This window comes from Juglans regia, chromosome 5 (genome assembly GCF_001411555.2).
Source record: "Juglans regia cultivar Chandler chromosome 5, Walnut 2.0, whole genome shotgun sequence".
NCBI lineage: Eukaryota > Viridiplantae > Streptophyta > Magnoliopsida > Fagales > Juglandaceae > Juglans > Juglans regia.
In genome coordinates, this window is record NC_049905.1 from 18,721,510 (window position 1) to 18,793,598 (window position 72,089).

Here is a 72,089-nt window from a genome sequence, read left to right on the forward strand (position 1 = left end):
GCGCAGCACCACCATGGTGCGCGCTGCTCTGCACGCAGCAGAGGACTGTGCGACACGGACTGGTAAGCCGTGGTGCAGTGCAGAGCATGGCGGGCTGCGCCATGGCTGGTGTGCGCAACTGCATGGGCGGCGCAACACCCAGCTGGTGCGCCCACACTGCAGTGCTCGATGCACTTCGTAGCCATGACAGAGACGCCCATCCATGGCAGCGCCGCCCCTACCCTGCACTGTGTGCAACGCTGCACAACGACAGCATTCCTGAGGCGCTGGACTGCCTCACTCACTAAGGCGACATACCACAACTCTCAGAGCTCGCAACACCACCATGGTGCGCGTTGCTCTGTGCGCATCAGAGGACAGCACCTCCGTGGAGGCGCACGTAGCTCCGCATGTAGCAGAGGCGGCCATGCCGCTCCCAGGTGCTTCTCGCACCTCCAGGTGCTCTGCACCCCGTGGCAAATTGTCACGTGATGCAGCCCTTCGTGTGTGCTGCGGTGGTGGCACCCTGTTGGTGCGTGCCGTTTTGTTCGCTGCACCACGACGATGCCCACAGCTCTGCGCACAGCAGAGCACATTGCGAGGCATAGTCGCACGCTCATGGATGCTCACAGGTATATATGATCAGAATCACTTCATGCATTCGGGAAAAAATAAAAAATTTTTTCGTCACGAAAAAAAATATTTCTCCTGAAAGAAATCACTGCGAGCACGACAAATATAAATCGAGAACAACTGATTCAATGGCTCTGATACCAATGTTAGAAATAATAGATCAAAATATACAGCGGAAGCGATATTACCACACAGGAAATATCTCGGATCTAGTGCGGTTGTTCCACAGATTCTCCAGTATTGTTGTTCATCCACGATCTTTACATCGATGGTGGAGTGTGCTACGTGGTAATACTAGAGCAACACTCACACGTTCCACAGCCTAGATGCCGTGACTAGAGAGAACCATTTGAGAGAGATTTTGTTTGTTCAAGTGTTTCCTCTAAAGAGGGGGAAAGACTATTTAAATAGCCTCTCTAGTGTAACCCCCTGGCTGGCCATTAAGGGCCAGCCATCAAGTCTCATAAAGTGGCTTAAGAGCCACTTCATAACCCCCAAGAGGAGGTGAAGGGGTGCCCACTATGGGTGCCCCTTTCTTACATTAGTTAAATAGAAAAAAAAAAAGAGTTGAATAATTATATAAATGGGATTCAGCTTATTGAAATATGAATCGGATGCATTTGCAAAAATAAATTAGATTAATTTGCATGATATATATATATATATATATATATATATATATTTTTAATACGCCAATTCTTTGTCTTGTAATATTTTTCAAGATCAAGGAAACTCCAGCCTAGTGCTGTTTTATGCATGATAATTTCTTTCAATGCAAAAAAAATAGAGAAATGATAAAACTACCGAATTTTTATACACATATTTTGTACTAAATTTTAAAATTTTTTTAAAGAAGTATTTTTTAATAAGATTGTAAATTTTATTTAAAATTGAGAAACCTACCTAGATTGACTCAAACCGGCCAACGGAGCTCAGAACCAGCGAAACCAGTGGAGAACCGGTTGGCGTGTAGCAGAAAAAAAAAATCAATATCAATAGGTTCGGCATCAGTTCGAATTTGGTTCAAACCGCCGAACCAGCCGATTAAAGAAGTTATTTTAAATTAATCTAAATATACAATGTCATATAATTATATTTTATTTTAAATTAATCTAAATTTAAGCTAAACTAAAATATAAATTAATTCAATAAAATAGAGCATGGTATATACCTACAACTACGCGCACCACCAAAGGACATTTGGTTTGCAGTGAAACAAAGGAACTTGAGGCTGAAATGGAAATAAAGTTTACTTTCTAGTTTCTGCAGCGAAAGAAAAAAGTAGAAGGTAAGAGAGAGAAATGAATAAAAAATTTATACATTTTTGAACAGTTTCTGCTAAATGTAGCGGTGGTACTGTAACAAACTGTATTTTAAAGATGAAATACATAACTCATTGGAGGGATATTTTGAGCTCTTCCCTTTAAATTTTACAAAAAGTTGGGTTCTACAAGAGCTATTGGGAGTGCTCTAACAAGAGAACCATGTGCTATCGCTTCTCCACTTTGCATCTGAGTCCCTTTCTATAGTTGACTTAATACAAAGAAAATCTACAGTTTGTGATATCTTTTGCATTGAAGTTCTGTTGACTGTCATTCCCATTCCTCTTCTCTGAACTGGTCTTATATGTCATTTAGGAGCAAACTAGATAGGTTTTATTTCTTGTATACTACCGTTTACTTATCAAAAAATAAAATTCATTTAGGTTCTGCTTCTGGAAAGCCTTTTGATTCTACAGTGTTTCACCATATGTCTGAGTTGGAAAGGTTTCCACTTGATTTCATTAATTAATTTTGTGTAGCAGTAAACCCACATGCAGGGATGAGTAGTATAAATTATATGATACAGTAGCATTTTTCATTTTGTAAAGGGGTTGGAGAAATTTCCTAGCTCTATCTCCAACCTATTTTTGACAAACTCTATTTTAATTAGGTACCGTTTGGGTGGTGAGATGAGATGAGATAGTTTTAGATGAAAGATGAAAATTAAATAAAATATTATTAGAATATTATTTTTTAATATTTTTATTGTTTTGAAATTTGAAAAAGTTGAATTGTTTATTATATTTTGTATAAAAATTAATTTAAAAATTTATAATGATGAGATGAGATGAGATAAAATCGTTTCTATATTCAAGTTAAATGACATATTTATAAAACAAAGTTGTAAGACACTTTTTGACAAAGTATTTCCCTTCCAAACATAATTTTTTTTTTTTTTTTTATGGAAACAAACTCGTTTCATTAATAGAACGAAGTTACAAATGTGACTTATACATGGAAACTCCAAACTACAAGTCAAACTACGCATCAGCTCTGGGGCTTCCCCACACACAAATTCCTTTGTGGCGGACATTGTCTTAACTTCTAAGAACTCTCTCCAAATAGAGAAAGCGTTCTGTAAGAACAGAACTACACGACCCCCTCTGTCCTCGCAAGGAGGAAGAGTACGGTATACTGCTATGGATATTAAATCCAACAGCATATTTCTATTATAATACTAACTAAAATAACAACAAATAAACTAGAAATAAAAACACATAGCCAAACTACAAATCCACAAGCAATGGCGTGAACCCGGACGTCACGCCTACCGCAAGCATCGGCAAGTCGAATCTCGACGACACGAGCACCCAGCTTCACGCACAAACACACAGCCTCCATTGCGTAGGTAGCACCTACGCACGAGCACTGGTCGTACGACCACCGGCCGTAACATCGTCCGCCTCTCTCGAACAGCTCTTGCTCCGGATTGCGTCCGATCCAAAGCTCAACATCACACTCGGGTAAAAAACAAACAAACTGAACGACAAAATAGAAAAACAAAAACTGGACAACAAAACGAGTGAACAGTATACATAAAGTCGGCAGTGGCACGTGCATCTCACTGGTCACTCTGGGAGGAAAGTCAGCAGTCAATCTTGGAAGTCCCGGAGTCGAGGAGTCCAGAGGAGCCGAGCGTGGCGTCGGAAAAAGGCTCTCCGGTGGCGCGTGATGAACACGCGCAGCGCGATCCGTCAACTTACTCCCGCGCGTGCAGGCTACGCTCCACTCCGATGGATGCCGGAATCGGTGGTCTTGAAGATCGGCGGCTGGGCATCGTCTCGGAGGGGTGCGTGTTGACAGGAGACGGACGGAGAGATCCGAACGACAAACCTCCTTTATTTGGTCTGAAAAACACAAAAACTAACCAAAAAAACAACAAACGACAGGAAGAAAAAGGAACGGAAGGAGAAGAGATGAGGGGGGAGGAGCCGAAGCTCCCACCCCCTTACGCTAGATCTGAGTGTGGAGTTGTTTTAATCGGAGATTTGGAGAGAGCGCAAGAAGAAAGGAACTCGTCCGTGTTTCGACCCAGTACTGGTGCTTCTGGCCCTTCCAAACATAATTAAGGAAAGAAAAGGGACGCGTTTTTCGATAGAATTTCAAAACCAGCCGAACCTATTGGGTATCATTATAAAATATTATCATTCGGGATGTATAACTCTTGAGCCAATAGCCATAGGTCAATGCTCCATGGACTTGATTGCTCTTTCTTAGTCATGACGAGATGATACATACAGCTAGGGCCGACTCAATAGATTCTAAGGCATAAGGTAATGAGTTTAAAGGAGACCTTTATTTTATGCCAGATTAATTAAACAAATGTATAGTTATTAATTAAACTTTTATATTAAGATTTTTCTTGATCTCTTATCTATAAGTGAAAATAATACTATTTATAATGTACAAACTTTTTTATACCTTTGAATATTCTAAAATAAAATAAATATTAACAAATAAAAAACCCAATCGGGCAAAAAAAAAAAAAAAATCCAATCAGACAAAAAAAAGGAGATCAAAATGGGTTCCTTAGCATCACTCTTTTTTAATATTATTATTTTAAAATTTTACAAAATTAAATTGTTTATCATATTTTATGTGTAAATTTTAAAAAATTATATTAGTGAAATATAAACTCATTAGACCAATTTTTATATAGAAGATTAAGATAATATAATAGTTATTTCTTAAGCAATGTGAAACTTATTGTGAGGGTATCAAAATATTTTAGATAATAATATTTTAAAAATAAGGAATATTTTTTGAAAACTATTATATAAAAATAATATTATTTTAAAATGTACCGTGATGGTATCACAGATCAGTTCTAATATCCCAATACAGCTCTTGCCCTCAAGATGGCAACTTCCAACTTCAATAGTACCTTGGCGTTCCCATGTTTCTGCTGACGTTTTTAATCATCGTCACTGTCATCCTGGTCTGTATCTCAGTGAAATTTGATCTGTCCCCTGATCGAGAAACACAGGTTGGAGACATTAATTTTAATCTATGTCACCGACATCCCAATACAGCCTATTTGCTGCTCTACTTGATCTTGTCCCCTTCCCCCGGCCATCGAAGACTTTTAACTACTTTGATCAGCTAGCACGCTTTCTAATTTTTTAATAACCTGGACATGATGACGTTCTCATGCATTTTAGGTCCAGTTTGAGTGCGGTATTTTTAGAATATTTTATTATTATTATTATTATTTATTATTATATTATTACTTTTTACTTTAAAATATCTCAATATCCGAACCCAATCTTAAAATTCTATTTTTCAAACATCTGCCATAATTGTTTTATAGACCAAGCATGCAATTTGAACAAAATAATATCTATATATGCCAGATTACAAATAAAACCGCAAAAACCCTACCATGCATGCAGCAAGATTACCCCAATAAGGAATATATAATATATTGTATATATATACATAATTCACTATTATATATGAGCACAACTATATAAAAAAAGAATTTATAAATATATTGATATTTTAAGAAAAAGCAGCAGTATTTTGACATGCATGATCGATATCTCTGGCCTGTTACTAAAATTATATACTTACATGGTTTCAATGGCGCCTAAATTAAGTTGAAATATTGCTAGTGGCCGGACGTACGGATACCTATCAGTACGAGTAAATTAGATAAAGATAATTATGAAATATAAATAATATGAAACCATGAGTACGTACTTGAATAGATGCTGACTGACCAATTTATTGAACTAGATCAATTGATATATATATATATATATATTTATATATATAGCTTGTATTATATATAATATGATCGTTATATATTGAGCCTAGCTAGCTGATCTCATTAATTTTTTGGTAGTACTTTATATTAATTAATTGTAGTACTTCTTTTGACAACTTCATTTCCACCTTCAATTACACATCTTAATTAGGGTATTGTTTTGTCTTCTTGTATATAACTTAATTAGGTCTCATATTTATCAATAAAATTTGCAAATTGCATGCCAAATATTAGATTTTATGGAGGCCAGAAAACTATCAATTACAACGTGTACAAGATTTTTATATATATGGAGGGGCAAGGAAATTAGATCAGTGTATCAAAACAAAAATGATGTGAAAAAAAACAAAAAATATTTTAAATTTTTTTTGACATCATTTTTTTTAAACTTTTAATTTTTTTTTTAAATTCACAATATTTTTAAAAAATACTGTAATTATAAAAAGTTTACATAAAAACAATTCTATAAATTGATCTAACATGGTTCACCAGATTATAAATTATTTTTATTATAAAATAGATTTAACGAATCAGATGAAATTACGTCAATTTATGAGATTATTATAATTCTTTTATATTCTTTGCATTTTGAAGTGAAATTCCATTAATTAACATTTAGTTTGTACGTATATATATATATATATATATTCTTTGGGATAGAAATTATTTGAGTTTTTACGGTTCATTGAGTACCAAACATTGTCCCAATCTGTCAACTACAACGTACTCATGTGCGCCAATGTGCTAATTTTACTTGTCATTATTTGAGATGGAACTTTTGTAAGGTTTTTTTTTTTCTAATGATATGGTGGTAATTTAATTTGTGCTGTTCCAAATACCTAGAGACAAAATAGTTTTAGATATGTCAACTCTCTCTCTCTCTCTCTCCCCTTCTTTTCTCTTCCATGTGTTACTTTTTTACAAGGTAAATCTTAGGTGCTCTAATATGATTGGTGTATAAAAAGAAAACAGTGTCAGACATTTCCAAACTTCTAAACAGTAAATTTAGAAACTATTACAATTCATTTCATCTAATCATTACATCTTTTTCAAACTTCTAAATGTACAAAATATAAAAAAAAAAAAATTCAATTTTTTCAAATTCTAAAATAAAAATAATATTTTAATGATAATATTTTATTTAACTAATTTCAACTTCTATTTCATTTCGTCTCATCTCAACATCCAAATGCAGCCTTAATATTTTTTTATCTAGGTGGTTCTGATCATGTGAATTCCTTTTGTGAACCTAATTAATACTGATGAAACCTTAGTTATTTTAGGCATCTTTAGACGTTTGTATTATATGTTTACCATACATCATGAGATGGATCACTTATTAATTAATTAACACTCGGGCTATATATAGTACCATTACAACTGATCTACCATCATTCAATGTGAGTTAATTATCATGTCACAATCCTGTAAGGGACTTGCTAGCTAGGGCTCCACATCCACGTTACATCGATCCTAAGAGTACAGCTAATCGAAGAAAAAGGATTAATGAAATGCCTTTGGTTGTGTTTTTCTAACTTTAGGCATTTGGATATTTTTTTTTTTTTTAAAAAAAAAAAACTCTAAGTTTTTAAGAGAGCAGGACTTTTCTTTTGTCTTTATTTTACGTGTTTGGTCATCATGTAGACACTACTAGCTATGATATTGGATTTGATATTTACTTTTCGTGAATTCCTGGTACGTGCAATATGCATGTGGAGATTTTTTGGTGGTATAATTGGATGAGCCGAAAACAGCAAAGCAATTAGTGGATGGATGGATGGATAACCCTAAAAAGTAAAAGTAGGTTAGGGGAATGGTAACCAAATTATAGGGTGCGCGCATGGCTGGAAATTGATGAATATTCTAACCATTTAAAGGTTTTTTGGATTTGAGTTAAGAAATGCGGTTTTTTTAATGTACGAAAAATAATATGATACAATTGAACATGAGCTTATATAATAAGAAGGGTAGAAAAATTGAAAAATAAAATTTGTAGTTACTTATTTTATTTAGTTAAATAGAAAAAAAAAAAAGAGTTGAATAATTATATAAATGGGATTCAGCTTATTGAAATATGAATCGGATGCATTTGCAAAAATAAATTAGATTAATTTGCATGATATATATATATTTTTTAATACGCCAATTCTTTGTATTGTAATATTTTTCAAGATCAAGGAAACTCCAGCCTAGTGCTGTTTTATGCATGATAATTTCTTTCAATGCAAAAAAAATAGAGAAATGATAAAACTACCGAATTTTTATACACATATTTTGTACTGAATTTTTAAATTTTTTTAAAGAAGTATTTTTTAATAAGATTGTAAATTTTATTTAAAATTGAGAAACCTACCTAGATTGACTCAGACCTGCCAACGGAGCTCAGAACCGGCCGAAACCAGTGGAGAACCGGTTAGCGTGTAGCAAAGAAAAAAAAATCAATATCAGCAGGTTCAGCATCAGTTCGAATCTGGTTCAAATTGCTGAACCAGACGATTAAAGAAGTTATATTGTTTTATATATTCTGTACTAAAACAACACTGTTCTACTTAAGTTTAAGTGGAACGATATCTTTTAAACATGTAGTTATGTTTTAAATACAACTGAAACGACGCCGTCATTTTATTCATAACGTATTAAAAAAAAATTAAGTATAACGATGTCCTTGGTTTAAACCTGATTGGAATGGCCGGAATTGATCAAAATAGCCAAAATTTGACCCGAAACGGAATAGGTACTTATCCTGTGCCAATTATTATTCCGGCACGAAAAATTCATGCCATTCTGACCGGAACGGAATGGGTTTTAAAATTTTGATAAGTAACAAGTTTATCATTATCTAAAAATAATTGAAAGAAAAAGACGTATGTTTTTTTTGGGTGAAAATAATTAGTAAATAATTGGCACGTTCACATGAACCTTAAAATGACAGCAGCTATCTTTTCTTGGAGGCGTCTGTTGACCGTCTCTCAGCTATGATAAAAAGGAATGAATTTCCCGACAAGAAATCCTTAATTCACATGATAAATGACAATTTATATACTATTACACGGCCATTTGCCGGCCATCATCACTTTTGTTAACATGCTGTTAAAGTCGTTCTTGGAATTTATAATAGATCGAAGAGAAAACGTAAAGAGGGAAATAATTTTTTTTTTTTTTTCCGTGGTAGGAGAAAAAAATAATAAAATATCAAATGACTGGGCTTAAAAGTCATATTACTAATTATATATTAATTAGAAATCATATTATAATTAAATACATGATAATTAATCATAATCTATCGAGAGAAAAGAAATGCAATGAATATAGAACGCGGAACTAATCTAGCTTTGTTCATAATTTACATAATCATTTCATTTTATCCTAATAGCATTTCCACGACAGCCAGTTTTTTTTTTACATTTTATATCATTGTACTATTGGTCAAACCAAACCAATTATCTTATCGAACAATATCCTGCCCGCCGCCCTTTGATCTCCCTTGGCCCTCTCTCACTACAAAAAATTATTTATTTATATCCAATTAATTTTAATAAAATAACTATTTACAATTAAAATGAATCGATTTTAATTACAAATAATCTTTTCATCGCAATTAAATAACCACAAAAATCCGTTTTTCTAATGTCTCCATAAACAACCTTTTATACCAGCTTATAACTGCCCTAGATCTGATCTCCATTTCTGCTACATCAAAATAGCCCAAGAGTTAATTCTTGGAAGGATGCAGGTTTCTGTGGACTTGAGATGTGTATTTGTGCCACTCATAGGCCTCGCCCTTAGGTCTCAATTATCCCAATTATACAGCTCTTGGCCTCAAAATGGCAACTTCCAACTTGAATCCCTTGGCCTTCCCATGTTTCTCCTTACACTTTTGACCATCGTCGTTGTCATTCTCCTCCGCCTTGAGATCTCGGTGAAGCTTGATCTGAAGGTGGAGGGACACAGGTCGCGGACAGGAGATGTATCCGGTTCGCTCACAATCTTACTGCTGGCCTCACTCATTTTGCCGCTCTCACTCTTCTGGTTTGCCTATTTGATGCTCTTGATCTTATCTCCTTGTTCTGAGCACATTTTTAATCAGCTCAAGAGCTTTGTATACTGGCTTTGTCACACTTTCAGAGCCACTTTCTTCTGCATTATCGGGCCCCAAGAAGAATCAGAAACAACCCTACCTGATCAAGTGCAGATTCAACTGAGTACTGAAGTTGAAGGGAGCAATAATGCTTAGGAAAGAACTGAATCAAACGCGTTGGTCCTTTTTAAATAGTAGTTTTAAAGAGTGTTTCAGCTTGTAGCCTTGGTATGGTTTTAATTTGTAAGAAATGTCTGAATTAAATCCTGCCATATCTTAGCTTTTGGGTTAATGTAATGAAGTTTATAATAATGATAGATGTTTTTGGGCGTTCAGATTGAGCGTTTGATGCTTTCCAATTTTGGACCCTCTCCATTTTGCTTATGTATGGGGTTCATTTAATACAAAACTACATAATTTCTGTTTTGTAGTTTGGATTCAAGATATCTGCGTGAGTTTTTAAACAAAAGGCTTTTTAGCTTTTTGGTACGCATGCACCGATCTATAAACACACACACACACACACACACATATATATATATAGGATCATTGATTCGGTGGGTATTCTCTCTTCTTCCTTGTGCGCGGTGATTGTAAGCGGCGAAGTTACCAGAGCTCATGGAGGTCGTACCTGTGGAGACGAAGAATCGAAGAACTTCAAAACGCAGTTCTAAAACTAACATTCCTGTGAGTTTTTTAGCTTAATTTGTGATTGTGATTTTGATATTGTGTTGCATTTTCTTCTTTTTTTTTCTTTTAATCATAGAAAATGAAGCTAATAATTCATTTCTTTTCAATCTTTTTAGGAAAAAAAAATCATCTTGAAAGCGGCGAAGTTACCAGAGCTCATGGAGGTCGTACCTGTCGAGAACGAAGAGTCGAAGAACTTCAAAACGCTGTTCTCATTCTATTCCAGCTTCAAAACGCTGCTCGTTGCCTTCTGACTCTCTAGACTCTTATATGCATGCTACCTCTTCATTATTTTTCGTACTTGTTTTATATTTACTTTTTGCATATTTTGGTTGCCGAGAAAGTGGAAGAAAGGAATTTCGGAGTTGGCGTTTTATCTTCATTTCTGGGGTAATGAAAAACTCTACTAAATTGAGTTCAATACTTCTCTCTATGTACGCTGCCTTTTCGTAAAGATCTTGTTTTGAATTTTCTTTTACATTGAATTGCTGCAAGTGTTTAAACTTCTGGGTTAGCAATGATTATGTAAGGTACTGATGGTTTTCATTTTTACTTGTCACTGACTTCGAGATTTCTTCGAGTGCGTGATGAGTGTTCTATGTGTGATCTTTTTCTAAACAAGAAAAATAGTTGGGATTGTTATTTTGATTAAATGCTGAAATGTCTTTAGGTGGCCGCCATTTTGAGTGAAGGTAAATTTTGTGAAACTGTTGTCTTTAACTCTTCAACACTGTGATATATATGCAACTTATTTACTTAGAAAATGGATTCGTTTGCTTACAAAGCATATATACTACGTTTGATAAAAATATGTTCGGATTTTTTGGGAAGAATTTAAAGATTGTCAATAAGTAATAAAAATTGGGTTTTCCAAAGAGTATTGGGTTTTCCATTTTTTTTTTTGTAAGTAATAAAAATTGTCAATAAACAGTACAATCTGTTGGTTGTCCGAAGCCAAGTTGCGGAGGTTAAGAATTGCTCTTATCTCTCCTTTTCTTATCCCGGGGTGCATTCTTGTTAAAAGAAATTGCTGACTTCCTTTCACCAGGAGCAGAGCAGCCTGTTTGTAAACATGATTCCTTGAGGGTTTCTGCTTCATCTAGTCTGATGTTTGCCCTAGCTGCTAAAAAGAGTTTAAATCATCTGCAATGAGTAAAGTAGAGATAGGGGTAGCTGACTGACCATTTCGATTCCATGATATAGGGTAGAGAATGGTCTCTCTCGTCTTAGGATCATGCATCCTGGAGATCAGACCGACCTTCAACGCCCACAATGGAGATAGAGGATGATGATCTTCTTGTTGCAAACCTCGATTAGGTTAGAGGCTGTCGAAGTAAAAATATATATATATATATATATTTTAAAGTAAGAAATTATTATTTTTGAGCTCCTTGAGGGTCCGCTCGATCGGCTATCAATTATTAATTCGTGATTGATATAAATAGCAAGTTTAAATTTACAGATTCCAGTCTGATTTTGCTTTGTTCTGCAACACGAGAATTGAAACATACGGTATGTTTCTTGAGTACAGATCAATTAATAAATGCATGCGCTTTTTCGTAGACCTGACGTATATGTGTGTGCCGCTTTTTCGTCCAGGTGCTACCCGCATCCCCACCATCTGGCAGGGCAGTAGACACTATAAAAAAAAATTATTTATTTATGATTAATTAATTTCAGTAAAATTATTATTTATAATTAAAATAAATTTATTTTTATCATAAATGATTTTTTTATCGTAATTAAATAATCATAAAAACTTATTTTTTTTTGTAATGAGTATATATATAGGCGGGGCAAATTATCATACTTGCTAAGATAAAGCCGTTGAAAATGTTAGAGAAACAAAAAGAAAATCCAGAATTGAAATTGAAATTAGAGCCTAAAGCATACATGTGGATCCCAAGGACAAGGTGTAAGGATCCAAAAGAAGAGAAGAAAAGGTACAAAATGTGAGTTCTCACACGTGTTCAGGAGCCGCAAAATTGTGAAGAATCTTTTATGTAATTGCATAAGGGATATACTGTGCTCAGGTCCTCGTATATATGTGCATCTCAACAAACTAACTGAAAAATATTCCTAGTATATAGAATACAGCTCATCAGAAAAAGGAAAGTATTTATAATTAAGGATGTAAATTCAAATAGAAAAACTGGTCGGATCGATTGTTAAAAATATATATAAAAAATAATATTTGTATTATTGTATATATAAGTTTTATACAAAATATTATATATATATATATATATTAATATATATAAGATTTATATATTATGTATAATTATAAATTTTTATGTGAAATTTTTATATATAATATATATAATTATATATATTCATATATGAAATAATTTCTTATTATAATTTATAAATTATTATATAAAATGTTAATACTAAATCACTAAAAATTTATAACTAATACTAATAGTCTATTATAGACTAATGACTATAGTTATACTTATAATTAATACTACAAGTTTTTACTAAAAGTTTATAACTAATACTAATATTAAATATATAGTTTATAACTAATACTAATATATAACTTATAACTATACCAATAGTCTAATATTAATACTATTATATAGTCAAAGATATTTATAAAATTATAAAACAATTTTTTTTAAATTAATTTTTTTTTTACTAACAAATTTTTAATGACAAATTGTAAAACTTACATTTTAAAAAAATCGAAAAACCAGACCGGACCAGGAACCGGTCACTACAATAAATCTGGCCTTTTCCAGCGATTTTAAAATCGTCGCAAGAAAAATCGCCGCAAATATAGATTATTTCTAACGATTTTTAAGTCGCCGCTTAATTTCGGTGCGATGATAGGAAATGATGAAAGAAAAATGTACTATTTATTTTTTGCGGCGAAATTTGTACCTGTTGCGGCGATTTGTGTCGTCACAACAATATTCTATTAACTGTAGCTTATTAAATTTCTGTCGATTAAATAAAATCGCCACAATATGTACTATTTGTGGCGAAAACTGTCGCTGTAAAAACCAATGCGCCCATTTAAACTTATTTGCGGCGAGTCGAAAGCGCCGGAAAAACTCATTAAATTTAAAACCCCCGCCTTAGGTTTTCCCCTCATTTCGTTCCCTCCTGCAGCCGTCTCTCCCCCTTCACCCTCTCTCTACCCAGTCCCTCTTCTCCCTCAAGCCTCCGCCGCGCACAGCCCATCTCCGCGACCTCACCTCGACGGCCACCCCCTCCTTCTCCCCCAGCCCCCACGCCAATTTCTTTCTGGCCTCACCTCTCTCTCTCTCTCTCTCTCTCTCTCGGATTTCGCTATATCGCCGTCGCTGGGGGCACCGTTCGCAACCACCCACACCTCGACGCCGTTGCCAGTCCTCCATCAGAGCCCCTTCTCCTCTACGCCTAGCCCAGCAGCCCGAGGCCCTCCCTTGCTCTGTTTGCAACCCACTGCCACCAAATGAGGAGGAGGCGCGGGTAGTAGGGCAGATGAGGCAACTGAGGCTTGCCAATTTTATTGGGTATTTTCTGTCTTTATATATTGCGTTGGACAATATTTATTAATTTTCTGTCTTTATATATTGCTTTGGACAATATTTTTTTGTATTCATCCATGAGGCAACTGAGGTTTTCCCCTCGTTTCGTTAACAGGCCTTTAGTAGTATTTGATTCCATTTTAGTACTCATTTAGTACTAAAATTGATTCCATTTTCCAAGTGCTCGTTTCCAGGTACTCATTTAACAGGCATTTAGTACTCATTTTGATTCCATTTTCCAGGTGCTCGTTTAGTACTCATCTTAGGCTTGGTATTTGATTCCATTTTAGTAGTATTTACCTTTGCTTTATGTTTTTATTTTTGGCTTGCTTGTGCATGAAGAAATCTATTCTCAATATATCGGATGTAAGCAGAAAGTGAAGAAAATCTTGCAAAAAATTGATGGTCCTAAATTCTGAATATACTTGTAATGTTTCTCTCTATTATGTAATGAGACATATATTGTGAGGTTTTGTGCATTATGTTATGTATTTCCTTAGATTTTTCTTTCATGCCAAGTTAGTGATTGTGCCTTTATTGTTGGGTTAGTTTCACTTAGTTTCTGCTCCTGTCATTGATTGAGTTCCTGTGTTTTATTAATTTCTTTTTATCTCCCATAGGATATGAATCTGAAACCATTTATGTAATTTATTGGCTTGGACACTCAATCAATACTTCAATACAAAGCCTTGACAGTATACACTACTAATGCTTTCTCATGGGCTTGAATTTCTAGGAGATAATTGGTTATAAGGTCTATACATGCGTTTAAAGGATACATGCTAGGTGATCTGTGAAAAAAAAAATGATACCATTGCTTACAAGAACGGAGAATAAAATAAGTTTTCTTATTAACACTTGGGGGCTTTTGTTGCTTTTTCTGAGTGAACATAAGAAATCATTGTATTAAGCAGATTTGATGCTGTTAGACTTAGCTTGACATTGGTTTCATTGTAAACATGTGGTCGCTAAGCATTCACTAATCTCTGTATATTTTGAGAGAGACGAGACCATGATTTCCATTTGCTCTCATAATACTATAAGTTTATTTCACGTGAAAATGATGATATATGGAATAATTTGGCAGGATTGCAAAAGGATCCAAGTGAGTTTCATTCAAGAGCTTGATGTACATGACATGACATGAGTTTCATTCAAGTTTCCTTTTGTGGGTTTTATCTTTTGTTAATTAGATTTCTGTTGAGGAAAAATGACTTCTGCCTTTTGTGGTCTATGCTGTACTTAAATCCTAGTTACATAAAGAAAATGGGAAATTTAAAATGATTATTTTACATTAACTGTGAACATTTTCACAAGGATTAATATTGTTGAAGAAAAACCAATTGATGGTTTGTAGCTAGGAGATCCTTAAAACGATTAATTTTCTTGTTAATGCTCCTTGACTAATTAGGTAGACATCCATTTCTAGAACACGACGTAGGACAGACATACAACCTGCATTAATTGCTTGTTAGTTAATTGTTGGGATGCTATTATTAACTGTGCCAACCTTGTTGTGCAATCCTCATAACTTATTTCTAGACTTCAGTTCTCTAAGGTGTCATCTATGGGCCAGTGTTAGTTTAGAAAAGTTACCGGACAGTAAAAGAGGAAAATATTCACATGTGAGTTGTTGTACCAAGGATTTCATTACACGGTCAACAAAATCTGGAACTTCTACATCTCCTGCTCATTTGTCTGTAAGTTAGTGTTTTCACATGTTCATTGTTGTACCAAGACTCCTAGAGTACTTAAATGTCGTCTGTTTCAAACTTTGGTGCAACTTAGTACACAAGATTTATGTATGTAAATAATATTTCTTGATGAATATACTGATTGATGTATATTCATACATATATATACTGATTGATGTACACAAGATTTACTTTCAGTCTTGCTTTTATTAATATATACATACATATATATATTTGTGACTCAAATTATTGGATAATGTTATTTCCATAATTCTTGATGTTCTGAAAATAAAAACAGCATTTTTTTATACCCAACAAAGGGAAAAATACTATATAAAGTATATTATTCAGATTGGTCAAAAACTGATCTGACACCTCTCCAATTAATGCCACAAGATGTCAAGAGCCCTTTCGTCGCTTTGTATGTCTGAAAAATATCCATGCTAGCTAGCTATATGGACCAATAATAAGACTTGTGCATGCTTGTTCAAATCGATTGAATTATATATATATATATATATATATTAATTCTTCTATCTCTAATTGATTAAAATGTCTAGCTACTGCACTAAATTAAGGTATGTCATTGAAATTATAAGGTGCATGGATGTTCTAACACTTTTCATCACTGAATATATATGGAAAATGTACATATAATTGGATTACTATATATAATAATATTAGCTTGCAATTGTTTGATCATAAGACTCATGTATAAGCTGCATGCTTACTTGCCGGAGGGGGGTTCGAGATCAGGATGTTCCCCTAAAATCATATGCACCTTCATTTCATGATTAATGTACATGTAGAGAGTATCTATACAAGCAAAGTCCAAACCATACCTAGGAAGACTTAAACGACAGACTTAAACGCAGGGACCTTACCTAAGAGAGCCTCCAGCCACCTAAAAACCAACAAAGCCAGGTGGGGTACTATATACACATCATGCCCACTAGTAGTTGACAAAAGAATTCAGCATGCAGTACTATTTACGAAAAAGAGTTAGAAAACTACCCTTGTATATGGGCCAACAAAAAAAAAAACATGTATTTGAGGTTGGCAGCATCAGTTTCTACTTCACCATAGTCCTTAGCAGCTTGGTGTAGTAGTGCTTCATCATTCTGTGAAGTAAGAAAACTGTCATGAAGTGCTCTGATCCTCTCTGGAACTACAATGTATCAAATCGACATCTCAGTTTCAGAAGTAAAACATGCACATCTCAGTTTCAGTTATTTTAATTTCTCAGTTTTAATTGTTCCTCATCTGCAGGATAGATTATTATTATTATTTTTATTATATCCTTTTGTTCTCCTTTTCCATTATAGATGCATAAAATTTAAGTAGATGGGTCATTGACAAGCCATTTCACATTACAATAATGCCAAATATCTGTTTGGGATCAGTCTTAGGTAATTACATGTGTAGACTGCATATCTATATTGTTTTGTGCATTTTTTTTTTATTTTGTGAAACATCTTTTGCGGCGAGTTTTGACCGCCACAAATAATTTTTTCATAGCAGAATTTTATTTGCGGCGACACAAAATCACCACAACAACTTTTTTGCGGCGAAACCTACCCGCTGGAAATACTTCCTAATGGCGATAATTTTAAATCGTTGAGAAAATAATAAGCTATTTGCGGCGATTTATTAAGTTTTTGTGGCGATATATATCGCCGGAAATAGTAATTTTCAGCGATTTTAAAGGTAAATCGGAAGGCCATTTCTGTCGATTTTTTGAACATTTCCGACAGACTAAAATCGCCGGAAAGCGTCAATTTTCTGACGATTTTATCCAATCGCCGCAATTGATCAAAAATGGCTTTAGGATTGTGGCGAACCTGCAGCGATTTATAAATCGCCACAAATGATCAAATGTAGCGATTCTGAAAGGTATTTGTGGCGATTTTGAGCGCTGGAAAATGCCATTTTTCTTGTAGTGGGTAAAACCGAAGTACCGGTTTAGGAAAGTAACCGGTGCGTAATCGGTTTTGGAAAATATAAAACCGGTACATACCGGTTCGGTTCTAGATTTTGTCCAAAACCAGACCGAACCGGACCGGGTACACCCCTATTTACAATAAATAAAATAACAATTAAATGTGCAGAGGAAAGAACAAATGAATAAGTGATTATCCTTTTCTATTTTTTTGTGTTGTGACTGGATAATCCGTATTTAGTGTTGCTTCATTTTGGGCTTGAATAATTTGCTTGTGGGCTTTGACATCTTGAACTTGGGCTAGATGCATATTATGTAATAGCCCCCCACAAGATGGAGAATCGAGATTCACTATTCTCATCTTGGACAAATGCAAGTGGAGAAGATATGCAGGCAATGCCTTGGTGAAAATGTCAGCTATTTGAAATTGAGAAGCAACCTGAGAAGTTGCTACCTTCTTGAATCTTATATCGGATGAGGTGACAATCAAACTTGATGTGCTTGGTTCTCTTGTGAAAAACCGTGTTAGCAGCGATGTGTAGGGCTGCTTGATTGTCACAAAAAAGTAAGGTAGCTTGTGGATGTTGTACCCTTAAATCAGTGAGTAAATATTTGAGCCAAGTCATCTTAGAACAAGTGGATGCCATAGAACGATACTCAGCTTCAGCTGAGGATCGAGATACCATAGAATGTTTCTTTGATTTCCATGACACAAGTGATTTACCAAAAAGGATACAGTAACCTGTTGTGGAGCGATGTGTGTTAAGGCATAAAGCCCAATCGGAATCACAATAAGCTCGAAGTTGTAACTGAGATGTAGATGATAATAAAATGCCTTTACTAGGGGCACTTTTAAGATATCTAAGAACTTTGTTGGCTGCTGACTGGTGTGAAGTTGTGGGCTAACCCATGAATTGACTCAAAAGTTGGACTGCATAGGAGATGTCTCGCCTGTGATGGTAAGATACAGTAACTGTCCAATGAGCCTTCTATATGAACTAGGGTTAGAAATGGGCTATCCAAATGCTTTGTTTAGTTTAAAATTCTGCTCAAGAGGTAGCTTGAATGGCTTGCAGCCAAGTTGACCCGAATTTGAAAGTTTGTCTAAAGCATACTTTTTTGAGAGATATGTATCCCTTTGGAAGATCTTGCAATTTCCAAACCAAGAAAATAACGCAAGCAACCAAGGTCTTTGATATGAAAGTGAGTATGCAAGAATTGTTTAAAAGATTGAATGGATGTTGAACAATTTCCAGCAACAATAATGTCGTCAACGTACACTAATAATGCAGTGAATGATACACCATCAAGCTTTGTGAAAAGACTATAGTCAACTTTTGATTGCTCAAAACCGAAAGCAATTAAAGAAGTAGAAAACTTGGAATACTGTTGTCTCGAGGCCTGTTTAAGGCAATAAAGACTCTTAATCAGCTTGCATACCTGATGAGGTTGCCCTTTATTGTAACCAGGAGGTTTCTTCATATATATTTCTTGTAACACCCGGGCCAGCCAAGCCACTTTACAAAATTTTTTTGAGTTTTAGTTTAAAAAAAAAAATCATTTGGGATTACGAGTAAAATTTTTAGAAGAGAATTTGAGCTTAAGATATTTTTGGCAGTATATAATTTTTCTATAGGTTTGATAATTAGGTTTTAAGGTCTTTAATGGATCAAGTGGATGTTCATCAAAAAATTTATAGGATAATTATATTTATTTTAGGTTGATTAGAGACCCAAAACTTTGTGATAAAAGCCATGCAATAATCTCGTTAAGAGTCCTAGTCTTTGGGCCTATGGATATTTTGTTTTTCTTTACTTTATGTTTTGTTATGTTATTTTATTTTATTTTTCTTTTCTTCTTTTCTTTTTAGACGTAAGAACCAAGTCCGTGGAATTGTTTATTTTTTTTTCAGACTCCATCGCACTGTTTGCATCCAATTTCCTTTTTCATGCATTCCCTTTTCAACCCCTTCATCTAGGTTTTCCCTTTACTATTTATATCTCCTATATATACATACTTATATGGTTAATCATCTCAACCCTAGTTTATTTGCCGCTGCTCTTCCTCTTCACGCTCTTAGCCTTCCATACTCATCTGAACCTCCACCCCCAACCTCAGTGCAAACCACAACCTTTTCTCAGAAAAACACCAAACCGTAAGGCTCGGTTTGCTTCCAGTAAAACGCCACCCCAAAGCTAATCCATGTGCCGCGACGCCGCCAAGCACCGTCCGCGTCTGTACCTTAGCCCATAGTAAACACTAACAGAATCATTTTCTTGGAGAATGCTAGCAAGAGACTTATTGAGCTGAAAAATACGGGATCCGTTCTGTTGAAAGAATCGATCTTGGAGATCAAGCCAAAGCTCACGAGCGGTATCCACAAATGCTACACTGGACTTAATGGATGGGTTGATAGAATTTTGTATCCACAACACCACCATGTCATTGCAGCGGTCCTAGAGATCAGTAAGAGGATTGACATGGTCAGTGGAGCATGGGATGTCGCTAGTGATAAAGCCCAGCTTATTCTTGGCATGAAGGGAGAGGCGTATTGCTCGTGACCAGGTGGTGTAGTTATCGACAGTGAGAAGGTCAGTGACAAGAAACACGGCGAGATTGTCGCTGTTGTCAAGCCGAAAAGGGTTGCTGTGGTCAGCAAGGTTCAAATAACGTGCCATAGTGTTGGCACGGAATGTATTTGAGGTTGGGTTTGTATGAAGATAAGAAGAGGCAGAGTGAGTGGAGGAAGAACTATTAGAATTTTCATGAAGAACAACCATGTAAATTATCTCTCAAACTCTGGTACCATGTAAGGAACCAAAAGAAGAGAACAAAAGGCACAAAATGTGCAGAGAGTTTTCACATGGGAGGAGCTGCAAAATTGTGCAGAATCTTTTTGTAATTGCATAAGGAATGTATAGTGCTCAAATCCTCATATACACGTCCATCTCAACAAACTAACAGAAAAATATTCCTAGTATAGAATACAGCTCATCAAAAAAAGAAAGTATTTACAACAAATAAAATAACAATTAAATGTGCAGAGGAAAGAACAAATGAATAAGTGATTATCCTTTTCCATTTTTTTGTGTTATGACTGGGCAATCCGTATTTGGTATTGCTTCATTCTGGGCTTAAATAATTTGCTTGTGGGCTTTGACATCTTGAACTAGGGCTGGATGCATACTATGTAATAAAAAGGGACAAGGAACAAAATACAAATCTATATGCATGGTGAATAATCACTTAGACTTGAACAAAACTGCAAACAACATTCTTGGGTAGAATGAAACCTTAGTTATTTTTGGCATCTTTAGACGTTTGTATTATATGCTTCTGTATGGTTTAGTGACAGCTTCAAGCCTAATTTCTTCCTGTAGCAATGGCAGACTCATACAACAAACAATACTTCCTAATGTTCTCCGTGTGGAGAATCTGGTGGTTGGATGTTGGGTTTCAATGCCTAAAGCAGCAAAGCAAGTGGATGGATAGTATACCTTAAAAAGTTGGTTAGAGAAAGATTCGTAAGATTTAAAAATAATAAAGTTGTAGAAATAAATAAATGAAAACAAACACAAATATGAGGGTGGAAATTGTAGTGTGTGAGAGAGCAGAAGAGAGATAAAAAGTGTTGTGTGTGAGTGCAATTGAGTAGAGAGGGGAGCAATGATAATGCAGAAAAAAAAAAACGAGGGAGCAGAGAAAAACAAGGATAGGGTGAATGAAGAAGGGTCTGGAAGGTGAAATAAAGGGCTGTGGCCTGTGGGCCATGGGCTTCCGTCGAGATTTATTTATAGGGGAGGGGAAAAAAACCTAGGGTTTGTTCTAATAAAATGGCACCGTATGAATTTGGGGTTAGGAAGGGATTGGTGGGTTGCATGCTTGTGATGCTTTTTTGTCTCTATAGGCTATTACATTTTTATATAAAACAAAATCTGTTTAATTTAAAAAAAAATAATGTTGTAAAATATTTTATTTTATTTTTTTAATATATATTGTATTTTTATTTTATTAATCAATTTCATTTAATGATTTGGTTCAACATATAATTTCGAGAAACTAATTTTTTTATTTTTTTCTTGAATTAATTTTTTCCTAGAATAACAAATCTATATTAATAACAGGTTTGATATTCTGAAAATTTAATATTGATTGTTGAATATTAAATTTTATATTAATACAAAATTTGATATTGATAATACTATTAATATTGTTATTAATAACATTATCAATAAGAAATTTCATTTTCTCTAGTCTTTTATTGTCTTTAATTTTAAATTCTATAAATATTGAATTTATTTATTTTATGTGTCATTATTCTTAATAACATGGAAAATTATGCCAGAATAAACTCACCTTGCTCATAAACACTCAAAATCTCTTTTTGTTAGTCTTCTCATTGTTGTAATTATATACTTAAATATGACGCTAACTTGTATTTAAAGTTCATGTTTATTTCTTCACTTTTAAACTCATGTAAATTTCTCGTTGTTGTAATTATATACTTAAATAGGATGCTGACTTTGAATACTGACTTTGATCTGCCTATCTCTCTCAGCATACTCTCTCTCTCTCTCATGGGCAGTTCGATAGATTCAACTACGGGTTCACGTGCCTATTGGTTCGTCAAATTAACCACTTTGCAAATATAAATATTCACTTGTCTCTATGATATTACTATCAGCTTAAACTTTTGAAGAATTTGTTTAAAGGTAAATAATTTAAATGAATTCACCCATTTGCATCCATTCAAGTGTTTGAGACAATCAGCTGTTTAACATGTATTTGATTGGTTCAGTAAACTTAATAGTTACTCATGAAATAGAGGGAGCCTTAAGTTAAGTTGATAACTTAATAGTTTCTTCTTTTCTTTTGGTTGGAATTCATAGGAAGCATTCCTTTTCATTAGCTTTACTTCTCGTGGGTCAGGTTTGTATTTGGACTGTGTACACCACTCTACTAATTATATAAAGTGATTTCTAAATTTTAGACTTTGTAGGCTAACCATGCCATCTTTGGCATGTTGCTGTCAAATTTAGCCATGGTGCAAAAATATCTCTCCTAAAATGATGTTTTTTCTCATTTAATAAAAGGCCCGCACATATAGTTCTTAAGTAGGGACTGCAATTAGAATTTCTCTTGACAAAAATAGGTGGCCTTCATAGTGAAAAATGTTCACCAAGTGTTGTTTTTTCTAGAAACATCACAACATTTTAAATAAGAGATTCTGGTAAGTTTAACCAAACAATATTTTATTTTTAGTAAAAGAAATAGTCTTAATTTGCTTATGGATGCTACATTTCATTTAAGTGCATTCAATTCTTGAGTTTGCTGCCTAACAAGATCCAAAATTTTCATTATATGTTATTATATCCAGAGCTCGTAAAAATACTATTGGATATAATCATTGATATTAGGATTTATAATATGAGATAAAAAGGGAAATGATTTAGTCAAAATTCCTTACTCATATGCTACTAATTGTAATAATATGATGATCTTTACACGATGATTCTATCTGAAATTGGTCATGTTTTGCTACCTATTATGCATCTTGCAGCATTTAATGGTAGACAACTGGGCATACATTGCCCTTACTAGTATTTATATATATTTCTATAAACTTAGTACTTTTGTGTTGCTTCTTTTTCTAAACTATTAGTCTTTTGCTTAGTACTCTACAAATAGAATGTAATTATTATGCATCTTCATACAATCTTTACTTATCGCTTAAGTATGGTATTCTCACAATATTTTTTTCTCAACTAGAAAAACGTGCCTTGCACGTTGCACCATAACTAGTATATATATATATATATATATATATATAGAAAATCTATTTATAAGTCTTATTTTTTTACACATCCAACACACTGCTATGTGAAAAGCTTCTACATCAACTATACTAAATAATTATTGGTATTTTAATTTTTTTAAAATTCTACACATCATCCTCACATTACACATAATTTTTTTTTCTCTTACTAAATATGTGATGTATGGATGATGAATAGAATAATTCAATTAGTTTAAAAACAATAAAACTATTTAAGTTGTAATCAATTCCACTGTAAGTGTTATGTTAATACACCAACTTGTGTGTTCTATGTAGCAAAACTTATATATATATATATATATATATATATATAGCAATGTTATTGGACCATAAGCTTACTGATCAAATGGCCCGCTTGAAAACATAGAAAGAGAGTGAAATCCTAGATTTCTTCTATCACTTTTGTTTTGTATTTTTCATTATTTTTAATAAGCCACATAGCACGTCAAGAGAACTATTGAGTAGTAAATTTCAAATGACAAAATAACATTATATATATATATATTAATATTTCAACGACATTTTTTAAGATGAAAAAGTGAAAATATATGGTTGAAAAAGTGATAATTTCATCTTAAAAAGTATCGTTGAAATGTTAACTATCAAAGAATGAAATGACTATTTTAACTTTTAAGCCAAAGTGAAAAACCTAATTTGGTTGCATTTTAAAAGCCTTTTTCTTGTTTTGGTAAGATTTTATGGAATTTAATTCCAACATCATCATCATCATCGTCAAGTTGAAAAGAGAACATTATTTCGAGAAGATTTGCTGAGGTGGCGATTAATTCCATCATCATCGTGTACGAATCTTGCTGCCGTGGCAAGCTTTTCGGGTCCGTATAAAGTGGGGCTTGGGTGGAGGAAGACAGGCCCAAGCCTAAACCGAGCCGATTTCTACATAAAAATACAGACTTTCTTCTTCTCCTTCTTCGTCTTCTACTTTATTCCTGGTTCAGTTTCAAATTTTTTTGCTGCTTCATTTTATCATATTTGTGTCAGAATACTGAACTGAACTAGAGGACTGAGACTTGGGATTCAGTTCTCTCTCTCTCTCTCTCTCTCTTAGGGCTTTTTTTTTTTTTTTTTCTCTAGCTGTGTTTTTTCTTTTTCGTTTTTTGGAATTTTAAGTGGAATAGTCGGCGAAGTTTGAAAGCATGAGGAAGAAGCTTGATACTCGTTTCCCGGCTGTAAGTCTCCCCCCCAGCCCTCTTTCTCTCTTGTTCCCTGTTTTTGTGGGCGTGTTTGGTTTTTTCTTTCTTTCTTTGGTTTTCGTCAATATTACTGGAGTGGAAGGGATACACACACATAGACTTTTTCTTTTCCTTATAGATAGCCAATTAGCATCAGGTTATGGTCAATTTGTGGCATGCTAAAAGGTTTTCTGTTTTTTTCCTCTTAAGATTATTAAAATATAGTAGAATCTGATAGCATTTTAGTTACATGCAGTATGGTAGTACTTGTGGGTTAGAGAGAAGTTTTCTGGATGCGTATTGAAGTTTCATTAAAAAGGCAAGAGGCGAATTGATGTACAGGAAGTACAGACAATTACCAGACACTCTGTGGGCTAGAAGTAAATGGCTCCATTGTGTATGGGCGGCTTAATTGTCCACATGAATTTAAGAATTGTTGATACCAAGGGAACCATTAGAAGTTTTTTGCAAACAATTTACTGTGCTAAAGGTTAAGAATTGTTGATACCAGAAGGAGCCAGTCGAAATTCTTTGCAAACAACTTACTGTGCTATGGGACCTTTACAGTCCTGTCCCCGCCTCTCCCTTTTGATGCACACTAAGTGCAGTCTAGTTACTCTTATCATTCTTGGGGTTGCAATTTGATGGAACAAATAGCTGAAGCTTTTGGAAGCTGGAGATGTCTTTTAAGTGTTTGAAAAGTGCGAGTGGGGGAATATCATATCATGCGGAACTTCCTTGTCTCAATTTAGTGACTACATATTCTACTTATAAAATAAAAAATAGTGACTACCTACACAATTTCTTTCTGCCTCCTTATTTGGGTTTCTTTTGGTGGAGCTGCCTCTGTATGTTAGGATAATTTCTTCTTTTGTTTTGTTCATGTGTACTTGGGCTTTGCCTTCTATTATGAATAAAACTTCTTGATTACCTATCAAAAAAATATTTCTTCTTTTGTTTCAGTTGTCATATAAATATTTGTTTAGTAAGATTGTTTATAATCTCGAGGACTGCAAATTGACAATGGAGGAGATCAAGACATCCTTTTCAACACTCTCCTCCTTCGGTTAGCTTTTATAGAATTTTTTTGTAAGTAAAAATTTATTAATATCAATAGACATAGTCAAGTACATTGGATGTATACAAGAAGAGAAAACACCTAGCTAGGAAGCAGAAATAGATACAAGGAAATCATGAAAGTTAAGCCCATGATAAGGAAATTATCCGAACAAAGCCCAAGAGGGAGAAACTAGAAACCTATCCAATAACGAAGCCTGATTGGATGACCATGTGAATGATCCTCCCATCTTTTGCTTGGGACAAAGATGCGCCTCCACTGATCTCTCCCTTGGGAACTGGGTAATGTTGAAGCTACCACCAAGGCATGTCCCTCCAATCCAGGTTTGGCCCATAAAAGGGCAGCTTCTATAGATTTTGATGGGCTTAGTTTCCATGATTTATTCTCCTTTGGTCAACAGTCGTTGCTTGCCAACGAGTGTCATGATGCCAAATTTGCCATGTGAAAACTTGCTAGCCGGGGGTTTATTTCGGAAAGATCTTTTCCATAATTTTTGCCTTGGTAATAGGATGATTCTGCATAGGTAGTTTTCCAATGTTGGAGTTCTCTGTTTGCTGCACAGACAGCTAGATATATAAATAATTGGCTGGATTTGAGTTAGCTTTTCTTTTGTTTTCTAGAGAGACGTAGGTATTTCTTTTGTATACGTCCTGTGTACTTGGGCTTTGCCTATTCTTGATAATAAAGTTTTGTTATTAATTATTAAAAAAAAAAAATTGGCTGGGTAGTCGAATACAACCAGTATGGTACATTGTTCTCATAAGGTAACTTTTCTTAAAATGTATGAATTTTGTTTTTTGATAGGTAAAAAAATGTATGAATTAAGATGGTATTGTGCATTGGTATGGATTAAATTACTAACTAGAAATTTATTTATAAGGTATTCTTCCCTCCTGCCACACATACACAACCTGGATGTTGAGTTTTTGAGCACCATTCTATAATCTGCTTTAGTTAGCCGTACGTGGGCATTACTGAGAGTGTATGGGTACTCTGTAGTCTGTATTCTTTGCATCTCGAATTTTATAGAGGGCATTAAGAACTTGACATGATGATAGCATATCCTGAAAATTTTTGGGATTATGGCCTCTTAAGGGTCTTGAAGATCTTTAGGTTTCATTTGTGTTTTTTTTTTTAATTATTTTTTTTTTTACTTTTTTCCTAAAAAAAAGTATCCTGCCTCTCTTTATTTATTGTCTTATGGTTCTTTATGCCTGTTGACATGTACCAGACTTTGTGGGTGCCAGGGTGCCATAGAGTTGTATATGTGGAATGTCCTGCTCTCGAAACGAATTTTTCTACCTGTTTTTGAGCTGGCTTCTTGTTTCTGCTCACCATAGTGCAATCACCCTTTTGATTTTGGAAAAAAAGAAGATATATATATATATATATATATATATATACACATTTACGAATACACCGCCTGTTCTACAAATTCATCATTTTTTAAAATTATCTTTATTTTCTATTTCGTCTTTGTTAATGAGATTGATACAATAGATTATTAGCTTCCAAGCATCGCATTTGTTCTTGATTTGATGGAGACGACATATTTACGGATTCTTAGGTTCTTAGGGCATGCCAACACAAGAAATTTCTGGGCTAACAGGAGAACCATTTGCTATCGCTTCTCCACTTTGCATAGATTCATTGCATCTGAGTTCCTTTCTATAGTTGACTTAATACAAAGAAAATCTACAGTTTGTGATATCTTTTGCATTGAATTTCTGTTGACTGTCATTCCCCTTCCTCTTCTCTGAACTGGTCTTATATGTCATTTAGGAGCAAACTAGATAGGTTTTATCTCTTGTTTACTACCTTGTGTACTTGTGCTATGCCTATTCTTATCAATACTACCGTTTACTTATAAAAAAAAAATGTCATTTAGGTTCTGCTTGTGGAAAGCCTTTTGATTCTACAGTGTTTCACTATATGTCTGAGTTGGAAAGGTTTCCACTTGATTTCATTAATTAATTTTGTGTAGCAGTAAACCCACATGCAGGGATGACATCAATCTTTCTGGTAAGGATTACATCAAAGGATGACATCAATCTGAATCTATAGAACTTTTAGACAGTTTAAAAGTAGCATTTCTATGTGGTAGACTTGACATGGACATTCCAGGAACCTCTGCTAAATTAGACCTGTGTGCACTTCACAAACGATATTCTTTCTTTGTCCTTTATTTTTGGTTTTATACCTGTGTGGGCTTTATTGCTGCGATTACTCTCTTGGTTTAGTTTGATCATGCCACTTTTTGCTGACAAGTGGCCTTGGACTTGGTCTCCTAATTCATCATAATCATGATTGCTTTACTGTTTCACCTTTGTTTTTTTTTTTTGGTAAGTTGTATCCCTTATTTATCTTCATTTGGGATGCTTCAGTTAATGGAGTATGCGTTCTGTCTCTACATTGTGCTACGTATTGGCATTCCTCCAGGCTCCAATGCAGTGGATTTTTGGACCCGATCATTTGATTTGATTTGATATAATTCTTTTACAGGCTCGTATTAAGAAGATTATGCAAGCTGATGAGGATGTTGGGAAGATTGCCATGGCTGTGCCTCTTCTAGTCTGTGAGTAATTTGTTAAACTCTCAACACTTTTTTCCCTTTATATATCTCTTATTTCTAATTCCTTTTTTTAATGATTCTTTAGTCGGTAGTTCACAGATCTTCTTTCACCTTCAACATTTATCTTTTTCTTTGGCCTTTTATTCTTCATTTCATGAAAATAATGTTCTGGTTTTCTTATTATTTATGATACTTATGACCTGTTGTCATGTAATATGCAGCTAAAGCTTTGGAGCTATTTCTGCAAGATCTATGTGATCACACATATGAAATTACTTTGAAGAGAGGAGCAAAGACCATGAATTCTTTGCATTTGTGAGTGAAATTACATTAATTAACATTTAGTTTGTAAATATCTTCTTTGGGATAGGAATGGTTTAGTTTTTACAGTTCGTTGAGTGCCTGTCCCATTCTTTCAAATACTATTCCTGCACGTCTATGCTTCTACTTGTCATTATTTGAGACAGGCCTTTTGTATGTTGTATTTTGAATGATTTGGTTGTTTGTACCGTTCCAAATACCTAGAAAGAAAATAGTTTTAGATATGTCAACTCTCTCTCTCTCTCTCTCCCCCCCGTATTTTGAATGATTTGGTTGTTTGTACCGTTCCAAGTACCTAGAAAGAAAATAGTTTTAGATATGTCAACTCTCTCTCTCTCTCTCTCTCTCTCTCTCCCTAACTTGTCATTATTTGAGACAGGCCTTTTGTATGTTGTATTTTGAATGATTTGGTTGTTTGTACTGTTCCAAATACCTAGAAAGAAAATAGTTTTAGATATGTCAACTCTCTCTCTCTCTCTCTCTCTCTCTCTCTCCCCCCCCCCAAACACACACACACACACACACACACACACACACACAGGCACAAGTATGACATGCACGTTAGGATATAGGATTCGTTCTTGGTATGGGGAAAGATTATACTGTGTTAATTTTTTTTAATTAGTAAATCTTAGGTGCTCTAATATGATTGATATTTACAGGAAACAGTGTGTCCAGACATTTAATGTTTTTGATTTTCTGAGGGATATTGTCAACAAGGTTCCTGATCTAGGTGGTTTTGATGCTGCTGATGAAGATCGTTCTGCTGCCAAAAGAAGGTTTGGAAAAACGTTGTTTTGTGACTTTAGGATAGTGAAAAAAATGAGCTATTTTATGAGTAATAGTAAATACTTTGATTCATCAGGAAAGTTACTGACGATGATGAAAATGACAGTGATGATGAGTCCAAGAGAAGTGGGATGGTAAGATATGCTGCACAACACTCTTGTACTCCAATTCTCATAATCACTTTTGTTTAACACTGTCAAACTTGTTCTTGGTATTTAAGGAGGTGTTCAATATCTTCTTATTCTATCTTTGTCACATTATCACGCATGACTTATTTGTTAAGGTGTTCAGGCGAGTTTCAACTTCGATGTTTGATGTTCTAGAGTCTTTCTTTCCACCTAAACTTCACAAGTGGCTGTGGAATGTATGTCTTGGAACTTTGAATTGGTAAACAAACGATATGACTGGATGAGTTTTTTTAAATATGTAATGTAACAGAATACCCATGTATGTAACTCGGAAGATTCCTTTCAAGACAATGTCTAATCGGCAAGCATTATCTAATCAGCTTCTGTTTTGATATAGAAGATTTTTTGATGAATTATTTCCTTTATTGCAGCTGGAGGCTGGCCACTCAACCAGCAGTGGCAGAGGAAGGGGTAGGGGCAGAGGTAGAGGTCGTGGGCGTGGTAGTCGAACAGTAGAGAGGGAGGTGACTGCACACTCTGAGAAGTTTGAAGATGATTCCGAAATTTCCAAGCACAATCAAGGCCTTGAGAGGCTCAATAATTGGGCAGAAACCGAGGATTCAAAGGAGCAAATTCTAGCTGGTAAAGGTGAAGAAGCGCCAATTCGAAATTTTGACTTGAATGTGGTCTTGGATGAGAATGGGGACTTGGAAACTGTAGCTGCTGGCTCCGGCAGTTCATGTGCTGAGCTCGTTCCGGAAACGAAACATCATGAATACCCTGGCTGGTCCTTACCTGACATGGAAAAGATGGCCATTGATCCTATTCAACTCGCCAACTTTAGTAGAAGAATAGAAGAGGATGAGGAAGATTACGATGAAGAGGGTTGAATGATCATGTGTCAGTACTGGTGTTTGTAGTTACTTACCCCAAATAGGTTAGCAGTTGTTATTTTCAGATGTACAAGTAGGTTTCAGGTTAATATTGCTCTGACAGAGGGTTGAGGAGTAGGAAATAGGAATATGAACAAAAACTGCAAACACCATTCTTGGGTAGAATGAAACCTTAGTTATTTTGGGCATCTTTAGACGTTTGTATTATATGCATCTGTATGGTTTAGTGACAGCTTCAAGCCTAGTTTCTTCCTGTAGCAATGGCAGATTTGATATGTTTCAGCAAACAATACTTCCTAATGTTCTTTGTGTGGAGAATCTGGGGGTTGGATGTTGGGTTTCAATGCCTAAAGCAGCAAAGCAAAAGGGGATGGATAGTATACCTTAAAAAGTTGGTTAGAGAAAGATAAGAGAAATAAAGCGGGACCCAAAAAGTGTCCCGAATGACTTTTTTTTTTTGAGAGGATTGCTCTAGCAGAACTCGAAAGATAACTAAATTATATGATGGCACAAATCAGATTGAAAATTCATGATACCATACATTGATTCAGTGGGTCTTGTCTGTTCTTCCTTACACGCGGTGATTGAAAGCCGCGAAGTTTCCTGAGCTCATGGAGGAAACTTCGTTTTGTATCTTTAGGTATATGTCTCTTTTATAAGCAAAAATATTGTACGTAAAAATGATTAGACTAGATTTACGTAGTGAAAATATTTGAGAAGTGTTGAGAATATTTATAAATAATAATAAAAAAATAATAATAGAATATTAAATAATAGTAAAAAATAAGTGAAAAATAATAAATAATAAAAATATAGATGAAAAGTAATAAATAATAAAAATATCGATAAAAATAATAATAAAATAAAAAATAATGTTGAGAGGTACAAACGTAGCCTAAAACACCCGACAAAGAAAAGTCCAGCCCCACTAATGTCCATGGCCAGAAAACGAGGTGTCTATGTGTACTAATTTAGAGCATTCACTTTCCTCTCTAGACGTGATATGCTATTAAGTGATTTATTAAAAAATTAAAACCCCAAATATAAAAGGGTCGAGAGAATCTAGATTTTAGTATTTATCTTTTAATATTTTCAGACGTCAATTTATTTTATTAATTAAGGAGATAAAATGAGTGGTATAAATTATATAATACAGGAGTAACATTTTCTATATTTTATAGGGGTTGGAGAAATTTCCTTTATCTCCAACCTATTTTTGACAAACTCTATTTTAATTAAGGTATCGTTTAGATGATGAAATGAGATGAGATGATTTTAAATAAAAGTTAAATAAAATATTATTAGAATATTATTTTTTAATATTTTTATTATTTTAAAATTTGAAAAAATTGAATTGTTTATTATATTTTATATAAAAATTAATTTAAAAAATTATAATGATGAGATAAGATAAGACGATTCCAATATTCAAACGGGTTTAAATGACATATTTATAAAACAAAGTTGCCAGACACTTTTTGACAAAAAATCTCCCTTTCAAACACAATAAGGAAAGAGAAAGGACGCGTTTTCGATAGACTTTCAAAACCAGCCGAACGTATTGGGTATCATTATAAAATATTATCATTCAGGATGTATAAACTCTTGAGCCAATAGCCATAGGTCAATGCTCCTTGGACTTAGGGCAGGTTTGGGGCATAAAATAAAACATAAAATTTTCATCTCATCTCATCTCATCATTACATATTTTTCAAATCTCCATATAAAATATAATAAATAATTTAATTTTTTCAAATCCCAATACACATTTTTCAAATCTTAAAACAATAATAATATTAAAACTTAATATTTTAAACTTCAAAACAAAATACAAAATTCTCATATCACCCCTCAAACCTACCCTTAATTGCTCTTTCTTAGTCATGACGAGATGATACATACAGCTAGGGCCGACTCAATAGGCCTAAGGTAATGAGTTTAAAGGAGACCTTTATTTTATGCCAGATTAATTAAACAAATGTATAGTTATTAATTAAACTTTTATATTAAGATTTTTCTTGTCTCTTATCTATAAGTGAAAATAATACTATTTATAATGTAAATTAACCTTTGTTATACCTTTGAACATTCTAAAATAAAATAAATATTAATAAATAGCAATAGAATCTGATTCAATGCTTCACTTTATAAGTAAGTTGATGTTTTTAACTAGATGAGATCATTTTAAATAAAAATTAAAAATTGAATAAAATTTTATTTGTTTAATATTATTATTATTATTTTAAAATTTTAAAAAATTAAATTATTTACTATATTTTATATATAAATTTAAAAAAATTATAATAATAAAATAAAATAAAATGTGAGGAACTCATGTTTTGACGGAAGAGCCAACCGACATTTTTAATCATTGTCACTGTCATACCAATACAGCCTATTTGCTGCTCTTGATCTTGTCCCGTTCCCCCCATCGGGCCGGCCCCATCGAAGACTTTTTACCCTAGGTTTCGACCGACCTTCTAATTATTTTTTAATAACCTGGAAATGATATCCTTCTCTCTCTTTTTTTTTTTTATTTTTTTTTTATTTTTTTTATTTTTATGTTAGCAGTAAACCCACATGCATGCATGCAGGAGAATTATGGGAGTTCTATTTTTTTTATGATTGATCTATTTTTTTATTATGGGAGTGTTAAAACTGCATCTATTATTAAGAAAAACAGAGATTTTTTTTGGAGAGACGTTTTACTTTGGAAGCCCACCATTTAATTCACACGAGAGAGAGAGAGAGAGATGTGTTGTTACGCAAAAGGAGGAAGATATTAAAACGAAAACAAATCGCAGGGAAAAGATAAGGAAGGCTATTTAAGTACCAGTACTACTGTTTTCCGAAACGATAAAAATACACTTGAATGTAAAAGAAAGGTAATTTTATAATATTAAAATTTAGTTTTAATAGAGTGACATATATGATTTTTGGTCATCATGATCATGACCATGTGCTTCAATAAAGGAGCAGGCCGCAGCCGCGATTGACCAGGGATGTAGATTTACGTTCATAATTTCAGACTATTTGGTTTTCTTAGGTGAGGTTATAAAGTCCCTAGCTCATATAATAATTAAGTAATTTTTACTCTTTTTTTTTTTCAATATTAATACGTAAGCTTTTAGAAAACTTTTTAAGAAATCCGCCCATCCACATGATAGACATGGTATATTCCTGGCAAGCTGGTCCTTATCTGAATGGAAAAGATGGCCATAATTGATCCTACTCAACTCGCCGACTTTAGTAAAAGCTGATCCTACTCAACTCGCTGACTTTAGCAAAAGATGGCCATAAAAGTAGATTTCAGGTTAATATTGCCCTGATAGAGGGTTAGGACCGGAGTAGGAAATTGCTAGGAAGATGATCGTGTAAGAGTTCTATTTGAACTTTATGTCCCACTCACTCATATCTAATAGAGTTTTAAATAGTTGTTAGAGTTATAATGGGATTGAAACTCTTAAGAGATAAGATTAACTATTGATCTCTAATTATAGTCAAACTCAAAGACTTAGATTTCATGATGGTCAGGAATCTATAAATAGCACTGAGGGGTTAAAGTGTTCTCACCTACAACATGAAAGTGCTTCTAGCCACCGAGAGACACTAGGAGGTTAAGTTGCTAGGGTGATCATTCTCTCATAGTCAGATTAATTTTTCTATCAAACAGATGGTGAAAGGTACGTATTTAATTATCATTGTTTTATTATTGTGGATCATAGAAAATCAAAGATCCAATTATTAATGTTCATGTTAAAATATTTAACATGTGGTATCAGAGCTATAGGTTGATAGATTTTTTATGATCTCGATAAAATATACAGTGAATATGTGTTTTCATACATTGTGATTCTATCATATTACGAAAAATTAAAAATATTGATTTTATGATCTGGAAGAGAAATTTTATAATGATGTTTTCAACATTAATTCTATGTTATATGAAATACGATGCACTAACAACTATTATTGTATTTCGGCTTTGCATCTGCTTTTGATTGGGCGTATTTAACATATTATGCATTGTTTACGTTGTTGTGTGTTGAAGAAAGTAAATAAATAAATAAAATAAAATAAAATCCAATAACACGATGGGAGAAAGTTAAGAAACTATGTGTATTTCTCCCTTACTGTATGTATGCTGGGTAATAGGGTTTCAAACTACCATGCATGTATGATGGTAGAGTTGCTGCGTATTGTCACCGTGGCGGCGTAACGTGGCCGTATCATCGAGGTGGCGTGAAAGGGCGGTGTTAAGGGTAGCGCAGAGGGACTGTGAAGTCCCGAATCGGCGCTGCCCTGCCCGATTGTGAAACCCATTGTGGGTAAAGGGCTGTCGACGCTGAGAGGAGGCTGAGAACCTCCCCACGACGTCTATATAGCGGCGGCGCAGAGGGCTCTAAAGTCCAGTTGCCGCCGCAGTGAAGTTAATAAAAAAAAAAAAAAAGGAAACTGTGAGTGGAGTGGACCTCGGCGGCGGGAGGAGGCTAGGAACACCATGCCGTCTCTTCCTCGCCGGTGACGTCCACCATCGCACCAAACCGAAGGAAATGTGGCGCTGCATAGAAAAGAGGTGCGGCGCTAGAAGCTTGGAAAATGTCTTAGGGAAGAAGAAGAAGAAGAAACCGTGAGGGTTTTCTTCTGATTTGTAATGGGCCTGGGCCGTGGGCCTTGGCCCAGCCCGAGAGAAAGGCCCATCTCGGAAAAGAATTAAAAAAAAAATCTGAAATTTTAATTTCCTTTTATATGCATGTTATTATTGTTAAAAACATGTATTAAAGTTTATTAAATTTTCTATACATGTTATTATTAGTATATACATGTATTAAATTAAATTTTATGCATGTTATTATTGTTAAATACATGTATTAAATTTTATTAAATGTCATATGCATGTTATTATTGTTAAATACATGTATTAAATCTTTTGTACAAGTTATTATTAAATATATGTATGAATTGTATATTTTGGCTCTCGTTATCATGCCATGTATATTTGTTTATCTAATATGGGGCAAATGATTTACATCAAAATTAAAGAAAAGATTGATTGCCTAAAGGTACAAGATTTTCTTAATTTTGGTGAAAAATCATTAAACTCCATAGTAAGGTGGATAAAGTTGGAGTGAACAATTTGTGTGTCAAGATCTATTCCCAAATGAGGGTTTTGATGACATTACTAGTTCATTCATTAAAGTAAAAGTTGGGGTGAACAATTTGTATGCCAGAGTTTACTCTCAAAGGAGAATTCTGGTGATACAGATTGTTCATTCCTATAATTTAAAATTGGAGGGAACACTTTATATGTCAGAGTTTACTCCCAAAGGAGAATTCTGATGATACAACTAGTTCATCCACAAAATTTAATACTGGTAAGAACACTTTGTGTATTAAGATCTACTCCCAAAGGAGGGTCTTGATGACACTATTAGTTCATCCATAATTGATTAAATTCTGATTATTGTTTCTGAGTGTCGAACTCAAAGCATTAATGTGATTAAAATACTTTTCTTGCAGTAAGTATACGAATATTTTACAATGTTTTCTATACAGAATTGACTCTAGTATAGAGAAAGATGAGCAAGTCAAATTTATACTACGAGTTTTAGACCCTGGTTTATCCATTTTAAATCTTAACATCAATTATTATTGAGAATAGTGATAAGGGTCAGAAAAGTACAATGTTTTAGAATATTGGATTAATTACTATATATCAAACCATAGGAATTTCTTAGTTTTGTACATAATGGTTTACTTCAGATGCATTATTATTTCATTAAATTAATGAGGTATGAAAAAGTTGGTTGCATGATTGCTAGATAGATACAAATTTATTTTGCTAATTTGTGTGAAAAATCATTTGTATCTTTTGGGAAATGAAGGAAATGATGGTGATGAAAATATAAGAACTGTGTCAATTGAAGGTTGAAAGAAACAATGACATATGAAGGTTTAGGTGCCGTAAGCATGATACATGATTCGAAGGGAAGAGTAAACCGTTTTTCTATATAAGTTTCGAATAAGATCTTATACATATTTATACAATCTTTTTATATTGAACTTGAGTGCAAATGTTCATATGTATTCTGTCTGTATAAATTTCGAATCAGATCTTATACATGTTTATACATTTTCTTTAGATTAAACTCGAGTACAAATGTTCAAATGTTCAAATTGTTTCAAAATGCCATTTATGTTTGTTCCATTTTTCCTTCCAATAAAAATTTTTATTTGTCATGCATTCGTATTAGCGTTTTTGTTTAAAGTTTTTACTTGTGAGGCATGTATTGGAATCAAATGAAAAATGATTTATGAAAACTTTTTTCAATTTATGGCATAGAGTTTGAAACATAATTTATGACATAAAAGTTTGGAGAATATCTACAATAAGAGTTGTAGAGATTAGTAAATAAAATATTTTCCGCATTTAAGTTTTCTAATCTTAGGATGTGTATTGATTTGTATAAAAGAAAAACAAATCAAACATATCAAGAAAAGATGGTACAAAGAATATAAAGTTTCTTGAAATAATGCATATAGACGCATATAAATCTTTTCTCTATAATGCTTGATAGATATAAATATTTCATTACTTTCATGGATGATTTTCATGGTATAGATATATCTATTTGCCACATGAGAAGTCTCAAGTCATTAGTAATTCTTGAAGCACTTCTCATGGGAAGGAAATGCAACTAGGTAGAAAGGTAAAAATCATCAAATTGAATTGAAGTAGTGAGTGCTAGAAAAAATATTATGAGTCAGGTTCTAATCTTGACCTATTTTTGTAACTTCTTGAAAAGATGTGTAGTAAAATTATTAAAGACAATTGTATATATCTTAAATTATGTTCCTAGTGAGTAGTTTCAAAGACTTTTGAGTTGTGGAACTTGATTAAGGCTTATACATGTATGAATAGTCAATTTAAAGTAAGGTTTTACAATCCAAATGAAAGAAAGTTGGATTGTATAATAGTTAATGGGTATATTATTAATTATTCATGGACATCCAAATGATTTAGGTTGTATTGTCTCTATTCATAGTTTTGATTTTGAGAAAATTAAAATGTCAGATTCGTTATGGTTGGCAAAAATCAGTAGGAGTATAGAAACTAGAGATGTGATTGTTGTAAAGTGCATTTTTATACTTCAAAAATGCTTATAGTCTATTTTGGTTAGGTTGCATGGTGTATTTTCAAAATTTGAATTTGACATAGCAATAAATGAAAGTTTATATATGATTTCACAAGTTATAGAAATAAGTGATTTTATAAAAGATCGATGCATAAAAGAGTGATTGAAATCTATGAATCAATGTAAAGTCTGTAATTTCGTCTAAATTGTCTGAAATGTATAAAAGTCGAATGTAAATGGGTGTTGGAGACAAAACCCTGACTTTAAAAGGTAATGTTCAACGATATAAAATCAGACTTATAATCAAGGATTCTACTAAAAAATGAGCATTGATTAGAAAGAGATTTCTAATAAACTTGAAAGAAACTCATTAAGAATCACTATGGCATGAGTAGCTCATTATGGTCTAGAGTTACATCAAAGAGATGTGAAAACAATTGTAGAATGAAAGTATGAACTCTACAAGAAACGAATAAAAGGATTAGTTAAAAGAGGTAACAGATTTTTTGAAAAATTGGTATCTGAAATTTGATAAAACCAATATTATTTTGGAATTAAGAAAAATATTGTTAATATATATACCCGTAAGTCAGTGGGAGTATATTTGTATTTATGGTCATGCATGTATATGACTTTTAGCAAGTATGAATTATGGTTTGTAGTATGGTATTAAAGTTACGTCTCTAAGGAACTTTAAAAATGAAATTATGAACGAGACATCTTTTGTAATTGAGATTGAATTTAATACCAAAACGATGAGTGTTAAGATTGTCTTAGTATAGTTGCATAGAGTTTTTGAAGATTTTACATGAAGAGTTGTTGTTCAATAGATGCTTTAAAAATAAAATGTGACATGCTCAGTATTTTACATTGTCCTCGTAATGATTAGGTTGTTAAGGAAATTTTGTATATGATTGTTATAATAAATCTGATGATTGCACAAACTTGTATAAGGTTAAAGGTCAATTTTTCAGTTGACATTCTTGGTTATTGCCAAAGTAACATAATGATGTTTGACCCAAAAGTTGTGAAAATAATGCAATGTTATTTGCAAGAAATTAAAGACTATATTGTTACTTTAAGAAGAACTGATACTCTTAAAGTAACTGTATATTCAGACCCTATTTTGTAGAATTACTCTAATGATAAAAATAATACAATTATGGTTATGTATTTTGCTATCTAGTAGAGTTGTTTTATGAGGCAAATCTCTTACTACTTCATGTGTAATATGGACTGAGTTTGTGGTATGTTTTGAGGCCACAATGTATGGTATCTGACTGAGGAAATTTATCTTAGAACTTGGAATTGTTGACTTATAGCCAAGCCGCTAAGAAAGTATTGCAAGAATTCTTCAGAATATTTTTCTCTGAATAATAAGTATTTAATGAAAATTTAAATATATAAGTGTTAAGGAGAAAGTACAGAAACAAATATGTCCATAATAATAGTGTGTTAATGATTATACTTTAAGGGACATGTTGAAAAGATGGGTCATATGCTTATACCCATGATGTGAACATGTGAAAGAGACCATTGATATGATGAGTATTTTGTTACTGAAAATTGAAAGATATTTATCATGGTTGTTTCTGTTTTCTTGTCTTTCCACTTTATATGTACATTAAATGATGTGGATGAATTATGACAAGATAATATCAACAATAGACATGAATTGAAACCCAAGGCATTATAGCATTAGCCTTAATTATCCTAATCAAAGATCATGTTAAATTAAGTTACTGATGTTGTGGTACATGGAAGAGAATTTGTTGATAATATAACAGAGGACCGCCATGACTCGCATTAGTATCTAGTTTGACATTGATATTACGGAACTCATAAAATGTAAATTAAGCTATGAAAAATTTCAGGAAAAGAATTTGCGCAGTATGGTTAATTTCCTGTAATAAACTCATGAACAGAAAATATCATTTATGGGTGTATGGGCCAAGTGGGAGAATGTAAGAGTTCTATTTGAACTCTATGTCCCACTCACCCATATCTGATAGAGTTTTAAATAGTTGTTAGAGTTATAATGGGATTGAAACTCCTAAGAGATAAGATTAACTATTGATCTCTAATTATAGTCAAACTCAAAGACTTAGATTTCATGATGGCCAGGAATCTATAAATAGCACTAAGGGGTTAAAGGGTTCTCACCTACAACATTAAAGTGCCTCTAGCCACCGAGAGACACTAGGAGGCTAAGTTGCTAGGGTGATCATTCTCTCATAGTCAGATTAATTTTTCCATCAAACAGATGGTGAAAGGTACGTATTTAATTATCATTTTTTTATTATTGTGGATCATAGAAAATCAAAAATTCAATTGTTAATGTTCATGTTAAAATATTTAACAGATCGAAGCTGCAAACGTCATTAATATTTCTAGGGTACGTACGTAGGAACAATTCTAGCTAGTTTCTTCCTGCAGTACTTGTTAATATTAAGAGCACTGCTATTCCTACAGAAGTTTTCCACCGAAAACTTCTACCGAAAGGCAAAAGTTATTTTTTTTTTTTTTGCTTTTTTTTCAATCATTTTTTTAAACACTTTAAATATTTTTAAAAAATATAAAAAAATCATAAATTCATTTAAAAACATTCCTTAATCACTAAGTAAAAATAAAAAAAAAAAAAAAATAAAATAAAATACAATTTCGGTAAAAGTTTTCGGTGGAAAACTTCTGTAGGAATAGCATTTTCCTAATATTAATGTTCCTCGATCGTGTGGAGAATTTGGTGGTTGGATGTTGAGTTTCAATGCCTAAAGGAGATCAAAAGCTAGTGGACGGATACGCCTATCACTAGTACTAAAGTACTAGATATAAAAAGATAACGAAATAATAATATGAAACCCATGCATCGCTTGAAAAGATGCATGCAGATCACCAATTTATATATTGAACTAGTTAGTACTTCATCTGCCTGATTCAAATTGGTTCATTTTTCTTTTTGTTGCATTAATTGTGCTAATTAAGAAATGTTATTCTTTTCGTGTACGAGAAATTAATAATATGATAGAAATAAACATATCTTAACTTTTTCTTAATCATATTTAATAAGAATGGTAGAAAAATTAAAAGATAAAATATAGATTTTTTTATTTAATTCAAATATATTTTGCGTCCAGTCATATATATGTAAATTTTGCTTTTAAAAAGTAGATAAATCTAATATTAATATAATTTTTTTTTTTTTTTTGGTGATTGACTCAATTTTTTTATTAAAGGGAGTACTAGGCGTTAAAACTGCATCTATTATTATTTTAAGAAAAACAAAGATTTTTTTGGATCGGAGAGGCGTTTTACTTGGAAGCCCTCCATTTAATTCACATGGAAGAGAGAGAGATATGTGTTGTTAAGCAAAAGGAGGAAGATATTAACTCATCTCAACTCATCTCACTACTATTTATTACTATTCAATAACTTTAACTCATAAATCTCACTACTATTTACAACTCATCTCATTACTATTTACAATCTATCTAAGCTCATCTCAACTCATTTCAAGTAATCTCAAATTATCTTCGAATCCAAACATCTCCTAGATCAAAACGAAATCAGGGAAAGGAAAAGCGGGCGATTAGGTCGGCAGTTCGTCGAAGGAATTGAAAAGGACGTAGTCATTCTTAACGAATCGTAAAATGCCAGCTCTAGCAAGATTTTTTTTGTTGGAAATTAATTGCATTACTTTTACTTTTTGTCCTATTTGCTTCTAGAGCATAAACAGTTTTTTGACATTTTATGGTCAATTCCTGCCTGCCCTCTCTCCCTTTGCCCTCTCCTCCATAAAACAACCTTTTATACCAGCTTACTGCCCTAGATCTCTCCATTTCTGCCACATCAAAATAGCACAAGAGTTCATTCTTGAAAGAATGCAGCTTTCCGTGGGCTTGGGATTTCTCTTTCTGCCACCCATAGGCCTCGCCCTTAGGTTTCTAATATCCCAATTATACAGCTCTTGGCCTCAAAATGTCAACTTCCAACTTGAATCCCTTGGCCTTCCCATGTTTCTCCTTACACTCTTGACCATCTTCGTTGTCATCCTCCTCCGCCTTGAGATCTCGGTGAAGTTTGATCTGAAGGTGGAGGGACTCAGGTTGCGGATAGGAGATGTATCCGGTTCGCTCACAATTTTACTGCTGGCCTCACTCATTTTGCCGCTCTCACTCTTCTGGTTTGCCTATTTGATGCTCTTGATCTTATCTTCTTGTTATGGGCACATTTTTAATCAGCTCAAGAGCTTTGTGTACTGGCTTTGTCACACTTTCAGAGCCACTTTCTGCAATATCGGGCCCCAAGAAGAATCAGAAACAACCCTACCTCAAGTTCAGATTCAACTGAGTACTGAAGTTGAAGGGGGCAATAATGCTTAGGAAGGAACTGACACAAACGCGTTGGTCCTTGTCAAATAGTAGTTTTAAAGAGTGTTTCAGCTTGTAGTCTCGGTATAGGATTTAATTTGTAAGAAATGTCTGAATTAAATCCTGCCATATCTTAGCTTTCGGGGTTAATGTAATGAAGTTGCGATCGAGGATGGATGGGTTTCTAAATATAAATTAGAACAAGTTTATAATAATGATAGATGTTTTTGGGCGTTCAGATTCAACGTACGTTTGATGCTTTCCAATTTTGGATCCTCTCCATTTTACTTATGTATGGGGTTCATGTAATACAAAAACAACTGAATTTCTGTTTTGTAGTCTAGATTCGAGATATCTGTGTGAGTTTTTAAACAAAATGCTTTTTAACTTTTTGGTACGCATGCACCGAAAAGGTGGAGGAGGGATTGGAGGTGGAGGCGGTGCCTGTGGTGGCTTTGGAGGTGGAAAAGGTGGAGGAGTAGGAGGTGGAGGTGGTGCCGGAGGAGGGATTGGAGGTGGAAAAGGTGGTGGCTTTGGAGGTGGAAAAGGTGGTGGTATTGGAGGAGGGATTGGTGGTGAAAGTGGTGCAGGTGGTGGCGTAGGAGGTGGCGGTGGTGCTGGAGGAGGCATTGGAGGTGGAGGTGGAGGTGGTGGTGCTGGAGGAGGGATTGGTGGTGGAAGTGGTATAGGTGGTGGCTTTGGAGGTGGAAAAGATGGTGGTGGTGGTGTAGTAGGTGGTGGTGGTGCAGGTGGAGCAGGAGGTGGTGCTGGCGGCGGTTTGGCGGCGGCGGCAGTGCTGGAGGGGGAATTGGTGGCGGTTTTTAAATATTGATCCCAAAATTTAAAAGCATCGTAGTTGCAATGTAATGTGATGCCATGTTCATGCATGGATATATACTAATATTATCCAATTAGAAGGTCGAATAAATCGAGGCTACTACTTTATGAAAGAAAAAAAGAAAAAAAAAAATCTTGCCATGAATATCTGAGCTTTGCAGGTTAATGTAATGAAGTTGTGAGGAAGCATGGGTAATGTAATCGGTGCGTCTTATATGTTCTTCCTTCCGCGTAGTGATTGAAAGAGGCGAAGACGTTACCAGAGCTCATGGAGGTCGTTCCTGTGGAGAACGATGAATCGAACAACTTCAAAACGCTGTTGTCATTCTATTCCAGCTTCAAAACGCTGCTCGTTGCCTTCTGGCACTCTAGACTCATATATGTATGCTACCTCTTCATTATTTTTCCTACTTGTTTTATAATTATTTTTTGCATATGTCTTGTTTGGTTGGTGGAAGAAAAGTATTTCGGAGTTGGCGTTTTATATTTTTTCTGGGGTAATGAAAAACTCTACTAAATTAGGTTCAATACTTCTCTCTATGTACGCTGCCTTTTCGTAAAGTTCTAATTATTTTGAATTTTCTTTTACATTGAATTGCTTCAAGTGTTTAAACTTCTGGGTTAGGGCTGATTATGTAAGGTACTGATGGTTTTCGTTTTTAATAGTCACTGACTTCGAGATTTCTTCGAGTACTGCGTGATGAGTGTTGTTTGGGCCTTTTTTCCTTTTTGGAAAAAAAAAAAAATAGTTGGGATTGTTATTTTGATAAATGCTGAAATGTGTTTAGGTGGGCGGCATTTTGAGCAGGTAAAGTTTGTGAAACTGTTGTCTTGAACTCTTCAACACTGTGATATATATATGCAGCTTATTTACTTAGAAAATGGATCGTTTGCTTACAAAGCATATATACTAAGTTTGATAAAAATAAGTTTGGATTTTTGGGAAGAATTTAAACGTTGTATTGGTTAAATGTTCTGCATGCACACCAGGGTTTTGAAGAAGCCATCTAGAGTTCATGAAGTTTTGGAATTAAGATATTAATTCAGAGCATGCCCATTTCAATTTGCATAACATCCAGAAGAACTTACTTTATGATCTTTACTTTTTATCTTGGGCGGAGGTTAGTAAAATGTAGTTTATGATCTTTGAGAGAAGGCCACGGGCTTTTATTCATGGAACAGTTAAGTTGATACGTGTATATATATATATATATATATATATATATATATATATATCATGTGTTGCCGAGAGTTCTTCCATGCAGCAGCTGTGCCGTTGATCTGCGAGCAGCATCTCACATATCTGAGAGGATAAGAGTCTTAAGTCGTTGCTTATGATCTGAGCTTGCTATATATATTAATTCTTGGCTCAGGTTTGCTTAACCTAATTCTTTGTCTGCCAAATAATTTTACATCAGTCACGAGGAGTACTCACAACCTACCAAAGTGGCTACGATGTTGGATACGTGTGCTGGTCTGCCATGCATGAGTGTTAATTAATAGCGAGAAACGCGCAAAAGGGAGATCAGTCTGCTAAATTATACTTTGTGTACTGTTCACTTCACAAACAATATTCTTTTTTTTGTACTTAAATATTTTTCGTAAGAGAGAGATCGAGGAACTCTCCTCTGAAGAGTACTCATCCTCTTCTCTACAAAATATGACTCCAAAATTTGAATGGCGCCTAAAGTTGAAATATTGCTAGTGGCCGGACGTACGGATACCTATCAGTACGAGTAAATTAGATAAAGATAATTATGAAATATAAATAATATGAAACCATGAGTACGTACTTGAATAGATGCTGATCGACCAATTTACAGTGTTTGATCACTATATATATATATATAGCTCTCTCTGAGTTGGAAAGATTTCCACTTGATTTCATTAATTAATTTTATATATGTTAGCAATAAACGGCGACATGCATGCTGGGGAATTTATAAAAAGTAGCAATCCTATGTTGTAGACAGACTTGACATGCGTCGAGAAAAAAAAATAAAGACAGACTTGACATGCATGGGTACTTTGGCAAAGGAAAATGATTTACGCGTAGTGTATTTTATAATATTTTATATAACTATGTTTTAAATGAAATGTATTTTTATTTTCTAAAAATATTCTCATTTTATAATATTGTTATGCAATATGTTATACAATATATTTTGTGGCAAACCTTCGGATTCTACAGTAGAGTTTCACTATATATAGCTCTGAATTGGAAGGATTTCCACTTGATTTCATTAATTAATTTTATGTTAGCAGAAAATCCACATGCAGGAGAATTTAATAAAGGAATATTTCATATCATTCAATCTCAACCTAGCTATTATATATATATATATAGAGAGAGAGAGAGAGAGCTTTTAGATGGTTTAAAAGTAGTATTGATTGTATCTGTATTCCAGGAAGTCTGCTAAATTATATCATACTTTATCATGCCTTGGACTTGGTTGGCCTCTGATTTATTATACTCATCATGAATGATTGCTAGCTTTTACTATTTCACTTTTTATATATAAAATTGTATCCCTAGCTATATTATTTTTATTCATTTTGGATGCTTCGGTAATTGAGTATGTGCTAGCTCTCTGTCTCTACATTGTGTTACATATTGGCGCATTCCTCCAATGCAGTGGGCTTTTTGACCTGATTATTTTATCTGATTTAATATAATTAATTAGAAGATTATACATGGAAGCTTATCATGAGGATGTTGGGAAGATTGGCGCCATATATGGCGGCTGTGCCTCTTCTATTCCAGCACCTCTTCTTTTACTTGTCATTATTTGAGACAGGCTTGTTTTTCAAATGACATTTATGGTGGTTTGTACCGTCAACTCTCTCTCTCTTCCCTCCTTTTTTCTTCAGATATGGACAAGTATGACGTACACGTTAGGATGTAGGATTCATTCTTGGTTTGGGGAAAGATCGATCGTACTGTTTGTTACTTTTTTTAGATGGTAAATCTTAGGTGCTCTAACATGATTGATATATATGTATTTAAGGAAATAATAATATGAAACTTCAAAAATAATAATAATAATAATATTGAAATTGAAAAATGAAAACATGGATTTTTTATTTATTTAATATCATTCACATGCATGGCCTAATAATATATATCTTTAAGATAAATATTTGAGGGAAAAAGAAAAAGACATGATGTGAGTTCAAATCCACAAATGGCCTACCGTACGTGCTAATATAATAATAGTTGGGGGTGCATGATCTACGTACACCACTAGTGGCTATGTTTTATGTCAGTGGGGGGTATTAGGGTATCTTTAGAGCACAGAAAGAAGAAGAGTTCTCTCTTTTGTTTTTTTTTTGTTAACGTCGGGATTACTTTAAACTAATCATCCACTGCAAAAAAATTATTTATTTATGACCAGTTAATTCTAACGAAATGACTATTTACAGTTAAAATAAATCTATTTTAATCACAAATAATTTTTTCGTCGTAATTAAATGGTCACAAAAATCTATTTTTCTTGTAGTGATCATCTAAAATCTAGCTAGATTATAAGTCACCTATCTTGGATTAAAAACTACAACTTTAGCTGCTGACTTTAGTCGCTCGGGTCTATTATGGTGAACAGCTGGTAATTAAACTTTAATTTGTGGAGTACTACACCCATAAACAAATTTTTTATCTCACAAACCAATGTGATTTCATATGATTTATCAAATATATTTTACATAAAAATAACTTTACTGTCTCATAAAGTTAATCCCGCTTGTATTTCTCTTAAACTTTTACTCCATAGCAGTTGTATAAATAGATGAGGGCACGCGTCTTTCCATTTCTACTACATTTTCTTTTTTTCAAAATGATGTTTGGGTCAATTTTTTTTGCGATAAATCGGGCTTTGGACTACAAACGATTTGGGTTTGTTTTTAAATCTTCTTTGGGCTGAGAAATTTTCTTAGCTAAGATGAATTTGTGCCAATTTTTTAAATTAAATTTTTGCTTGGACCAAGAGATTTATGGAATTGCAGCCCAGTGTGCTGGACGCACATCCAGCCCATCCTCTTGATCCAAAAATTTTTTTTGGTCATTAGAAGAAAAAAGGTCTATGTGGTATTTTCAACACAAAAACCTCTCACACAATAACTATAAGCTCAACCATTGGGATAGAGATTATTGTTAGTGTGTTTGCTATTTTTTATTTATTAATTCACCATGTAATTATGACATAAAATATTTATTTTTTTGAAATATGTTTTTGCATGTGCTTATTGAATATATGCATGCCATGATATTATGATGTCATGTTTTATCGTATTTATAGGAATTTTATTTTACATTATAAATTGCTTAGATTATTATTTTTTGGTGAATAATAATTGTTTGGATAAAATGTGATGTGATTATTTTTGTACATGTATTGTGATTACATGTAATTGTATGAACTTATTTTATCACTTATATTGTTAGACTATTTTTAAGAATTGTCTTCAATTTTTTTAGAATGTGATAAACTAGAGGATTAAGTATCCTGAGTTTGATTAGTCCATACTTACGATTAGCTCAAATTGATTTCTTCGATCTAGGAAGAAATTATTTTTACATGTAATTGACTCAGTAGATTACTTATCCTAATGGGAGTATGATTGAGATTGATTTGAAATTAATCTCATATACAATATAAATTTGCGTGAAAATTAAGTTAGAAATTAATAATTAGGCATTGAGGCGCAAGAGATGATTGAGAAGTTTAACGAATTTTTGATCTTGCGATAAGTATTAATTATTTTTATTTTAACTTAGATTAAGGTGGAAGATTTCCTATATGTGTGCAATTAGATGCGCATATGTTAGTAACTTTGAGATAACCGAGAATAAAGCCCAAAGATAATGTATGCGACTTAGTTGTCACATTAATCTCCTCCATGAGCAATAGTTGGAAACTAATTAAGATCATTATGAGTGTCAAATAGTCTTAGACTATCATTATGGTAAAAACCTCTTAAAGGTCTAGAATAAAATTGAAAGTGCGCGTGGAATGCATGCACTATAATTTTTATAGAAGTTGATGAGATCAACTGTTAGATAGAAATAAACCATTATTTTGCCTTTGAATCTTGTGGGTAATAATAGAAGTTGCGTGTTGTTTTTGTAACGCAAAGATTAATTGCTCCTATATTTAAGGTTGAACATTATAATCTTGAAACAACTTAAATTAACTCATAGATAAACACATACTTTCTTTACTTGCTACTATGTCTAGCAAGTAATGACATTAAAATTTGGGTGTGCAAGAGTGTTGAGGACATTCTTGATTGGCACATTCATTTTTTAAAGGTTATATCAGTGCACATTTACGTGGTATTAACATTGGTAATCTTGCTCAAGTTTTATATCTCTCTAGCGAGAAAAAATAGGTTCTTGTAGAAATATGAAGAGCACCCATTGAGAGTAATACCAATCAACTTGGAGGTTTGCATGGTAACTGTGGCAAAAAGTCTAAATAATTAGGTACAACTTATCTAAGCCTAACCTAAAAAGTGTTGCTTGTGGTTGCACTGATGCAAAATAGGTTTTAGGCTAAGATAATTTCTCACAAAATTTTTCTTTTCTCTCCTATAGTGGATTAGAGAATATGAAAAATATTGAGTATGCAATAAATAAGGATATATCGCTAGTTAGTAGCTAAAACATCACCTACTGCATTTGTTGGACACTGTTTTTATTAGTGCTTTTAATGCGATATTAGTGAAATCTATACCTAATTTGATTTAAGACTCATTGAAAATAGTAGTGTAAGTGAGAATTTCTAGAGGTTTTAAAGTTGGATGGTCACTCTTTGACTGAGTGATATTATTTCTCGGGTGGAGAGATGATATACTAAAATGTGCCGTGGAGACATAGGATAATGGGTGTGAAACTTGAGAAATTGAAGTTGTCTCACTAATGAGATACCTCTCCTTTATTTAGAAGAGTCAAAGAGAAAAGACAATATGAATATTTTCTATGTGAAAGTTTCTATACGTGCACACTAAGGACATGAAATAATAAAAATATTGTTTCATCATATAAATACTATACAAAATTTTTTTTAGGAAAATATATTTTTCAATTAAAATATTTTCAAAATCACTATCATATGAGTTATATGATGAGAACAATTATCTACAGTTTATTGACTTGCTGAGAATGGTGTTGAATTATGGTACAAAGCAGTTGTTACATCACACTTGGGTTGATGTAATATGGGGTTGCGGCCTTAATTCTGATTTGTCGTCCTTAGATCGAGTTCATTCACCTTTGAGAAAGGCTGAGTGACTATTTTGTGCAAAAATGAATTTTATTAAATATCTAGAGGATCTAAGTTTGATAAGTTTTTTGGTTGAGTCAAGAAAATTATTCATATTTTCGGCGAGGGTGGGGAATTGTGAATTTTTGTAAACACTTATTTTTAAAAAGAACATTTCATTACGTTTTATTCCACATTACGTTTCATTCCACAATCTTAATATTTTCAAATTTTTTAAAAGATCGTTGAAAATAATGAGAATAATTCAACAACTAGTGTGAGTATATTTTTGAGTGATGGTGTACCACTAGTGATAGTAACTCCAAAAGTTATCGAATATAAAGATCCTCATAAATAGCGTGGAAACAATATATTAATATTATCTCGTCGTTTCGTTACTAGAAGAGAATATTTATAATATGGATCCGCTAAAGGTATTGACTTCACATAGTAGGAATCTCAACATAGAATCTTAGATTCACTTCACTTATATGATCCAACCAGAGTTGTTGATCTGATTGACATAGAAAAGTGGAATTGATAGAGGTATAGATCCATCTCTTGGCACTAATTGAGTTGAATTTAGATAACCATTGATCGCATATTTATTGAAACTTTTCTTGAAGGAGTTAAATAGTTGATTCTCATAATAAGAGAATTAGATGGTTAGCTTTTGTAATGTTTAGGCATGAAATAATTTCAATACATGATTGTTGCTAGTACTATTTTGGTACAAAAAGCAAATGAATAATGCTACTACTGTTTACATGCTACCTAAACAAATCATCTATTCAAAGATACCCAATGTACCTAGTTGTTTTTGTTATTAATGACCTATTGAATAAAATGGGGTTCTTTGAATGCTGTTGACAATCTTAGAAAAGTGACATCCTAAAAGATATTGCAAATTGATTGCCTTAGATAATTAATTGTCGCCTAATAAGAGGTTTTCCATACTACGAGGTGATGGATATGAGTTTGTGAAAAGTAGCTAAAACTTCACGTCTTGTGAGACTGTGTATAAGAAAAATAGTTTCTAGAAGGTTTTGTTCAAAATCCATAGACAATTAATGAGATTGATAATATAAAAAAATCTAATTTTGCCTATACTATTTGGTGTTTCCATTATGGTTTGCTCATGGGAGTTAGAGTTTAAAATTTTGTTAAATAGTAAATATGGCTTACTTGATTAAGTGAGTTTGTGATGCAATTGTCATTAAAAATAATGACTATAATATTTTGATTGTCTTTGGGGGCAAAGGCCCTAATCGCTTTACCCTCAATGAAAACTAAATTATGGTTATCTCACATGCTTTTGTTGAGTACAAGAGATTTATATGAAACTTTGAAGTCGCAAATTAAGTTTGTTGAATGACATTTGTGGTCACCTTGTAGATTCTTAAAAATCACAGTTGGATTTGCTAACTAGAATCTAAGATTTATATTGTGAGTTTGACCCAAATGAGATTTGTGATGAGTCGTCATTGACTTCATGGATGTACAAAGGACTTTTATATGTAAAAGTAGAGTATTTTGATAGGAGCATATTTTGAAAAATTACTACACATTAGAATGCACATGGAGAGAAATAGTCATTAAACACCACTTGAGAGTTGTGGTTTAATAATTTGTAGTTGACCATGTGATTTCTCTCTACCTTATGGTATTGCTCGTCGTGCACATGATACTGGTTTGTTCTATGATCATGTGGCATAATTGGAAGCATTTTTTTTTGTAAGCACACATATTCACTGTAAATTTAGAAGTTATGGTGAAAAATATATATCGATAGGTTTAGATCGGCTCACTCACACAAGTAATCGCCTTTGATGCTACAAAGGGATAGTGAGCAAAGATGAGACAATATGTTACTCGATACTTGTCCAGAGATGGATAAGTTGTAAGACACAAAAAATATGTTGCCTTAGTAAGAGCTAAGATAACGTCCATTATATTTAAAAGAATTGTGCATGGTTACCCACAATCCATGTAGCTTGTAGTCTAGCTAGATGTGAGAACCTCTTTGGCGTTTCGGATAGCGAGCAAATCGAGGGACTCGGGTTAAGCACTGAGATAGCAACTAGACTAAGATTTGTACGGTGAATTGAGATTAAATATATGTTTTTTCTTAGAAAGAGAACTCCACCGTAATATTATTTCATATTACATGTGCTTTTGCGACCAATTGTAAAGGTGAGTGAATAAATCCCTGCTTCCTCACCGTGAGTCCTGTTAGTCATAATTGATGACCTTAATTTATCTATGCTCTTAGGAGACATTTGACGATGTCTTGAGGTTGATGTTTTAGTGTTTGCTACTTTGGCATGTTATCTGTGGTCCTGAATAATGCGGTCTAAAGAGGCATTGCTGGGAAAGCGAGTGGACTGAAACTAAATGATATGAGGGTGAAGAAAAGACTATTTGGTAACACATCGATATTGGTGTATATTTACTATTGGCAAGTTATGTTGCGTCTTGGAAGTTGCGACATAGATGTGAGTACATTATGTTTTATAAAGATTGAGCATTGCTCTGAGTCATTTGGATTCAAGAGGGATTAAGGATGCTTATTCTGATGTGACCATATGAGTCGGGGCATAACGAGACACTTTTAGGGATGTTGCTGTGCTGGTCATCTCTCCAAGAGACTTGGTATAGTGCTCCCACCTTTTCTTTTACAACTGTCCTCGATGGTCGCACGACCTATTTGTCATTATGAAAAAGATTGAGAATATATTAAGGAATGCAGACTTGAGATCTTGCCCACTATGTATGAGTAGAAGATGTAAAAAATGGACACCCATAGTGAACATCCCTTCACCTTTTCTTGGAGGTTATGAAGTGGTTCTAAACCACTTCATGAGGCTTGATAGCTGGCCATTAAGGGCCAACGGGGGGTTACACTTAGATGGGCTATTTACTCCCTCCTTGAGGACAATACTTGCATTAAGAAATCTCTCTCTCAAAGAATTCTCTCTAGTCCCGATATTTAGGCTGTAAAATATGTGAGTGTTGCTCTAATTTTACTATATAGCACACTCCATCATCGATATAAAGATCGTGGACGAACAATGATGCTTCAGAATCTGTGGAATAACAATACTAGATCTAAGATATAACCAACGAGGTAATATTAATTCCGCTACATATTCTAATATAATATTTCTAACATATAAGCTTTCTTTAGTTATTAGGGTTTTTTTTAGCAGCTTTGTTTAGAATGATCGATGTTTATTGGGGTTCATGTTCAGTAAATCATGATGCATGCTTTCCAATTGTTGGATCCTCTCCATTTTACTTATGTACAGGGTCCATTTAGTACAAAACAACTTTCTGTTTGTAGTTTAGACTTTGAGTTAGATATTTGAGTGAGTTTAAAACAAAAAACAGTTACGACCAAGTCATGCGTTCTTAACGAAATATAATGATACACGTATAATTATTTTTAAAACAAGTATATTTAGTTAAAAAATAATGTTATTTCATAAAAAAATATTTTTTATTTTAAATATTATATAAAATTGTATGTCTATATTTTTATCTCTAAAATTAGGAAAACATTAGGAAAATAAAGGGTACCACAAACTAATGGCACATGTCACATCAGTTTCTTTTTGTTTTTTTCTTCTACCTAGCCCGTCCCTCTCCCTCGCCTTTCCTTTCCTTTGCCAGACCCCAGACAGACCGAGCCAGTTTCTTGTCACCCATCTCATCGCCGACAACCATAACAAAAGCCCTAGCCAAAAGCCCTATACCGTCAAGGACAATGCCGATACAACCAGGTCTCTCTCTCTCTCTCTGCGCTTCAGATGCCGACAACCTTCTTTTGGCAGACCATGACCAAAATCTACGACGACTCTTTGATTCAAACAATTCAAACACCAGTTGAGGCAAGTGGAGTAAGATTTTGGTGGGCCACCTCAATTTCAGCCATAGCGAACTTGGTGAATGGAGCGTCCATCATTGTTTTCTGTCTCTGTCAAATGTCCTCACACAGAGGAAAAGTTGCAGAGAAAGAGAGAGTGAAAGAGTGGGCAAAGGATTGAGTGAGGATTGAAGGTAGAGCAAGATTTTGTTGTGTTGCTTGCTGACGGGGTTAATGCACAGATAGAGATATGGTGTTTGAGAGAGAGTGTCATCTGCCTCGCAGGCTGTGGGTCTTGGTGTCGCAAGGGGCTTCTGATGTTGTGGGCCTGGATCGTACCTGATGGGTTGATAGTCTATGGGAGTTAATTAGGGAGTCCGATAAGCTTGTTAATTTATGGTTTACATAGTCAATTAAGTGGGTCAGTAGTGGTTGTCTACATGGGTCAGTGGTAGTTGTGTTAGAGTTAGTCCTTTATTTACTGCAGTTAAGAGAATAACTTCTTGTCGGTCCTGGTGTTCTCCCCCTAATAATAGCCTTCAATAGGCGTGTTCCATGTTGCCCTCCCATTTGAGTTATCATAAACCGCACAACACCACATAACTCACGGGAACAAAAACCTCATAGAAACCAAGTTGGAGAAGAACACTTCCGTCACCCATCGCCTTGCTTGCATGAAAGTCAAGTAATTCCTTCCATCCCTCTCTATTTCGTCAATGCCTGTAAAAACCTCTGCTACCCATGTTTGGTTTTCAAGGAAGCTAGAAGAAAATGAATTGAACGAAACAATAAAGAAACTAGGAAACTCTTTTGTTTACTCTTTCAGATTCTTCTTTCTTTATGGTTTCTTAAAAAAAAAAAAAAAGATTTCTTTACTTGGAATTCGTTTAGTTGCGGTAGAATTGGTTCGATGAAGGAGCTCGAATCCGATTCTAGCCTTTTTTCATTTTTATTTTGCTTGGGAACGTAACAAATTGTGAAATGTAAAATGAGAAAAAGAAGGAAGAGAAAACACGTTTCAACTTTTTCAGAATGCATTCATGAAATTTTAAAAAATGGGACAACGTTGAAATTTGTTGAAGCAACTGGTCCAACTATTGGAGTAGAAGTTCTAAAAATCATGGAACGAGTGAAATTAATGAGGTTCTAAATTTGTTGAAGCAACTGGTCCAACTATTGGTGTTTTCATACGAGAGAGGAGAAGAAACTAATGGCAAGAGTCTTTTGTTTTCAATTTAATCACATGTGATGCGGCTCATGAAACTAGTGTATGGAGTGCTGAAGTGTCATGCCACTATTGAAGACCGTTGAACCCCTGAAATCGGTGCCTCCGTTCCAAAGAGGAAATATGTTGTTAATTGCTATTATTTTGGGTAATGGGTCATGATGTCTGTTACTTTGCTAATGTATTTAATTTTCGTGGATTAAAGTAAAAAAGCAGTGAAGTCTTTTGCCAATTGTTATCTTTTGGAGGAGAAACCCCTCAAAGTGGTTTTCTTATTTTATTTCCAGTACTTGAGAGACGTTAAAGTGGTATACAAGCCAGGTTGGGCCCATGATGGAGGGTACTGGAACTCGTTATTCACTATTAGTGGATGCTGTAGCTACGGTTAGGCAGGCGTAGGAGGTTTATCAGTAGAATCAGAAGTCATTGCAATGAGAAGTGGATGGCTTGGCACAACAACTGTAGACCTTGTTGATGAGTGTGGATGCACTTCTGAAAAGCCAAGAAAAAAAAAAGGATGCAGGGGAGTATTCTGGATCACAAGTGACCAACCCCTTGTATGACGATCATGGGGGTATCCAAACTCTTGCTATCTGTTTGGATCTTCTTAGGTTTGATGGTAATGATTTGCATGAATGAGTCTATCAGTTCAATCAATTCTTTGCCTACGATCAAACCAACCCCCACCACAGGGTCTTATTGGCTTCCTTCCATATAGAAGGAAAGGCACTTACTTGGTTCCAAGATATAGAAAACTTCTGGAGGGATATCTAGCTGGGAGGGCTTTGTGAGGTCATTACACTCTAGGTTCAACCCAACAACCTATGATGACCCCCATGGAAGCCATGATGAAGCTTAGACAGACCACTTCAATTGAAGCCTGCGAACTCAATTTGAAATCTTATCAAATCAATTAAAGGGACTTGTTGAGCCCTATAAGCTTAGCTGCTTCTTAATGTTTGGGAGAGGACATATGGTTCATGGTAAGGATGCTTAACCCTTAAACTCTCACAACTGCTTTCGGTTTGGCTAAAATGCAGGAAGAAAATGTTGCAGCCTCTAAGAGATCTGCTAGATTGGGACCAGGGCCACCTCAAACCCGAATCAGTTACTCTCAGCCCATGAAAAGACAACAATTATTCATGTACAAGGATTGACACCTATACAGACGAAGGAACAGAGGGATAAGGACCTATGCTATAATTGTGATGAAAAGTGGGGACCGGGACACAGATGCAAGGCAGCTAGATTATTCATTATGGAGTGTGAGGATTCTAGCGATGATGCAGTGTGTGGAAAGACAACCAGGTTGGAGGAAGGTGAAGGAAGCATGGCCATTGTAGAACCAAAAATCGTTGAAGTTGAACTAGGGATATCCATACACGCATTAGTGGGCTCCCCCAATCCAAGAACTATGAGGCTCATGGGACAAATACATGGATGCAGAGTGGTGATTTTGATTGATACAAGAAGTACTAATAACTTCCTAGAACTGTCAATTACTCAAAGGGCCAAATTACCAACGCAACCTACCAAGGGAATAGCAGTGAAGATGGCGAATGGTGAAACACTTCTCAGCTAAGCAGATGTGGAATGATGCAATTACACTAGGGGTGGGCAGCAGGGGCTTGCCCCCCGCTACCCCGCACCACCCATACTGCGGGGGCCCCCGCCCAGCATGGAGGATCCCTAGCGGGGCGGGAGGTGGGCTGACCTACCAGGTTTGGCCCATAAAATGCCAGCTTCTATAGATTTTAATGGGCTTAGTTTCCATGATTTATTCTCCTTTGGTCGACATGTGTTTTTGCTTGCCAATGAGTGTCATGATGCCAAATTTGCCATGTGAAAACTTGCTAGCCGGGGTTTTATTTCGGAAGATCTTTTCCATTATTGATGCCTTGGTAATAGGATGATTCTGCATTAGTAGTTTTCTGTTGGACTCTGTGTGGTGCACAAACAACTAGATATATTAATAATCGGCTGGGTAGTCAAATACAACCAGTATGGGACATTGTTCTCATAAGGTAACTTTTCTTAAAAGATATGAATTAAGATGGTATTGTGCATTGGTATGGAGAAAATTACTAACTAGAAATTTATTTATAAGGTATTCTTCTCTCCTGCCACACATACTAAACCTGGATGTTGAGTTTTTTGAGCATCATTCTAAAATCTGATTTAGTTAGCCGTGCGTACGTGGGCATTACTGAGAGTGTGTGGGTACTCTGTAGTCTGTATTCTCTGCATCACGAATTTTATAGTGGGCATTAAGAACTTGGCCTGATGATAGCAGATCCTGAAAAATTTTGGGACTATGACCTCTTAAGGGTGTTGGAGATCTTTTGGTTTCATCCGTGTTTTTTTCCTTTTTAGTTATTATTTTTTACTTCTTTTTATTTATCGACTTATGGTTCTTTATGCCTGTTGACATGTACTAGACTTTGTGTGTGCCAGGGTGCCATAGAGTTGTATATGTTGAATGTTCTGCGCTCAAAACTAATTCCTCTACTTGTTTTTGAGCTGGCTTCTTGTTTCTGCTCACAATAGCACAATCACCCTTTTGATTTTGGAAAACAAAATGAAATATATATTTTTGCAGATACACCACCTGTTCTACAAATTCATCATTTTTTTAAATTATCTTTATTTTATATTTCTTCTTTGTTATTGAGATAGATACAATAGATTATTAGCTTCCAAGCATCGCATTTGTTCTTGATTTTATGGACATGACATATTTACAGATTCTTAGGTTCTTAGGGCATGCCAAACACAAGAAATTTTTGGACTAACATGAGAACCATGTGCTATCGCTTCTCCACGTTGCATATATTTTTTTGCATCCGAGTTCCTTTCTATAGTTGACTTTATACAAAGAAAATCTACAGGTTGTGATATCTTTTGCATTGAATTTCTGTTGACTGTCATTCCCGTTCCTCTTTACTGAATTAGTCTTATATGTCATTTAGGTTTTGCTTGTGGAAAGCCTTTTGATCAAGATGAATGTTCAAAAAGATAGAAGATATCAAGTGATCTGGATAGAAGATTCAAAAAGAAGATATCAAGCAGAAAGAATTTCGAACTATCAAGAAGTTATCTAAGGCAGCTATCTGATGAAACTTCAGCGCTGACTGTTAGTAGTCTATCAGTAGAGTTCTCTCGTTAGAAGATTCCTGCTACACCTGAAACTCCTATCAGATTTGTTCCGTCAGCAGAATCCTACTGCAATTAGAATTGATTTTCAGATTGTTTATTTAGGGGATCTTATTGGTTAGGATCTGGAGTGATTCAAATCTAGATATTTTCTAGAGCACTTTATAGTGCATTGTTTTGGTGAGAAAATTCCTTAGTGAATTTTTCTATTTGTGATCTCTCTTTGAATGTGATCGTGCTTTGAGTATGGATCGTGTGATTGGACTTCAGCCCCTAGAGTTCTAGGAGGAAAGACAATATTTGAAGATCGCTAGAGGTTCTGGCTGCTACCGTGGTAGAAGACAAACGGGTCGTTTGTCTGGGCAAGTGTGAGAGTCAAGTTACAAAGGTTTTGTAATTAATGAAAGATTGACTTTTCTGGGTTTGGCTACCCCGTAGGGTTTTATCTTTAAAGAGTTCTTTAAATGGTTTCTTTTCGATAATAATGTTAGTGTTTTGTAATTTATTTTATGTAATTAATTTAAATATTAAATTAATTGCATGCTTGAATACTAACTAATTTGTTGAGTGAATTGACAGATATTTCCGTTGCATTACAGGGGTACTTGGGTAATTTCAATTGGCATCAAAGCGTGGTTCACTCATTTGAGTGTGATTCGTTCTCCTGTTGACTATGTTGCTACATGTCCTGCCATACTTTGATGGGGGAAAATTCGTATGATGGCTTTTCTCAAATCGTTGGATGAACGAGTGTGGTATTCCATTGAAAAATGATGGACTAAACCAGTAATAAGTATTGATGCTTGGACAAGAGATGAGATCAACAACTGTAATTGGAATAGCAAGGGATTGAATACTATATTCATGGCTGTATCTCCGGAAGAATTTAAGAGAATCTCCATGTGTGAGATTGCTAAAAAAGCATGGGACATCTTGGAAGTTACACATGAATGAACAAAAATTGTGAAAAACTCAAAATTACAATTGCTTACTTCAAAATTTGAAGAGATTAAGATGCTGGAAGATGAAAGCTTTAATGATTTTTATGCTAAGTTTAACGATATTGTTAATTCCAGGTTTAATCTCGGTGAGAAGGTGGAAGATTCAGGATTGTGAGAAAGATTTTGAGGTCTCTACTTGAAAGATTTTGGCCTAAGGTTACTGTCATTGAGGAAAGTAAGGATTTGGATGCAATAAGGGTTAAAGAGCTAGTCGGTTCCTTACAACGTATGAATCCTCACTTTCTCAAACAAGAAAAGGTAAGTCTATTGCTTTAAAAATAGTAAAAGAGGATCAATATGATTTTTCTGATGAAGAAAATTTTAACAATGAGGATATAGATCTCATTGCAAGGAAATTCAGAAAATTCTTGTTTTACAGGAAAGCTAGTGGAAAACAAAAGTGAGATAAAGAACTTTTTGCAAAGAAAAGCTATTCTGAAAATTGAAATAAAGAAAAATTTGATAATAATAATAAAGTAATTTTCTATGAATGTTCTGGTTATGGCCACATAAGAATTGAATGTCCAAATTTTAAGAAAAGTAAAAGAAAAGCGTTGAATGTCACAGTTAGTGATAGATCAGATTCTGAAAGTTCAAGCTCATCATCTGATCTTATGATGAAAAATCTTTTATGGATTTTTCTTCTATTGTGAATGATTTTCCTGAGAACAAAATTTGAAAGTGGTTGTAATTACAGTGATTCGGATGTATCACTTATTGATGCTGACTAAGAACTAAGTTTACAAGAAGCATACAATGATGTGTGTGAAGAAGTTGTCAAATTAAAGAAACTCAACAAGAAGCTGTACAATAAATTTACTACTATGGAGAATGAGAAAAACAATCTCTCTGAGGCATTAAAAGATTCTGATGTTGAAGTATCAATATTAAAAGATCAAAAGGCTGCACTTGAAAAAGAATTGGAAAAGTTTCAGTAGTGCAAGTAAAAAAAGCAACACGGAAATTAGAAGAGATGTTGAGTTTTCAAAGATTTAGTTGTGATTGCACGGGGTTTAGGTTATACAACTTCCCAAGGTATGGAACTTGGCTCATCATCCGCCACCACTTCATCAAAATGTATTTTTTTATTAAAGGAAGTCGAGATGAGGAAGCTCCAAACAAAGCCGTGTCTAAAACTCATGTTCCAAGAGCCTCACATGATAGATCAATGAGAAAGATGTCCAACCAAGGTAAGTCCAAAGGTAAGGTTATTCATACTTATCATCATTGCGGTATTCTTAACCATATAAGACCATATTGCTTTAACTTGAATAAAATGAAGAAAAATGGAGGTGAAAGAAAGCTTAAAAAAAGGGAAAGATTTTAGAAAATCAAATTGATGAGATGAGTCAACAAATCACCTTCATAACTCTAAAGCTTGATGAACTAGCAGAATTTTGCCTTCACAATAAATAAAAGATCATACAAAGTGGTGTTGATGAAAATAATAGGCCAAAATTTAAAGCAAAGTGGGTGGTCAAGGAAGATGTCGTGTCACGATAGGACCACTTGCATATTCTTGCATTTCATTTTATTAGTCTAAGACATGCATTTTATTTTTTTGTTTTTAATTTATGTTTTTGTTTTCAGTTTTTAAATAAGAAAAATAATAGAAAAATTTTTGTAGTTTGTTTTTATTTTTTTTTGGGAAGTGCATGCTTGATATGTCAAAGTTTTGAGCACATGTGTTCTCACAAAATAAAATTTTGAACTTATACATCTCTCTTCTTTGCGCAGTTTAATTTATGCATACTAACTCTTTGGGTTATCTTGACAAAGTTTATTTATAAAGCACTGTGAGAAACTCATGTGCATGCACCTTATAATTAAGTTCCATATTTATTATTGAGATGCTCACTTAGAAAGAGTCCATGCCTTGAATTAACTAATGCTAGTTGAACCTAGTACAATAATAAAGAGATCTTCCCTTACCAAACACAAGTAGTTGATCCATATAGAAAAAGTCGGTGTTATATAATTACGGAAAAAGACAAACACCATATACGGATCTATCCCTTAATTCCTTATAGAAAGAATCGTGGCTCAAATCATTGTGGAAATAGATGAGCAACAAAAATGGACATGAAAGGGGTTGTGCAAACTAGTGTTTGGAAGAGATACTCATGTATCTAGGCCCTAGCATAAAGTTTGACTTTTGATGTGAGTGACAATCTCTTGGGAGCATCTATGAGAAGAAAATAACTCATGAAGAATAATATCAAAAATATCTAAGAGAAAGAGAGATAAAAAGTTACCATTTTATATAAGTTTGCCTACTCACATACTCACATGAACTTTGACATTAATGATCTTATGAGGTGTGAACATCCATAGTGATTGTTGCAAATAAGAGAGTGTACTCTACTGAATTTGTTTTGTAAATGACACTATGTTTGAACTAAGATGTATCTGGACATGTTACTTGCCTCATTGTTATTATATTTATATATATATATATATAAATAAAAATATTTTTTTTCATGTGGTTACTGGTTTTATATAAAATAAATATGTGAATATTAAATATATTTAATAGTGAGGTTTGAGTCAATGTTGTGCGTTTATCATTATGAAGTTGAAGTCAATGACTTGGTTTTTGTTTTTTTGGCATAAGTCTCAGTGGTGGGCCTCTGTTTTGTTTCTAAGTCCTAGTGAGACTTTAAGGCGCAAAGCATGTGCAAGGCTCCTAGCCACTTAAGTGTTTTATCCCCACACAAGTCACGCCCAGACCTTCCACCCGATATTTCCCCTTCACACTCACTACACGTTCATCTCGAGTTCTAGCCCGTTTTCTCCTTATCACATTCGATTTATTTGTGCAAATGAATCAGTTCCGACTTCCTCGATTCAAGGTTTATCCATCACGGTAAGGCTCCTATTTTATTCAAATTCTTCTCATTCTCCAATTCTAGATTTTGGTGCATATATGGAGATTGAGTTGTTGATAATTGATACGTGAAGTCGGGGCTTGGATTGTTGTTGGTTTGTGTATGCATTTATACATAGGATTACATGAATATAATTTAATCATGTATAAAAGGCTCAAATTTGGTATATTTTTGCACTCTACCTCTCGGTTTTAAACTAGTGCCCACCAAGTGTTTGTTTTTATGTCTCAACCAAACTACTTCATTCATTTTTTCATGATTTTATTTGCATTCATGCTCATACATCAGATGCATTTAATCCATGAAAAGTTGAAACACATCGGAGTTATGAGTCTTGTCAGATTAATGACAAAAAGAGAGAGATATATTGGAAGATTGATTTACTTTGGTTATTATGAAATTCGTATTGTGAATTTTAGGGGGAGTTTTAGTAAGTGTGTTGTTGAGGGGAAGTTGAATGAATTTTTATTATTCTAATTAAGAAAGTTTAATATTGAGGGGGAGAACTAAAATATATGGATATAATTCAACTCTAAGACTAGAATATGCTTAGATTTTAAATCTTGTGAAATTTAATCTTAGTCATTGTTCTATGTCATTATTTTTTGTCTGGAATCTCTATTCGGTCTCTTGGTCTACTGTTTGTGCTGTTGACATGTTTATATTATATTCATCAAGTTGGTTTTGTCACCAATCTGCCAAAGGGGGAGATAGTTGATGTAAAAATTTATTGGCTAAGATTAGAAAACTATGACCTGTTTGAATTATTTGATGACTGTAATTTGTCTTTATCTTTATCTATGAATATTTAAATTTAACGATGAATAAATTAATAGATAAAATATTTGTCTTTATCTTTATCTATGAATATTTGAATTCTAAGATAAGTGGTTGAATAGATAGATGTTCAAAAGACTTTTGATCAAGATTGAATGTTCGAAAAGATAGGAGATATCAAGTGATCTGGATAGAAGATTCAAAAAGATGATATCAAGCAGAAAGAATTTCGAACTATCAAGAAGTTATCTAAAGCAGTTATCTGATGAAGCTTTATCGCTGGCTATTAGTAGTCTGTCAGTAGAGTTCTCTTGTCAATAGATTCCTGCTGCACCTGGAACTCCTATCAGATTTGTTCCGTTAGCAGAATCTTACTGCAATTAGAATTGATTTTCAGATTGTTTATTTAGGGGATCTTATTGGTTAGGACCTAGAGTGATTCAAATCTAGATATTTTCTATAGCACTTTCTAGTGCATTGTTTTGGTGAGAAAATTCCTTAGTGAATTTTCATATTTGTGATTTTTTTTTAGTGTGATCGTACTTCGAGTGTGGTGGATTTTGTGATTGGACTTCAGCCCCTAGAGTTCGAGGAGGAAAGACAATATTTGAAGATTGCTAGAGGTTCTGGCTGCAACTGCGATAGAAGACAAACGGGTCGTTTGTCTGGGCAAGTAAGAGAGTCAAGTTACAAAGGTTTTGTAATTGATGAGTACTTGTAATTGATTTTCAAATAATAAGATTAACTTTCCTGGGTTTGGCTGTTTCGTAGGGTTTTATATTTAAAGAGTTCTTTAAAATGTTTCCATTCGATATCAATCTTAGTGTTATGCAATTTATTTTATGTATTTACCTAAAATATTAAATTAATTGCATGCTTGAATACTAACCAATTTGTTGAGTGAATTGATAGATATTTTCGCTGCATTACATGGGTACTTGAGTAATTTCAGATACCATATTATGATATCATGTAATTTATTAAAATTAAAACCACAAATATAAAAGGGTAGAGAGAATCTAGATTTTAGTCTTTACTTTTTTGTATTTTCATATGCCATTTTATTTTGTTAATTTGAATCTAGGAGATAAAATGATTGGTATAAATTATATAACATACTATCATTTTCCATTTTGTAAAGGGGTTGGAGAAATTTCCTCTATCTCCAACCTATTTTTGACAAACTCTATTTTAATTAAGGCCTCATTTAGATAGTGAGATGAAATGAGATGGTTTTAGATGAAAGCTGATGGTTAAATAAAATATTATTAGAATATTATTTTTTAATATTATTATTGTTTTCGAATAGGAAAATGTTAAATTATTTATTATATTTTGAATAAAAATTTTAAAAAATTATAATGATGAGATGAGATAAGATAAAACCGTTTCTTTATATAAATGGATGACATTTTTATAAAACAGATGAGACCTTTTTTTTTTTTTATGACAGATTAATTAAATAAATGTAGAGTTATTAATTAAACTTTTATATTCAGATTTTTCTTGTCTCTTATCTATAAGTGGAAATAATACTATTTATAATGTAAAACTTTGTTATACCTTTGAATATTCTAAAATAAAGTAAATATTAACAAATAGCAATAGAATCCTTTTTTTTTTTTTTTCTAAGCCAGCTTCCATATTATAAATAAGTAAATGCTATTACAAACAACTGAGGGAGGTCTTTCCCGCTATCAATATGCAAAGCAGAAGGAATAATATCTAATGGACTGCGACCAAACAAAGAGTTTGTCTGCCCATTGCGCAATTGAGTGCGCAAGTCGATTTTGAGATCGATCAATCTTGTGAAAACTCCAATCTGTATGGGATTTCAAAGAGTTTGCAATATCCTCTAAGATAGGTGCTATTTGCCAGATCTGTTCTTCTTTATAAATAGAAGAAATCATCAACTGAGATTCTCCTACTAGAGAGATAAAAGGATGGTCGAGGTGTTTTGCCATTTTTAGAGCTAGTTTTGCCGCAGGTGCCTCTACCATTACTGGGATAGTGGAAAATTTTGTCTCAATCCAGATTTCGATGACTTCTCCTATTGAATTTCTGCTTACAGCTGAAGCCAAAGAGAAAGAATTCCTGACTGCTGTATCAAAGGAAATACATAACTGATTCATGTAAGGTTTTTTCTATTCCTTCTCCACTTTGGATTCAAGTTTTTCTTTCCATGCATGAAGATTTTTTTGATAAAAGAGATTTAGCTGTTGTAAAAGATTGCGAGGTGAGAGTTCCTTGCAATGATGAACTTGATCATTTCGGACCCTCAATATGAAATTTAGAATTAGACCAGCAAAATCTTTGAACGGGTGATCTTCCTGGGATGAAATACCGAGTTTTTTCTAGCGATATAGTATAATCTGGAGCCAATCTTTCATTGAATTTACCGCCAGAGAAGATAGATTTAAGGGCCAATTGCTGCAACTCCAGAGAATTCTGGTTATGGGGCATTCAATGAAAAGGTGCAGGAGAGTCTCTTCCTTTTCATCACAGAGCGGACAATTTATGGAAGGAATGTTCGGAATGAACCTTTTGAGGCGCTCTCTTGTTGCAAAATATCCCAAAGTATTTTCTATAAAAGGAGTTTGTGCCTGTCATGGATTCTGAGTTTCCATATTTTCCCCCATGAGATATATGGAATTGCTTCTCTGGAGTAGTTTGCGATATTTGATGCAAGATGGTGAGCACTTTTAACTGAGAAAAACTCACTTTGAATTTTAATCCAAATAACACAATCTTCAGCTAGATTGGAGATGGGAAAAGGAATTTTAAGGATTTCCTTTATACTTTCTTGTTGAAACAGAGAATTTAGCAATGAGAGATTCCAAGATTTATTAGTCTAAATAATCAGGTCTGAGACCTTGAGAGTAGGGGAGAGATCAGCTGAGTGGGTGAGAGGAAAACGTTTGAAATTTTCAATAGTTGGGATCCAGGGATCTATCCAAGCTCTCACAGACAAACCATTTGCAATTTTGAACATGTACATTTTTCTAGTAACGGTCTTGTCTTTAGAATTCCTTTCCAGAGGCTCGAATCAGTTATCTTTTTGGTTGCTAATTTGAAGACGCTTGATTTCAAATATTTCTTTGGTAGGAGCTTGTGCCAGATATTGTTGCTTGGTTGGCTCATTTACCACCCTGTCTTCGCTATCAAGGACACGTTCATATTTTCCATCAGTCTTAATCCCAGCCCACCATCTTGTTTTGGTTGAAATAGATTTCCATGATCTTAGGCAAAGCTTTTGCTTTTGGTCATTTGATTTTCCCCACCAAACTTTTTTGAAGCTAGAGTTAAGCTTCTTACAAATTGATTTGGGTAGCATATGCGTTGACATTTGATATGTTGGAATGGCGCTTGCTATTGATCTGATAAGCATCGTTCTACCAATTTGAGAGAGCATTTTTTATTTCCAACCACCCAACCTTTTATTAATTTTTCCCATCAAGTCTTTGTAGTCCTCTTTCCTGGATCGACCAAAAGTTGTCAGCATACCCAAATATTTTATTTTTTAGGACGAATCTTTGTATGGCATAATCTCTGATATTACAATTCTTGTAGCTTGACTAGTGTTTTGAGTAATGTAGATAGAGGATTTGCTTTGATTGATGCGTTGGCTAGATCAAGCTTGATATTTATCTAGAGTATTATTGATTGCCTGAATCGATCTTCTTTTTGATTTTGCAAAGATAATTAAATCATATGCGAAAAGAAGATGAGATATTGTGGGGCTATCTCTGCTGATTTTAATACCTTCCAAAATTTTCAGTTCTTCTGATCTTACTAATAGCCTTGAAAATACATCCATGCAAAGAATGAACAGATAGGGCGAGATAGGATCTCCTTGCTGAAGACCCCTTTGTGCCTTGCAGAGACATTTTGGAGACCCATTGATGAGGATAGAAAATGAAGCCATAGAAATGCATTCTTTAATGAGATTTATCCAAGTAGAGTTGAAACCCAGAACTCTCATAAATGCATAAAGAAAATCCCATTCAATAAAGTTGAAAGCCTTGTCCACATTTAGCTTTAAAGCTATCTGACCTTTCTTCCCCTTGTGATGCTCTTCCCCTTGTGATGCTTTAGATGATGAAACATCTCGTGGGCTATTATAGAATTTTCCTTGATATTGCAACCGGGGACAAATTTTGTTTTGAAATGTGAAATTATGGATGGAAGGGATTTTTTCAGCCTGTTTGCCAGAATTTTGGTGATGATCTTGTAAATGACATTTGTCAGACCTATTAGCCGAAAATGCTGAGGGGAAATTGGGTTTACTATTTTTGGGATGAGGGCTATGTGGGTGTGGTTTTTTTTTCTTAGAAGTTTCCCGCTTCTGAAGAAATTTTGAACCGCCGCAACCACATCTTTTTTGATAAGATGCCAGTAATGTTTATAGAATAGAGCTGTCATCCCATCAGGTCCAGGTGCTTTATGAATTGGAATTTGTTTGGGTGCACCAAGAATTTCCCCTTCCGAAGGCATCTCTATTAAGAGTTTATTATCATCCTCTGAAATCTGTCTTTCAAAAAGGTTTTTCAAATGCTCTGGGAATATAGGATTTGTAGAGGTAAAAATGGATTTAAAATATCTATGACAGTAGATTCAATGATATCTTGATCCATTGTCCAATTACTTGGGCTTAGTTTGATTGAGTCAATCTCATTTATTCTTCGGCGAATAGTCGTTGACAGATGATAAAACTTTGTATTAAGGTCAGTTGTTGTGAGCCAGTTGATCCTTGATTTTTGTCACCAAAGAATTTCTTCATTTTTGAGTTGTTCTTGAAGCTTGTAGTGGAGAAACTTCTCCCTCTGTAAGCTCCACTGATTCGGTGGATTACTCTGGAGATTACTCATCTCTGACTCAAGTTGTTGGATGTTGGTCTAAATCTTCCCGAAATGGATTTTATTCCAGTGCTTAAGTGCCTTTTTTGTTTCTTTGATTTTATTACACATGATAAAAGTAGGGTTCCCATAGAAATGATGGTTCCATACCTTTTGAATTATAACATTGCTGAATGGCTCTCGAGTCCAGAATTCCTCAAATTTAAATGGAGATAGATTCTTCCTTATCTTCATAGTGTTTAGCTGGAGGGGGTTGTGATCAGAAGTTGAAGAGACAATATGTTGGATGGTGGCATCTGGAAAAAGTTGGCGCCAATTCACATTGGCTATACCACGGTCAAATCGTTATCTAATCATTGCCTTTCCCAAGCAATTATTAGTCCAAATGAAGATGGGTCCCGAGAAGCCAATATCAATGAGACCATGAGAATCCATTAAACTTTGTAGACCGCCTATGGATGTGGACGTAATTGGTCTGCCACCATATTTATCTTGTTGGCTTAATAAATCGTTGAAATCACCCATGCAGAGCCATGGTCCATTAAAGGAGCCATGAGTTGAATCCAAATGAGTCCAGAATTTTGCTTTTTGTTGCCATTGTGCTGGGGCATAAACAAAAGTTGCTAACCAAGGATTATTGAGAGGATCAAAGTAAACCAAAATAGAGATAGCATTAGCATTAATATGAACTGGTTCAATATCCACACCTGGTCACCATAATAACAAAAGGCCTCATTTTTTTCCTGAGGCGGGGACGTGTACAAAAAGGTGGATACCCAGACTATTTACAATAATAGAGGTGCTATCATTAGATACCATGGTTTCCGACAAAAAGATAATATCCAGATTAAAATTATTTATGAAAGCCCTTAAACTTCTGATAGCCTTAGGGTGGGCTAGACCCTTGTAATTCCAAATCAGGGACTTCATGGAAGAGTTAGAGGCATGGTAGAGCCTGCCTTGTCAGCTTTCTTGGATTTTCTGGGTAGTGATGCCTTGGATGAAGCTTGGATGAAGCTCTAGTGTATGGCTTTGAGCTTGTAGCTTTCTTTGTTTTTATAATCTTAACAGATGATGATCCTTTTGACTTGATAGAAAGTAACAACCCAACCGCTTCTTTTTCCTCATCTCCAACATATGTCTGTGAGTTATCTACCTCAAATATTTTTTGTACTTTTGTTCTTGGAGGATTTGAGCCTTTGTCTGCTGAAGGTGTTGCCCTTTTATTGGGGATTAGTGAAGTTGAATTATCTTGAACACCTGCTTGAGGAACGACTTGTAGCGAAGACTCTACTAGACATATATTGGGCCTTGGGTCTGCCGAGCATGGACTGAGGACAACTGGGTGATAAGTAATAGAAGGAAAAAAATCTAGTTTCTTTGGTTTTGGATCCTATGGGCTTGAAGCATTAAAAGGGGGACCAAACTTCTATTTTTTATTATGGGCCATAGCTTCAAGTGGGCTTTTCAAACTCTCTGATTTCTCTCGTGGGCCCTATAGGGAGATAATAGTTGAAATCTACTGTGAGTTATTGCTTCCCACCAACGAGATGCCAGTCAAATTAGTTCACATAACAACTTTAGTATTTGTCTTCAACCAACTGGATACCCATTCCTCAGTATTTATAGAAGGAGAGAAAGTAAAGTTCATCGAGTCCGTCCCCTTGAGATTACTGCAGAGAATCTGTTGAGAGGTTGATTTAATACTTTGTATCTCGAGTGATTGATGGGGTGTGGATTGGTGGAGAGGAATTTACACCTGAAGTGAATGAGAGATTTTCGGTTGTTGGACGGCTCAGATTGAGAGTCATTGTAGGCTACAGTCGACGGGGCCATCTTCACCATCCAATCCAAAGGGACTCCACTTGCTGCGATGCCGCTGAGAGGTTCACTGAGCCCGCCTTAATGAGCTTTGCTGAGAGCTCCACTGTGGGCTTCACTGAGGGCTCTGCTGTGAGCGTCGCTATGGGCTTCGCTGGGAACTTCGCTGTGGGCTTCGCTGAGAGCTCCGTAGAGGGCGTCGCTGAGGATGCCACTGTGAGAGTCGCGAAAGACGCTACTTCAAGCTCCTCTGAATATGCCGCTGCAAGGGGCTGGTAACAACAATTTTGGCCCAAATTCCCTCTTCCTTGGCAACATCTGGGAGGTGAGTTGTATTTTCATTGGGTTTTTCACTAACATGTCTTTGGAGATTCCACTATGTTTGCTGCTTGCATCTGTTTGATACTCGATTGAGTTTGTGCTGGAAATAAGCTCATATGGGGAACTAACTCTAATCAGCTTGGATGAGTAGTCTTTGAGAAATTTCCGATTATTAGTATGATGGAGATCCCAATTATTTCCCTGTTTCCCTCTAATGAACGAATTTCCTCTTACAGAGAGGTATTCTTCATTGATGACAGCTTTGCCTTTTCCCTTTGAAATGTCTGTTGATTGTTTGTTTGAGGGGAAAAATGGTAGGATAAGGGCCGACGAATCAAAGCCCTTGTTTTCCAGCATTTCAATGTCTGGGAAGTTCCTACTTTCTTGGGTCCTTTCTTCGTCTGGAGAGAAATCCATGGAGATTCTAGGAATATTTTCTTAACCTTGGTGAATAGAATTGACTGCCATGACAATAGGGGATTTTGCACGTAGCCAATGCCCAATTGGCATTTGTTTTGTATTAGACTTTAGAAAATTGCAGAAAATTTGAGAGTGCCAGATCTTTCCACAAACATAACAAAAATCAGAAAGACGTTCATATTCAAAAGAAACCCATGTGCTAAACTTGTTTTCTCTTGGTTCCCATAATCCTTGCTTCAGAGGTTTAATGATGTCTAAATCCACCTTTATTCTGATGAATTTCTTATAGGCTAACCCGAAAAGTGGATCAATATCCACTCCTAGGAAAGTTCCAAGCGCATTTCCTATCTTGTAAGCATTTTTTTCTGTCATTTGATTTTTGGTGACACCGTGGATTTGTATGTGGAATGGTGATGTGTTGAGACGAATCTCTTTCCATGTGGTTTCAGCTGGACAATTTTTGAGGATGAGGAGATACCCTTTGAAGTTCCAAGGGATTTGGCTTAGAATTCACTTTTTGTCCCTAGCATTTTGGAAAGTAAAGAGGAAAGTGTTTACATCAAGATTTTCAATGCGGAACTTGCTAAGGAAGCTCCAAGCAGCTCTGAAGGAAGCATGTAGTGAGATTCTGTTCAGTGGTCGAGTCACGACTATTCTACCGATGAGAGCTAATTCGGGATCACCATTGGCAAGCTCATTTTCCAGAGATATCTAGTTTGGCTACCAAGAGTACCTCAAGTACTCTCACTACTATTCTTTACTTTATTATTACTTTGCACCTACTTTTCTACTATTCATTTCTTTTACCTACTTTTTACTACTATTAAATATTCTATTATTATTTTTTCATTACTTTTTCACTACTATTCACAAACATTCTCAACACTTCTCAAGTATTCTCACTACCCAAACCCAGGAAAGGGCTTCTGTTTGATGAATCAACTGCTCCATATCCATAAAGAAAATACAACTGAGACAGTATACTCTGATACTTTGGGGGACACGAGGAGTTACTTTGCCTTAGGAATTCAAACGTCAACCCTACCTATATAAGAACCTTCCTCCCTTGTGAAAGTTCATTTCACTCACTCTTCCCTTTGCCTTGTTCTCTGCGTTCCTTGATCGTTGCTTGAGTCCTTCATTCCTTTGCTTTCTTTCAGTTTTCTCCCAAAATTCCATTATTTTCCTTCTGATCTCTCATGGCTCCGAATAAATATTCACACCCTTCTGCGCAGGTTGGGTCCTCTGGTGGTGCTCAGGCTACTAGTGGCCATGGTGGTGCCACCTTAGAGGAATTTGCTAGATTTACGTAGTGATGAGTGGTGACTTTTGCTGAACTAGAGGAGTTGAAGGTGACCTATAGGGTCTCTTCGAAAGTGGAGTTCGTGGTGCCCTCCTCCACCAAAGGAACAGTGGACTTCGAGGGCTTTGGAACCAACATCGCAGTGTAGCCCTCTATGTTTTCCTGCGGCCTTAGGCTGCTATTTTGTCAGCCCATGCGAGAAGTTTTAGGCTTTTTCGAGTTGGCGCCTGCCCAGGTTCCTCCTAGCTCATAGAGGATTCTTGTTTTGTGCTGCATCATCTGGCGTTGTGCTTTGGAGGAGGTTGGGTCAAACTTCCCAGACCTCACAGCTCTTGAGTTCTTCATTACTCACAACATTCTGTGGAAGACACCTCTACGGCTTCAAGTCGGTTCAAGAGTTGGTTTAGTTAGAGGCGCAACACATTGTTGTTGTTGCCCATATGACTAACACAAGAGGGGGTGAATTGAGTTGTATTTAAAAAAAATCCATAATTATAAACCAAATATAAAATATAAAATATGAATAAAATACGATACAGTAGTAAAAATAAGGAGTAAGGGTAAGAGGAAGCAAACTCAATATTTTAACGAGGTTTTGCCCCACTGCCTACGTCTTCGTGTCAAGCTACCTCTTGAAGATTTCTAGATTCATTATCCAATCTCCTCCAGGTGGAGATAGAAACATATTACACATTTGAGTAGTATCGCTACAAAGAATCCGTGTAGACACCCTCTACACTTGCGATCACCTTACATGTGGTGATTCAAAGTCTATTCCCTGTATAGAACACATTCTACACACAAAAGGGTTATACACATTATTTTATTGATACAAGAGCTGATAGTGGGTAGGTTATCAGAAAACATTCCTCAACAAGTGGAATAAGAACAATACAACGCAAAACTACATCTCTCTCAAAATGAATAAGGGTTAAAGCTCAATGCTTAAAGAAAAGAGATTAAAACTTTTGAGTGAATGTTGTAAAACTTGCAATAATATGTTCTAAATTTGAATATCTCAAATGAGCTATTTATATGCATATGAGACTTCATTTTCAAATTTAAAAAGTTTCACATGTCAGACAACATTGTTCACTTTTCAAAATTTTCAAATCAAAGTTTTATTTTCTTGAAATTGTTAAAGACAATATCATTCAATTTTCAAAATTTTCAAATCAAAGTTTTACTTTCTTGAAATTGTCAAAGACAACATCATTCACTATTCAAAAGATTCAAATCAAAGTTTTACTTTTCGCAATTTTGAAAGACAACATCATTCTCTTTTCAAAATATTCAAATCAAAATTTTACTTTTCACAATTGTCAAAGACAACATCATTCACTTTTCAAAATATTCAAATCAAAATTTTTCTTTCTTGAAATTGTCAAAGACAACATTATTCACTTTTGAAAAGTTTCAAACAAAACATG

At 34.4% G+C, this 72,089-nt stretch overlaps 2 protein-coding genes across 4 annotated transcripts; both read left to right on the forward strand.

Moving 5' to 3' along the window:
• Positions 1-24,350: 24,350 nt before the first annotated feature.
• LOC109001066 (dr1-associated corepressor-like) lies at positions 24,351-30,719 on the forward strand. 3 transcript variants are annotated; one of them, XM_035689953.1, is made up of 7 exons: positions 24,351-24,645; positions 28,229-28,301; positions 28,520-28,613; positions 29,282-29,398; positions 29,485-29,542; positions 29,692-29,795; positions 29,968-30,170. In XM_035689953.1, exons 1-7 carry the CDS (start codon positions 24,613-24,615, stop codon positions 30,050-30,052), a joined length of 564 nt encoding a protein of 187 aa, XP_035545846.1. In that variant the 5' UTR covers positions 24,351-24,612; the 3' UTR covers positions 30,053-30,170. The 3 variants fall into 3 exon arrangements, with proteins under 3 accessions (XP_035545846.1, XP_018833729.1, XP_018833730.1); XM_018978184.2 differs by lacking the exon at positions 29,692-29,795 and having other exon boundaries at positions 29,968-30,719; XM_018978185.2 differs by lacking the exon at positions 29,692-29,795 and having other exon boundaries at positions 29,515-29,542; positions 29,968-30,719.
• Positions 30,720-42,332: 11,613 nt separating this feature from the next.
• Positions 42,333-42,764, forward strand: LOC109001041 (glycine-rich cell wall structural protein-like). The gene has a single exon (XM_018978156.1). The coding sequence runs from the start codon at positions 42,333-42,335 to the stop codon at positions 42,762-42,764; it is 432 nt and encodes a 143-aa protein (XP_018833701.1).
• Positions 42,765-72,089: the final 29,325 nt, after the last annotated feature.

Bases quoted from the DNA above. Each gene is read 5' to 3' on its own strand.
- LOC109001041 (XM_018978156.1), top strand. From the start codon at position 42,333: ATGCACCGAAAAGGTGGAGGAGGGATTGGAGGTGGAGGCGGTGCCTGT.
- LOC109001066 (XM_018978184.2), top strand. From the start codon at position 24,613: ATGAGGAAGAAGCTTGATACTCGTTTCCCGGCT. The intron at 29,399-29,484 runs GTTTGGAAAAAC...TTGATTCATCAG, and splicing joins CGTTCTGCTGCCAAAAGAAG to GAAAGTTACTGACGATGATG. The intron at 29,543-29,967 runs GTAAGATATGCT...CCTTTATTGCAG, and splicing joins AGTCCAAGAGAAGTGGGATG to CTGGAGGCTGGCCACTCAAC.